Genomic DNA, 72,089 nt, shown 5'->3' with positions numbered 1-72,089 from the left:
GTCGGGTGCTGTTATAGACTGCTTTAGTGACTTCTGACCATCAATATGAAGAAAGGCAAACAGACTACGAGGGAAAGAAACTCAATTCTGTATAGAGAATAGAGGGAAGAACGTGGATAACTTCGTACTATAACACAAGAAGGAACTTCATAATCACTCTGTATGCAATTAATTTCAATATATTTTTGAATATAGTTTGGTAAAATTATATTCAAAATGTACTGAAATTAATGGCTGAAGCATACAGAGTGATCACGAAGTTCCTGTGTGTGCAATTTAGTAATTAAATATACAGTATTTGTAAAAGCATATGGATGTAGATAACAATTAATAAAGTCTCAATTCTTCTCTAGATCCTACATCATCATTATCCTAGCTGCCAATTAATCATAGAGCCTTTGTTTCATACAGATCAAGAATATTTAACATAACACGATGCTTTACTCCTACATAATGCTGTCGGAGGTTGTTTATAGAGGAAGGGATTGTCTGAGAAGACCTGCAGAAGGCAACATATCTTCTTAGAGCTGGACTTTGTGGACCGACTGGTCTTTGTTTATTATGTAAGGGAGAGAAGGCGAAGAGTCCGTCTCGAGCTTCGAGACTGTAGAGTTGTCTTGCCGCCTTTTCGGGTCTAACAGTGTTCCTGCATTTCACTATAGATTTAATTTGAGCAATTCTGAAACTTTGCCATTTAAATAATTCATAAAAATGGCTAGTTGAGTAAATTATAATCACCTTTCTAGACTGTTTAAACAGTTCCGAAAATGCCAAAATTTAGTCTATAAGAGGTAGGATCAGTTTACAAAGATGGCTACCACGAGACATATGTAATGGTTATTGTAAATTTAAACCTAACTTTGAATTCATTCTAGGTGGAATGAATAAAACAATGCTTAAACAGGGACCTCTTGTAAATCATATTTCAAATATAAATGGATGATCCATTTAGAAATGAATTCCTCATTTACAATCCTGATCAAACTGACAAAGAAGATCATAAGCATAATATAAGGCAATTTTATCATTAGACACTGGTTTGAATTGTATGCTGATTCACAATTCGTGCAAAATAATTGGATGTTAATGGCAAAATTTTCAGAATAACCAAACGGAAATTTCAATTTACCGTATCTAGATGCTCGCATTAAACTTAATTATCTTCTCGGTTCGTTCACACATCTGTATCAAGGAAAGTCCTCGCAGGCAAGTGATCTCGAGTCCGTGGTAGAGGCTCTTCTGAGGAATCAAAGTTTATCCAACCCAATTGCTTATGAGTGGATCCTAGAGCTATTAAATGAGAGAGTTATATGATTATTCCAAATCAAGAATGTATCCGGATCAAACTAAGAAAAATTTCCGACGGGACCAAAACAGTGAATTAAATCTCACCTTATGTTGCGAACTAGGTTGAACCCAGACCCTATTATTATTATATGCAGGAGAAGAGTTTAGAAATAAAATAAAAAACTCGAGAAAGGAATCAATCTTTGTGATAGAGAATGACCACCATTCAAATATTGCATCTTTTAACAGATGTTTCATAAGAGAAAGTTTGCTTATTTTCTAAATAACACAACATAAGTACCATTTAAAAGTCAAATTTTAAAATCTCTGACCATCAATGAACATTAAACAGAGTCCAATCTGGAAATAAAACAATTTTAAACTCCACAAACAATTTTTAATCATCTAGATTGTCAACTATTTCATATAATTACATAACTACATCATCATTATTAATTGCTCTTAATAATATTTTTAAAAAATATACAAGAAAAATGAGTACAAAATGACTTGGAATGTACGTACTTTTAATAATCCAACATTTATCGAGAAACGGTGATGTTCTCCTAACGTGCACATTCGTGGTTAAATTTTTGAAAAACAAAAAACGCAGATTATTAATTTCAACTGTTAAAAATATCAAGTATATTTAATTTATTCGCACTTCTCTCCTTAATTTTGATTCCTTGTGTAGTAATTATCGAATAGGCAACTTACGTTCATGCAAATAAACTTTATAAAGTAAACTATTTCTTATTTATTATAACTTTTAAACATTTATATAGAGTGATTCGAAGTAAATTTTGAATATTCTTAATGTTTTGTTTTCAAAAAACTCCTCCGAGTGCATTTACCTTGTAAAAAAACTTATTCAAAACAAAATATTTTCATCGGTAAGGAAGATTTTGAATAAATTCAGTTCAATCTAGCATGAAACTTATTTCAAAAATCTTTAGTAAGCAATGTAATAATTTTTTTCCATCAAATATGCACGTTCGTAGTAACGATAAGTACTAGATTTACCTGTTTCCGGTAAAATACTGTATAAAAAGTTAAAAAATCAGATTTACTGTCGTTAATGGTAACAATACTTTTGTTACGATCTAAAATCGAGCGAGTGATGACAAAGTTTTAAATAGAGTGAAATTAAAGAGCATGAAAAAATAAAAATTTGCTACGATGCAAGCATTTCCATCTTTATTGAGACTTTTCAAGTGATAAAGTGCTTGAAAATAGCTGTAATAAAAATGAAAGCATGTGTCTTAGTGTGTTTTACTTTGATGTTAAGGAAATATGCAAAATAATCTGCATAAAATTTTACTCTACTGCATCACGCAGCTTACAGGATATCGTTACTCTGTACGCCATGCAATTAACAGAATAAAAGTTTAAGAAAACTGATACATTAACCAACAATTTAATTATTAACTAAGTAACTTAACAGACTTTAGAAGATTTTATTATATGATTAGTAATATTTCATTTTTAAAACGTTTTGCATTGATACGCGCATATCCGTTATGGAAAGAAGTTTTATCTTAGACAAATTATGTGATTCTGAAATAAAAACAGATGTATTTAATCAGTTTTGTGAAGTAGAATTATTATTTTTAATTTAAACAGATGACAGAAAAAACAATTCTACAACAAGAATGATTTGTTGAACATGTTTTAATTTAGAATAAAATAACATTAGCGGTAAATATAGAGTAAATGCACTTAGAAAGTCTTAAAACTTTATTCAGAATCACTCTAAATAAATGATATTTAAATTATTATAAAAAATATGTAGCTGAAACAGTTTTGCAATTCTAGAATGGCACTGCTGAACTTTAACTCTGAAGACTTAAATAATATTTCTGGTTATCTTTGATAAACTATCAAATCTCTTATATTTACTAGAATATTCAACAAATGTATTATATATAAATATACAATGTTTAAACATGTACTGCATCTGATTGTAAACATTTATATTTTCTAAATACTCCTTCAATACTTATATATATATATATACACACAGGAAGTGTATCAATCAGTACAGCAGTTACAAACTTTCAGGAGAGAGAGAGTACACCTAGACGATGGGAAATTACAGCAATGCATGGTCGGAAACACTTTCCCGGCGTGGTAGTGACAACACAAAACATGAGAAAGGAAGGACACGAACAGGGTGAGAAAACATGTTTATTATTTTGTACAAAAAAATGCTGGGACGTCTTTGGCTGGTGTATGTGATAGATGTCAGCTACACCAGCCAAAGACGTCCCAGCATTTTTGCTGTACATAAGAATAATAAACATGTTTTCTCACCCTGTTCGTGTCCTTCCTTTCTCATGTTTTGTGTTGTCACTACCACGCCGGGAAAGTGTTTCCGACCATGCATTGCTATGTGATTTCCCATCGTCTAGGTGTACTCTATCTCTCCAGAAAGTTTGTAACGGTTGAACTGATATAACCTGTATATTATATATTTTTACGCAAACGTTTAAAATTATATAGAATTAATTATGACTTTTTAATTTCTAGATTAATTAGAAGAGAATATCTTCATCTTCAGCATCCTCTATTAAATTTGGAACACTGTCCACATCAACTCCCTTAGCCTTTAGTTCCAATTTTCTCTTTTCAGCTTTTTCCTTCTGTTCTTTCTTCTTCTGTTGGACTTTCTTTAGCCTATGTAATAATATAAATTAAATATTAAAAATATATATATTTTCTTATACATATATAGAAAACTGAATATAAAATTTTTAGTTTAAATATAACAACATAAATTTTTTAATTACTGTTATCTAATAACTTCTATTCTAAAATGTTTTTGGAGATATTTTTCTCCACTTTCAGTAGCTCAAATATTATCTTACATTAAACAATTATTGCATATAGCGAGTTCTCACTTATCATCATCAATAGGTTCTTGGAAACCAATTTTACTATAAGCTAAATAATATAGAAAAGATATAATTTGGTTGATATTATTCTAACATGATTTTATAAAATTTCATATTGGCTTCTGTAAATATTTTTGACGCAAATGCATAATACAGGTACGCACTATTTAATAATGAAAATACATTTTGAGTTAAGTAAATATCAGAGAATACTTACACAAATCTTACATGGTATAATCAACTATTCGTACAGGCTACATCTAGCACAATGCAGTGTTAGATATAGCCTGTATGCACTGATAAGTATTTGTGCATCTAAACAAAGAAAAGGTAAAGGCAATTAAGAATTTTTCAGCGTCATTATGATCTTATGAGACCTCTGTCACACGATTCGTCGGTAATTGGCATATACCTATATATCAACTCATCCTCTTTGTATTATTCAAAATAAAACTAACGGCAAAACTTTGCTAGTTAATTCTATTTCTTATTTACTTTTATCAATGTTGTCCAACTGAAGTTTCAGTTTATCAGTTCTTTACAGACTAACCTCTTACAAGTATGTTTTGATCTGCCATTTCTTTCTTTTTACCCAGAAGGATTCCATTTAAAAACTTGTTTAAAGAGTTGATTGTCATTCCTTCTCATTATAAGCCCTCATCTCTTAATTTTATTTTCTTCATCAATTTTTGTTTACTTACTCATTTATAAAAGTTATTTATTTGCAGCATCATTATTATTTACAAAAAATGATATTTGATGTTTTGTAAGATCGTCTTTATTAAAACAGATTTTAGATTTTATTATTAGAAAGATTTATTGCCTAGAGGTTAGGCTCCAATTATTGTGTGAAAAATTTATGATTCATTACTTGATATCTTCTTAATAAGACTCGTAGACAGGAAACCGTATGCAGTTTAAGGGGTATAATAATCTTAATAAATATAAATGTCCAAGTAACCTGAGCCTTAAGGCTGAACGATTATATCATGCTACAACATGGCTTCTAATAATAGTTAAATATTGAGTAAGTTTGCCTAGAGGCAGGCATTGGGCACAATCTCTCGATAAATCTAATAATTATGAATAAATTAAATATTAAATAAAGATGAATGTCAGGAAAGAATTGCCAACAACAAACCTGTAAAATTCTTCTCTTTCTCTTTCATCCAATTCTGAAGTTATGTACGCAAGTGTACGTTCTATTTTTGGAATGATAACTGTAAATGAAATAGTAAATTTTTTCAGTTTAATAAGTTTATTGTTTTATAAAAAGAATTAAATATCACATTAATAATGTATTTGGAAATAATTCTACCACTGTTGTAAAATAAATTCAGAAAATTTTTAGGAACAAAATCTACTTTAGAAACATTTCTGAATCATTCAGTTCATTCTCGTTTACATTAAATCATTCTTTATTGTCTTTTAATGCTACTGCTGTAATTATTACCAGAGATAGTAATAAAATAATTTAGCATAGCCAAGAATAAATCAAAACACTCAAAAATGTTTCTAAATTTAATAAAAGATGGCTTCAATCCCTGAAAAGTTTGAAAATATCGTAACAATGGCTCAAACTTACCATGTTCTATAGCGTTTACTCTGCGATTTGTTGTTCTAATAACATCGTCTAAAATAATAAAAGATGTCTGTAAAGATGCTAATTTGACTAATAATTCAATTGCGTTTCCGTAATTCTTCTTCAGTTTAGCTAATTGCTGTCCTCCTCTTGCTAATCCAGCCAATTCATAAGCTGTATAATTTAAATAACAAATTGTTAATTTTTAAATAAATTAGAATCTTTGTATTTATTAAATTATTAATATAAAATATTTCGGTATACTTTCTAAATTGTATTTTGCAAAAACTTTGTTATAAAAATTAATTCTCAAAAAGAATACATTTTAAAATTGGATTACTTGAATCTATCAGATTATATACACATTTGCTGAAGCGTATAATACAGAGGTGGGCAAGCAAGAGTTCAGTGGGAGCCAAAATGTAGGTTTTGCAAAATGCATGGGAGCCACAGTTCTGTACTGTCATGGTGGATAGTATGGTAAGGCTGGGAAGGATAGCACTTTCAGCAAGAGCCGCATTTGCCCATGCCTGTTATAATATATCGTCAGTATGTACTGTACAGATCTGATAGAAACATCAGAGACTTAAAGACACTTGGAAAAGACATATCTTAAGGAATATAATTACACTTCGTGTAGATCTATGTTTCTCAAACTAGGTTTTGTGAAGAGATTTAAGAGTTCTGAAAGATGATATATTGCAAGTGGAAAGTATGTGGTGCACATACATTGAATTTATTAAAATAATGTAAATGGAAACCATTTTTGTCAAAAATACTATTATTAAACATGCTCTATTGCTTCTAATGTGTAAAAGCTGAGGATTATTTAATTCATTAGAAATTTGAATGAAAACAACTATACAGTAAGCAAGAAAAGTTTGATTTATAGTAAATACAAAGACTTTCTACTCTCTCATTATTTATATTTAATCAGGATTTTCACAAAATAGTGCAAATTCACCATGTTGCAACATCACTGGCGAAATAAACCAGTAATTGGCGAGATAAATGAGCAATAAATCATATGCCTCGTGAACTAACACTCCCACTGATCATAATACTGTCCAGTGGTTGTTTGTGTGGGTATTCAGAATGGCAAATATTTCCATGTGTATCTTCCATAGGCATCCAGTCCTCAACACATTATGGAAATGTGTTGCATAGCCTAATGTGATAAAAGAGTGCAACAAAAATCAGTTCAAAATTTATTTTCTTGTAAATTCTTGTTGTAATTATAAATCTATGCATTTAATATGATTGTGTGTTTTAGACTTTGAAGTTCTTTGCTCGCAACAAGGCAATTATTTTTTTATAAAGAATATAAAAGTTAGCAAATAATAATAAACCATCGAGGGAAGATTGTTCATGCAATAAACTTAGTATTGCTTTTGATGTGTCAATTTTCATTCTGGAAATAAACATGAAATTTATTAAAGTTACATATTTTTACAAATATAGACAAGAACGAGCTACTTATGTTTCATAAACTTAAATTACAGATGTTCAATTTTTCACTTATTTATTTATAAGAAAAGATCTCGCAATACAATTTCCACAGAGAATATAATTTTCTGTTCAATTATATTTATTTTAGAGAATTTTGTATCTGAAATAGGTACGACACACTGAAAATATAAACAAACCAAACAAATTATTCATATTCAAGTATTTTTAAAAATTAATGCAATTTATAGAGTGATGCTGACATTTTATAGCAGTAGCAAAACAAAAGATTAGCCAGTTCCATCCAGTAAAAATAAAAACAACTAATTAGTGCTAAAAATGTTAACTACATACTGTTATTTGAACAACAATATGCTAACAACTGTTTCCAATGAAAAACGCGTGATTTATCAGCTATGAAAACCTGTTACAAGGTTATGTAATAATGCCTACTGTAATGTTTTATGAAAAAAAAAGAGAAAACAAGCAATTATTTATTGTGACATTGTCACAATGCCAGGCTGCAATTTTTTGTTCTCAATGTTTTAGTGTCTTACCCCTGTACATGCTTTTCCTGTTAGCAATAGAGCCATGCCGGTCATCTATCAAACTCTGTTCAGGAAAAAATTTTTTAACTGAAATAACACGATTTCCAATTTGCACCGGAAGTTTTTATATAGTTAATCTGATCCTCCTGCCTCTAAGCTTTCTATGTGTGGTCTCAACTTTCATCTATCTAACTCCGCTCTCGAGATTAAGGAAGGACAGACAGATAGATGACAATGTGAATTTATAGATCTACAATTCTACAATTTTTTCAAACTGCAGCCCAACAAAACACTAACTTTTGGTTTCATTTTGTTAGTAATAAAAGTGTGAGTACACTTTCCAGAATACATGTGAAATTTTCCTGGCACCAAGTCAGGAAAGTAGGTAAGAAAGGCTACTTTTCTGGCTTCGGTAACCAAACGTACTCCAAATAAAAGTTTCTCAGATTTGTGAGCATCAACAGAATACAGTTAACAAATCTGTGAGGTGATTAATTAATTGTCAAAATAACGAGCAAGGTAACTCATTATTGTGTGTGAAGTGGTCCCATAAATTTCAGCCACTTGCATAATGGGTAGAAGGAGGATTGCAACGATGTGATATAGAATGAAAAATGGCAGAACGACTGGGAAAAAACATTGTATTTAATTAATATTAATATAATTAAGGCAATGTAATATGAAACAAAACAAAGAAATAAAAATAGATATTATATGTTTTTATTGTACTTACTGTCTACTCCATCCCGGTAACTTTCAAATACAGGAATAATGACACCTGTAAAATATTTTACTATTAACTATTAAATACATATTAATTCTTTTTCTTTTAATTGTTTTAAACTATCTCCATTTTTTAATTTAGCTGCAGATACGAGGGGGGAAAAAGATTCATTTTATATAAAATAAATTACAGGATTTAATTTGCTCTTCTAAATTTTATGCCTAGACATCTTTAACACAATACGGTATAGAAAAATCTATATTTTTAAACATTTTAAAGTAAGTTGAATGTAAAAGTTCATTTGGTAACCTTAATAAGTACTAAATTAATATTTATAGTAAGAATAATCACAATAAGGAGCTTTCCTTGCTTTTCAAATTGCTTTCAACAAAATATGTGAACCGTAAGCACGCACACTGAAATCTGACGGTTGCTTTAACATGAAAGAAACAAAGAATTCATCTTCACTAAAATTAATTACAGCAATAACACTATGGAATAATTAGTATTCTGACAGTCATTGGAAAACTGTTAATGACATTCTTAGATATTACTACAAGGTAGATATTTAAATAAAGATCTAAAGTATGCAAACTGATACTCAGAAGTACAAAAAATTATGAAATCTTCAAACTTTTTAAGATTGTTAACAAAAAAGTTTAGGATCATTTTATTTGTTTTTTTTATCTTTATTTATTGGTGTTATCTTTGTTTTTAGGAAGAATACTTTCAGCTATTTTTGTAGATTATAATTTAGAATGACAACTGATTTATCTGTTATAGATTTTGACAGTTGGTGAATGTTGTTCCAAGACAACTTTTGTCACAGAACCTGTAACAACAAAAACGAGCAATGCTTTTATGATTTTTATAAAAGGTATAAATGGCATTATAGCAAGAAAAGTTCCTCTTTGTGAATACCCCAATATGTTTTCAGTTGTTAATCTGATGATAAGATTTTTGGCTTTTTAAAAGCTTACTAAATATAATGAATTTTAGGATTTAAAAGGTTAGTAATCTCTAAATAATAATAATTAAACAATATAAATAATTAACATATAAAATAATCTATAATATATTCTTCGGTATTACAAACCTGCAACATTTTCTTTCGTTCCTCGAACTTTAATTTGAGCTTTAGTAACATTTTGTAACACGATATGATTGAAATCTGCCTGAGCAGCAAATTTTGCTTCCGCCAATGTAAAAACTGCCAACTTCATGGTTTCACCCATAAGCATTTTTGTCTATAAGATTGAAATATTTGAATTTATCAATAAAATGAAAGTATGCATAAATTAATTATAATGCAATAATAAAATGTTTACAAATTCTTACAAATTCAAAATCTACATAATTTAAACATGTGAAAAATCATCTTTCATCATAAAACACATATCTAACCTATGCAGTCAAAGTGCTTTTGCTAAATTTAATGTACTTTAATTACTAATCAAATCATTTCTTTCTGATTATATCTTAAACCGTGTAAACTATATACCCACAGTGCCAAACTGCAGCTCTTCTATACCCTTGTTGTGGCCCATATACAGTACTTAAACAATTTATTTTTATAAACTCAGTACATACATACTTATACATATGCAATATTTTTGCAATGTTTTTGACTATTATGTAGTGTAATATACACAGAGCTTGTAAGTATAACTTACAACTTAACCTTGAATATTTGCTATATTCCACTATAATACTGATAATATTTACTACAGAATTTCATATTTACTAAAGATATTCCAAAACAGTAAGACGTTTGGACTTTATATGTACTGTACAATTTAAAATAAACATTTTTAACATAGTAACTGTACAGCAATTTTCATTAGTTGTAATGATAATATTGTATAAAATGAGTTCATTGTTAATAAACCTGATATCCGATTTCACATCTATGAGATTTATTCTAACAGTTTTGAATTAACCATTGAATAACATACCAATGTAATTAGTAAACCACTATAAGTTTTTGACTCTATTGTTAATAAAATTTCTTCACCAAATTCTTCTTTTACATGTTTTTGTAGAATATTATTGTGTTTTATTAATGATTTATGAAATACTTTTTCTACTTTGTATATTTTTGCAACCAGAAAACTTTTTTGTATGGAATTCAATTGAGAATTAATGGATATGTTTTGTACTATTTCTATACATTTTTACATAACTTGAGTAATAATAAAATTATCTGTACATTCATTATATTAGAACTAGAACAAAATCAAATAAAAGTGAGCCAATGTGGTTCATTTGCAAACTGATACTTGTAAGCTAAAAGTAATGGCCACCAGCATTGAGGCATTTGTCCCAATTGAGCAACAAACATTGCAATTTCTCATAAAAGCCCTTTAATTCCTACTTCAGGAAGTCTGTGATTACTCCTGACCTCTGCATCCAAGACAAACTTGCAACCTTTCAGGTATTTCTTTACTAAACACATGAAAGTTGCATGATGAAAGGTCTGGATTGTAAAGTGTATGCTGTAAAATTTTCCATTTGAAGTCTTAAACTTGTCACGAGTCACATTAGCAGTGTGCAATCTTGCATTGTTATACAAAATCACATCATCTGACATCAAGTATGGCGCTTATTCTTGATTGTTGTTTGGAGTCGTTGCAGAATTTCATCCTACGATCTGGACCTTTACCATGCAACTTGGATACATTTGGTGAATAGAAGAAGCACTTGAAAGGTTGCAGGTTTACCGTAGATGCAGAGATACAAGAGTGGTCACAGACTCCCTGAAGAAGAAACCAGACTTGTTACCATACATGACAAAGGTCTCATATGGTAACAAGTCTTTGCAAGCAGAAGACGACCACAGAATGGCTGAAAGCATAACTGAATAAATAATCATTTGATTGGTGAGATTTCACAAAGTATGTAATATATAACAAATATTTAAGAAAGTTACGAACCTCAACAATTTGTTTCATTATCATTCTGAAACGAAACTGCAAAGCATCGGCTTTCTTCTTCAGCAAGCTGTGGCCTTTCTGAGCACCTTATCAGTCCGACCTTTCAATGAGAGTTAAAGCCCTACAATAAAAAATAGAAAATAATAATAAATCATTTCTCACACCTTTTATTCATATGAGTTTGATCAGGCTCCATTGAAAGTCTAATCAAACTTGTGTGAATAAAATACGTCTTAGTAAATACAGAGAAGCAAAATGAAGTATGGCAGGGATGATGGATTAACATTATTTAAATTCTCAAAAATAAAAAAACATTTTTTTAATTTTATTTTAAATAAACTTTACTTTCATGGTTGTATTACGCATGGTGAAGTTTTTAATGAATAGAAACAGATGACCGGCCAAAATTATCGAGCTACTTTTGGACTACATCCATGGCCACGAATGATGACACTATTGGGTGTGCACGTAAACTGATTCTGGCGGATAGACGTTTGACAGTTGTTGATGTTGCAAACCATTTGCATATCAGTCATGGCTCTGCCTATACAATAATCCACAACCAACTTGGGTTTCAAAAAAAGTGTGCAAAAGATGGGTACTGAAAGAACTCACGGATGAGCACAAACAGAAGCATTTGGACATCTGCAAATGACATTTAGACCAATACTCTAAAGAAAGGAAAAGTTTATTGCAAAGAATCATTACCAGTGACAAGACATGGATTCGTCATTACGAGCTGAGGGTAAATGACATGACAGAGTATGCAATGGAAACATCCCCAATCACCGACATGGAAAAAGTTCAAAGGTCAACTGCCAGCTGGAAAATTGATGCTTACAGTTTTTTGGGATTATCAAGAGCCATTATTGGAACATTATCATGAGAAAAGGTGAAACAATCAACAGTGCTCATAATATCACACAGGAAAAATGCTACAACCTACAAAAAGTCGAAAACCCACAGTTATCAGTAATCATTTAAATCAAGAGGATTGCTAGCCAAAGGGCAAAAAAAACATATCCAAAAACCATCATATATGAAGGCCGTGCATACCTGAATCGAACACCCTACTGAGTCCCTAGATCTTGAGCTCCATTCGGACTAATTCATTCTGTTTGGTCCACTTAAAGGAAGCCCTATTGGGACCCAAGATTTCAACATTATCTAGATGCAGCAGGGCCATTAAAACAAGTGGTGCATGTCCAGAAACGGTATGCACAGCTCGGCCAAAAAACATTATTATAAATGATAGGGACTACAAAAAACATTGTGGCAGAGATGGATATAATGTGTAATGAAAAGCAGAGAGAGCTGTTGAAAAACTGAAAAAAAAATATAAAATTCTGGAAAAAAAACAATATGAACATAAGACAAGACTGAAAAGTTTTAATTACAAACAAATCCATAACAGCTTCAAAGTAGACGAGAATAAATTGTAGCACTTTACCTCTACATAGTTTCAATCAAACAAGCAGAAACACATCTGAACTTCCTAAACTACTTCAGAAACTAAGCCTGGTACAGAAAAAAAAGACACAATTTCACATAAGGATATGCTAAAAAATACGAGTGGACATTAGGAAAAGCTTTAAGGATGAGACATTTATACATATGAATATCTTGCAGTTTCTACTAAATCAAGACAAATGCATGAGAACATCGACTCTCCACAGAGACCAACCTCAAAAAGTACACAGAGGGAAGTCGAAGTCTTGGGAAACCTGGAAAAGCTCTACCACATGCAATACAACACATTAGAGTAAATCCTTTCCACAAAACCAGAAACAAATACTTTGAGAGACAAGCCAGTAAACACCCCGTACTCAGCAATACTGGAAATCCGTGGAAATAATACACACTTACAGATCTTATATATCACAAATATTCACCATACACAAGGTAACATTTAAAGTCAACTATAAAATTTCTCATTTGCGCAATGGTAACTTATTTGGAGCAAACCAAACTGCTAATTTGAGGAATACATCATGACCCATAAAAAAATTATAGCATTCCAAATCAAATTTGCACCTTAGAATGACATTTTTGCTATTTTATAATCTGATTAACATATTTATTTTAACATATCAAAAACATTTTATTGATTTGACAACCAAAGATATCAACATATTACGAGCCATACAAGCCAGCAACAAGTTTGTCCATTACAAATAGATTAGTCATAACTGAACAGTTCTGAATCAATGTATATTGTCATCTGGTGACTTTGTTGATGAGAAATAAGACCTGCATCATCACATCCTCAAAGAATTCCAAGGATTCACACCTCACAGCAGCAAGCAAATGTTTTCACCACTTAAGGCCAGTTTATAGTCCAATAGCAGGTATAAATCAGATCATAAGATGATCATCTGATTTATAGTCAAATTCTGGTCAGTGCTGTTAAAACCATAGAAAGGAACAACCACCTTGTTAAATATATATAACTAATACTTGTACTTACTACACAAAGGGTAATATCAAGAGTACACGTCTGAACGTACTCACAGCTAGCGCCCAACTGGAAACTGAAGACAAAGCGAACAACAAAGAGTCAAAAATCAAGGGGAAATTCGATCTGGGTTGTCTGCAGTGTAGATACATAACAGTGACTAAGTCAGTGTTGTATGGCTTTGGCATGACGAATCACATAACTAGACCCAGAAGCACACATCTGTAGTTCAACATCTAGCGGAAAGAAAGATAGAAAAACATAGCAGTACTTAGCACCACATTGCCGTTAGCCTATACAGCAATTTTTAGTTCGTCAGTAAGCAGAATCCTTGTAACACAACATAGTAGAACATTACATAACACTTTAATTTTATGCGAATAAAATTAACCTAGAATTTCCAAAATTAGTAATCATTTTTCTATAACGAATGCAAGTTAGATGCACGTACAAGGTAACCAATTATCAATATCGACAAAACAAATTAATAATAGGAAACGATGACGAGTAAAGAATCATTTTCAGGTTTTCCCGTTATTTCTTAATTATTGCAACACAATAACTTCATAAATTGATAAATAACTGTATATTAAACAACATACAAACCAAATTTATATGCTTAATTACATATACAGTATAACCTCCGAATAGCAGACACCACCAGAAACCGCGAAGTTTGTCTGCTATTTAGAGGTAAATACGGCGAAACCTGCATTAACGGACATTTTTACAATCCCAGACCTTCAATTAGGATTAACCTCTATATAGCGGACAAACGACGGTGTCCGCTATTCGGAGGTTATACTGTATAATAGAGTTGAAGGGTCTGCGGATTTTAAAAATGTCCATTTAATGGAGGTTTCACTCTATATAAAATAACGGTAGAAGTTACTTTTAGTTAAATGACACATGACGTATTTACGTACAATTTACCTAAAAGTAACCTTTACTTACATTAGGCTTATTTTTATGAGAAAATCTTTTCTTATAGTTTATAATATATAATATACATTAATATACTCACATTCTAGATGGAAATATGGAAATTCTATCTCTTGCGCTCATTTTTGATTGTTTTTAGATCGGTTTAAAGCAATTTATACGAAATTTCTTAAATGTACGCGAAGTGTTTACTTCATCACAAGACCGAAAGTCAAATGCAGCGCCCTCTCGTACCAAAACACGAATTTTAAAAATGTTATTGAAATAATTTAAACTTATTAATGATGTTTTAATTAAAATTAGTATAAAATATAAAAATTTTAATTAATCATTATAAATAACATAATATATTTTACTAGTTCGTAGAGATGGCCGGATGGCTGAGTAGTTAAGGTGGCAACTTACCTCTCTGGAACTCCGGGATCGGGAAAGTCGGGAAAGACCCGCTCGTAATGGCAAAAAAATAAAAAGTAAAATATTACAAAGTAAATTAAAACTAAAGGTGACATTTAGATAAACAAAACTGTCATTACAGCGGTTGAGAAAATTACCTATGGATGTAACAACCACTAGCCAAAATTAGACGATCTTCTTATCAACTCCAAAAATGGCCTACTGTAGACTTCATAAACTTATTCGATAACATGGCGTCTGAACTTCAAAAAATTCCTTTCATCGCGTGTTTCATGTGCTCTTGAGAAATCTGCAGATTCTGCATTGAAAACATTGAAAACACAAACTTTATCTTTAGTTGCTCCCATATTGAAAAATCCGGGGGATTTAAATCGGGGTTACATGGGAAACCATTGAATACTAAGTGCAGTCTTTTTCAATGCATCCAGAACCATCGCTGTGACAAATACCATATTTATTCTTTTGCATACATGTACAGTGTGCACCAAGATTCCTATATGAAACTATCAAACACAACTTGTATCTAACTGTTAAGAAATTACAGTATTTCCCCGTCAGGACATACATATGCTGCACTATGTATAAAATAATTAATATTTATGAAATAAATTAAAAGACGAAGAGCGCCCGTAGCGGTCCCCCCCGGTCTTCCCGAAAGTTTTGTAATGAAGACTATGAGACGGATAATTTCAGTTTTATTTAAATGCATACATAGTTACCTTCCATCATTTCTTTCCAAATTTACTTATCTTACAGTAGACAAAAGTTTCGTAAATATAACGTAAAAATTCTCGAACTTTACTACATTACGGAATACTTTACTTTCATATTCTACATCGCCACATATTTATTTAACTAATCTCCATTCCCAGAATTTTTTATTATGCCAATGAAATAGTTACGTTAATTAATTTAATTTTTGAAGATTTAATAAGTACCAGAGCCCCTTCGGCCGTCAATTTAAACTTTTACACTCTTTAAATTGGCGTTTCCACTTCCCGGGACGAAAACCCAGGGGTTGGATTTGTGGGAAGCAGTTTATTTGGTATTTCATTTTGTTCATTCATAACAAATGAGAGGTGTCTGATATCTAAGTGCATGAATGCGATGATCTAGTAATGGTTAAACGGTGGATATCTTCGTGTGCAATGATGTTATGTCTGTGCATGATCAGTTACTAAAACATAAAATCTCGCTTCCATTACTCTTCAGTTGGGTGACATTTAATACCTCGCTACAACGCAACGACAGTAAATAATCGCCAGCGAACGTCCCGGAAACGATAGCATTGCTAGCGGGATGTTCAGAAGGCAAGCGTGTGTCACGGACACATCTGAACATCGATGTTTGGCTGGGTATATTCGGCGCTTTCTCCTGAGGTGACTGCGCTAGACACCAAACATTCCGCTAGCAAATGCGCCCACCGAATCTCGCTTCCATTACTCTTCAGTTGGGTGACATTTAATACCTCGCTACAACGCAACGACAGTAAATAATCGCCAGCGAACGTCCCGGAAACGATAGCATTGCTAGCGGGATGTTCAGAAGGCAAGCGTGTGTCACGGACACATCTGAACATCGATGTTTGGCTGGGTATATTCGGCGCTTTCTCCTGAGGTGACTGCGCTAGACACCAAACATTCCGCTAGCAAATGCGCCCACCGAATCTCGCTTCCATTACTCTTCAGTTGGGTGACATTTAATACCTCGCTACAACGCAACGACAGTAAATAATCGCCAGCGAACGTCCCGGAAACGATAGCATTGCTAGCGGGATGTTCAGAAGGCAAGCGTGTGTCACGGACACATCTGAACATCGATGTTTGGCTGGGTATATTCGGCGCTTTCTCCTGAGGTGACTGCGCTAGACACCAAACATTCCGCTAGCAAATGCGCCCACCGAATCTCGCTTCCATTACTCTTCAGTTGGGTGACATTTAATACCTCGCTACAACGCAACGACAGTAAATAATCGCCAGCGAACGTCCCGGAAACGATAGCATTGCTAGCGGGATGTTCAGAAGGCAAGCGTGTGTCACGGACACATCTGAACATCGATGTTTGGCTGGGTATATTCGGCGCTTTCTCCTGAGGTGACTGCGCTAGACACCAAACATTCCGCTAGCAAATGCGCCCACCGAATCTCGCTTCCATTACTCTTCAGTTGGGTGACATTTAATACCTCGCTACAACGCAACGACAGTAAATAATCGCCAGCGAACGTCCCGGAAACGATAGCATTGCTAGCGGGATGTTCAGAAGGCAAGCGTGTGTCACGGACACATCTGAACATCGATGTTTGGCTGGGTATATTCGGCGCTTTCTCCTGAGGTGACTGCGCTAGACACCAAACATTCCGCTAGCAAATGCGCCCACCGAATCTCGCTTCCATTACTCTTCAGTTGGGTGACATTTAATACCTCGCTACAACGCAACGACAGTAAATAATCGCCAGCGAACGTCCCGGAAACGATAGCATTGCTAGCGGGATGTTCAGAAGGCAAGCGTGTGTCACGGACACATCTGAACATCGATGTTTGGCTGGGTATATTCGGCGCTTTCTCCTGAGGTGACTGCGCTAGACACCAAACATTCCGCTAGCAAATGCGCCCACCGAATCTCGCTTCCATTACTCTTCAGTTGGGTGACATTTAATACCTCGCTACAACGCAACGACAGTAAATAATCGCCAGCGAACGTCCCGGAAACGATAGCATTGCTAGCGGGATGTTCAGAAGGCAAGCGTGTGTCACGGACACATCTGAACATCGATGTTTGGCTGGGTATATTCGGCGCTTTCTCCTGAGGTGACTGCGCTAGACACCAAACATTCCGCTAGCAAATGCGCCCACCGAATCTCGCTTCCATTACTCTTCAGTTGGGTGACATTTAATACCTCGCTACAACGCAACGACAGTAAATAATCGCCAGCGAACGTCCCGGAAACGATAGCATTGCTAGCGGGATGTTCAGAAGGCAAGCGTGTGTCACGGACACATCTGAACATCGATGTTTGGCTGGGTATATTCGGCGCTTTCTCCTGAGGTGACTGCGCTAGACACCAAACATTCCGCTAGCAAATGCGCCCACCGAATCTCGCTTCCATTACTCTTCAGTTGGGTGACATTTAATACCTCGCTACAACGCAACGACAGTAAATAATCGCCAGCGAACGTCCCGGAAACGATAGCATTGCTAGCGGGATGTTCAGAAGGCAAGCGTGTGTCACGGACACATCTGAACATCGATGTTTGGCTGGGTATATTCGGCGCTTTCTCCTGAGGTGACTGCGCTAGACACCAAACATTCCGCTAGCAAATGCGCCCACCGAATCTCGCTTCCATTACTCTTCAGTTGGGTGACATTTAATACCTCGCTACAACGCAACGACAGTAAATAATCGCCAGCGAACGTCCCGGAAACGATAGCATTGCTAGCGGGATGTTCAGAAGGCAAGCGTGTGTCACGGACACATCTGAACATCGATGTTTGGCTGGGTATATTCGGCGCTTTCTCCTGAGGTGACTGCGCTAGACACCAAACATTCCGCTAGCAAATGCGCCCACCGAATCTCGCTTCCATTACTCTTCAGTTGGGTGACATTTAATACCTCGCTACAACGCAACGACAGTAAATAATCGCCAGCGAACGTCCCGGAAACGATAGCATTGCTAGCGGGATGTTCAGAAGGCAAGCGTGTGTCACGGACACATCTGAACATCGATGTTTGGCTGGGTATATTCGGCGCTTTCTCCTGAGGTGACTGCGCTAGACACCAAACATTCCGCTAGCAAATGCGCCCACCGAATCTCGCTTCCATTACTCTTCAGTTGGGTGACATTTAATACCTCGCTACAACGCAACGACAGTAAATAATCGCCAGCGAACGTCCCGGAAACGATAGCATTGCTAGCGGGATGTTCAGAAGGCAAGCGTGTGTCACGGACACATCTGAACATCGATGTTTGGCTGGGTATATTCGGCGCTTTCTCCTGAGGTGACTGCGCTAGACACCAAACATTCCGCTAGCAAATGCGCCCACCGAATCTCGCTTCCATTACTCTTCAGTTGGGTGACATTTAATACCTCGCTACAACGCAACGACAGTAAATAATCGCCAGCGAACGTCCCGGAAACGATAGCATTGCTAGCGGGATGTTCAGAAGGCAAGCGTGTGTCACGGACACATCTGAACATCGATGTTTGGCTGGGTATATTCGGCGCTTTCTCCTGAGGTGACTGCGCTAGACACCAAACATTCCGCTAGCAAATGCGCCCACCGAATCTCGCTTCCATTACTCTTCAGTTGGGTGACATTTAATACCTCGCTACAACGCAACGACAGTAAATAATCGCCAGCGAACGTCCCGGAAACGATAGCATTGCTAGCGGGATGTTCAGAAGGCAAGCGTGTGTCACGGACACATCTGAACATCGATGTTTGGCTGGGTATATTCGGCGCTTTCTCCTGAGGTGACTGCGCTAGACACCAAACATTCCGCTAGCAAATGCGCCCACCGAATCTCGCTTCCATTACTCTTCAGTTGGGTGACATTTAATACCTCGCTACAACGCAACGACAGTGAATAATCGCCAGCGAACGTCCCGGAAACGATAGCATTGCTAGCGGGATGTTCAGAAGGCAAGCGTGTGTCACGGACACATCTGAACATCGATGTTTGGCTGGGTATATTCGGCGCTTTCTCCTGAGGTGACTGCGCTAGACACCGAACATTCCGCTAGCAAATGCGCCCACCGAATCTCGCTTCCATTACTCTTCAGTTGGGTGACATTTAATACCTCGCTACAACGCAAGACGACCGAGCATAAGCGCCAGCGTAACGACCCGATGAAGATAGCGCCACATGAGCACTGCGAGCGGGAGTAGGCGACACTCGAAGGACAGACGCGTAGAATGTCACGGAGCACATCTGGCGCACTCGAAGGCTGGCGTGAGAGTATCTACACGTGGCTCAAAGTGCGAACTAAAGTACGATCCGGCAGTGTGACTGCGGATCGGTCGACACCGAAACGATGTCCGCAAGCGAATGCGTCCCACCGTCAATCTCGCTTCCATGTACTCGCGAGCTGAGGTAAGACATATTGGCGGCACCTCGCTACTTACCGCAACGGACAGCCTAAAGAAGCGCCGGTCGAGCGGCGCGAGCGGGAGCCGACTAGGACATCGCTCGCCAAGGAGACACATCGATTAGCAGACAGGCCTAAGGCGAAAATGTGTCACGGCCACCATAACTGAACAGTCGATGAATATCGAGCTGGGTCTATTCGGCGCATTTTACTCTGAAGTGACAGCGCGAGACGCCGAGACATATGGGCGAGCAAATGCGCCCAGGGCAAGCTCGCTTCCATACCTACGCTTAGAGGATGACAACCTGCAGAACACGAGCAGTGAATAATCGCCAGCGAACGTCCCGGAAACGATAGCATTGCTAGCGGGATGTTCAGAAGGCAAGCGTGTGTCACGGACACATCTGAACATCGATGTTTGGCTGGGTATATTCGGCGCTTTCTCCTGAGGGTGACTGCGCTAGACACCAAACATTCCGCTAGCAAATGCGCCCACCGAATCTCGCTTCCATTACTCTTCAGTTGGGTGACATTTAATACCTCGCTACAACGCAACGACAGTGAAATAATCGCCAGCGAACGTCCCGGAAACGATAGCATTGCTAGCGGGATGTTCAGAAAAGGCAAGCACGCTGCTGTCACGGACACATTCTGAACCATCGCGACTGACATGGCGCTGGGATATACCTCGAGGATACCGCAACTTATCTCAAACCTAGGAGGATCGACTGCGCTTAGACACACCAAACATCCCGCTAGCACAATGGCGCCCAACCGACAGAATCGTCGCTTCCATTAACTACTTCAGTTGGAGAGATGAGACATTTAATACCATCGTCCTAACTTCAGACGCAAGCACGAGCGCACAGTGAATAACACAGCGCCGCGGCGATACGGCCCGGAAGCCGATAGCAGTTCGCTTAGCACAGGAGAGAGGCGACTGTTCTCAGCAAGGGCAAGCAGTTGTGCATGCTACGCGAGCACATCTGAACAATACGAGCGATGTTGGCCATGAGGTATATTCGGCGCTTTCATCCTGAGCGTGACTAGAGCGCTAGACACCCAAGAACATTTTACCGCTACCGCAAATGCGCCCACCCGAACTGCTCGCTTCCATTACTCTTCAGTTGGGTGACAAATTAAATACAACACATCGCTACAACGCAAAACGAACAGTGAATAATCGCCAGCGAACACCACGTAGAGTACGCGTGGGCAGCCGCGGAATAGACGCGTCACACCGGAAAACGATGAGCGACGAGTTGCTAAGCAGGGGATGTGATCAGGGAATGGCCGCCAAGCCGTCGGTGTCACGTCGCAGAACACAATCTGTAACACTCGTATGTTTCGGACTGTGGTATAATATCGAGCGGCGTGCTTTCGTCTGCACTATGAGGTGACTGGCAGCTACGGAGAACACCAGAACATATCCTGGCAACGTCAGCAGAATGCTGCCCAACACGAACTCTCCGCACTTCACAATTACTGCCCACTCAGTTGGGTGACATTTAATACCTCGCTACAACGCAACGACAGTAAATAATCGCCAGCGAACGTCCCGGAAACGATAGCATTGCTAGCGGGATGTTCAGAAGGCAAGCGTGTGTCACGGACACATCTGAACATCGATGTTTGGCTGGGTATATTCGGCGCTTTCTCCTGAGGTGACTGCGCTAGACACCAAACATTCCGCTAGCAAATGCGCCCACCGAATCTCGCTTCCATTACTCTTCAGTTGGGTGACATTTAATACCTCGCTACAACGCAACGACAGTAAATAATCGCCAGCGAACGTCCCGGAAACGATAGCATTGCTAGCGGGATGTTCAGAAGGCAAGCGTGTGTCACGGACACATCTGAACATCGATGTTTGGCTGGGTATATTCGGCGCTTTCTCCTGAGGTGACTGCGCTAGACACCAAACATTCCGCTAGCAAATGCGCCCACCGAATCTCGCTTCCATTACTCTTCAGTTGGGTGACATTTAATACCTCGCTACAACGCAACGACAGTAAATAATCGCCAGCGAACGTCCCGGAAACGATAGCATTGCTAGCGGGATGTTCAGAAGGCAAGCGTGTGTCACGGACACATCTGAACATCGATGTTTGGCTGGGTACATTCGGCGCTTTCTCCTGAGGTGACTGCGCTAGACACCAAACATTCCGCTAGCAAATGCGCCCACCGAATCTCGCTTCCATTACTCTTCAGTTGGGTGACATTTAATACCTCGCTACAACGCAACGACAGTAAATAATCGCCAGCGAACGTCCCGGAAACGATAGCATTGCTAGCGGGATGTTCAGAAGGCAAGCGTGTGTCACGGACACATCTGAACATCGATGTTTGGCTGGGTACATTCGGCGCTTTCTCCTGAGGTGACTGCGCTAGACACCAAACATTCCGCTAGCAAATGCGCCCACCGAATCTCGCTTCCATTACTCTTCAGTTGGGTGACATTTAATACCTCGCTACAACGCAACGACAGTAAATAATCGCCAGCGAACGTCCCGGAAACGATAGCATTGCTAGCGGGATGTTCAGAAGGCAAGCGTGTGTCACGGACACATCTGAACATCGATGTTTGGCTGGGTACATTCGGCGCTTTCTCCTGAGGTGACTGCGCTAGACACCAAACATTCCGCTAGCAAATGCGCCCACCGAATCTCGCTTCCATTACTCTTCAGTTGGGTGACATTTAATACCTCGCTACAACGCAACGACAGTAAATAATCGCCAGCGAACGTCCCGGAAACGATAGCATTGCTAGCGGGATGTTCAGAAGGCAAGCGTGTGTCACGGACACATCTGAACATCGATGTTTGGCTGGGTACATTCGGCGCTTTCTCCTGAGGTGACTGCGCTAGACACCAAACATTCCGCTAGCAAATGCGCCCACCGAATCTCGCTTCCATTACTCTTCAGTTGGGTGACATTTAATACCTCGCTACAACGCAACGACAGTAAATAATCGCCAGCGAACGTCCCGGAAACGATAGCATTGCTAGCGGGATGTTCAGAAGGCAAGCGTGTGTCACGGACACATCTGAACATCGATGTTTGGCTGGGTACATTCGGCGCTTTCTCCTGAGGTGACTGCGCTAGACACCAAACATTCCGCTAGCAAATGCGCCCACCGAATCTCGCTTCCATTACTCTTCAGTTGGGTGACATTTAATACCTCGCTACAACGCAACGACAGTAAATAATCGCCAGCGAACGTCCCGGAAACGATAGCATTGCTAGCGGGATGTTCAGAAGGCAAGCGTGTGTCACGGACACATCTGAACATCGATGTTTGGCTGGGTACATTCGGCGCTTTCTCCTGAGGTGACTGCGCTAGACACCAAACATTCCGCTAGCAAATGCGCCCACCGAATCTCGCTTCCATTACTCTTCAGTTGGGTGACATTTAATACCTCGCTACAACGCAACGACAGTAAATAATCGCCAGCGAACGTCCCGGAAACGATAGCATTGCTAGCGGGATGTTCAGAAGGCAAGCGTGTGTCACGGACACATCTGAACATCGATGTTTGGCTGGGTACATTCGGCGCTTTCTCCTGAGGTGACTGCGCTAGACACCAAACATTCCGCTAGCAAATGCGCCCACCGAATCTCGCTTCCATTACTCTTCAGTTGGGTGACATTTAATACCTCGCTACAACGCAACGACAGTAAATAATCGCCAGCGAACGTCCCGGAAACGATAGCATTGCTAGCGGGATGTTCAGAAGGCAAGCGTGTGTCACGGACACATCTGAACATCGATGTTTGGCTGGGTACATTCGGCGCTTTCTCCTGAGGTGACTGCGCTAGACACCAAACATTCCGCTAGCAAATGCGCCCACCGAATCTCGCTTCCATTACTCTTCAGTTGGGTGACATTTAATACCTCGCTACAACGCAACGACAGTAAATAATCGCCAGCGAACGTCCCGGAAACGATAGCATTGCTAGCGGGATGTTCAGAAGGCAAGCGTGTGTCACGGACACATCTGAACATCGATGTTTGGCTGGGTACATTCGGCGCTTTCTCCTGAGGTGACTGCGCTAGACACCAAACATTCCGCTAGCAAATGCGCCCACCGAATCTCGCTTCCATTACTCTTCAGTTGGGTGACATTTAATACCTCGCTACAACGCAACGACAGTAAATAATCGCCAGCGAACGTCCCGGAAACGATAGCATTGCTAGCGGGATGTTCAGAAGGCAAGCGTGTGTCACGGACACATCTGAACATCGATGTTTGGCTGGGTACATTCGGCGCTTTCTCCTGAGGTGACTGCGCTAGACACCAAACATTCCGCTAGCAAATGCGCCCACCGAATCTCGCTTCCATTACTCTTCAGTTGGGTGACATTTAATACCTCGCTACAACGCAACGACAGTAAATAATCGCCAGCGAACGTCCCGGAAACGATAGCATTGCTAGCGGGATGTTCAGAAGGCAAGCGTGTGTCACGGACACATCTGAACATCGATGTTTGGCTGGGTACATTCGGCGCTTTCTCCTGAGGTGACTGCGCTAGACACCAAACATTCCGCTAGCAAATGCGCCCACCGAATCTCGCTTCCATTACTCTTCAGTTGGGTGACATTTAATACCTCGCTACAACGCAACGACAGTAAATAATCGCCAGCGAACGTCCCGGAAACGATAGCATTGCTAGCGGGATGTTCAGAAGGCAAGCGTGTGTCACGGACACATCTGAACATCGATGTTTGGCTGGGTACATTCGGCGCTTTCTCCTGAGGTGACTGCGCTAGACACCAAACATTCCGCTAGCAAATGCGCCCACCGAATCTCGCTTCCATTACTCTTCAGTTGGGTGACATTTAATACCTCGCTACAACGCAACGACAGTAAATAATCGCCAGCGAACGTCCCGGAAACGATAGCATTGCTAGCGGGATGTTCAGAAGGCAAGCGTGTGTCACGGACACATCTGAACATCGATGTTTGGCTGGGTACATTCGGCGCTTTCTCCTGAGGTGACTGCGCTAGACACCAAACATTCCGCTAGCAAATGCGCCCACCGAATCTCGCTTCCATTACTCTTCAGTTGGGTGACATTTAATACCTCGCTACAACGCAACGACAGTAAATAATCGCCAGCGAACGTCCCGGAAACGATAGCATTGCTAGCGGGATGTTCAGAAGGCAAGCGTGTGTCACGGACACATCTGAACATCGATGTTTGGCTGGGTATATTCGGCGCTTTCTCCTGAGGTGACTGCGCTAGACACCAAACATTCCGCTAGCAAATGCGCCCACCGAATCTCGCTTCCATTACTCTTCAGTTGGGTGACATTTAATACCTCGCTACAACGCAACGACAGTAAATAATCGCCAGCGAACGTCCCGGAAACGATAGCATTGCTAGCGGGATGTTCAGAAGGCAAGCGTGTGTCACGGACACATCTGAACATCGATGTTTGGCTGGGTACATTCGGCGCTTTCTCCTGAGGTGACTGCGCTAGACACCAAACATTCCGCTAGCAAATGCGCCCACCGAATCTCGCTTCCATTACTCTTCAGTTGGGTGACATTTAATACCTCGCTACAACGCAACGACAGTAAATAATCGCCAGCGAACGTCCCGGAAACGATAGCATTGCTAGCGGGATGTTCAGAAGGCAAGCGTGTGTCACGGACACATCTGAACATCGATGTTTGGCTGGGTATATTCGGCGCTTTCTCCTGAGGTGACTGCGCTAGACACCAAACATTCCGCTAGCAAATGCGCCCACCGAATCTCGCTTCCATTACTCTTCAGTTGGGTGACATTTAATACCTCGCTACAACGCAACGACAGTAAATAATCGCCAGCGAACGTCCCGGAAACGATAGCATTGCTAGCGGGATGTTCAGAAGGCAAGCGTGTGTCACGGACACATCTGAACATCGATGTTTGGCTGGGTATATTCGGCGCTTTCTCCTGAGGTGACTGCGCTAGACACCAAACATTCCGCTAGCAAATGCGCCCACCGAATCTCGCTTCCATTACTCTTCAGTTGGGTGACATTTAATACCTCGCTACAACGCAACGACAGTAAATAATCGCCAGCGAACGTCCCGGAAACGATAGCATTGCTAGCGGGATGTTCAGAAGGCAAGCGTGTGTCACGGACACATCTGAACATCGATGTTTGGCTGGGTATATTCGGCGCTTTCTCCTGAGGTGACTGCGCTAGACACCAAACATTCCGCTAGCAAATGCGCCCACCGAATCTCGCTTCCATTACTCTTCAGTTGGGTGACATTTAATACCTCGCTACAACGCAACGACAGTAAATAATCGCCAGCGAACGTCCCGGAAACGATAGCATTGCTAGCGGGATGTTCAGAAGGCAAGCGTGTGTCACGGACACATCTGAACATCGATGTTTGGCTGGGTATATTCGGCGCTTTCTCCTGAGGTGACTGCGCTAGACACCAAACATTCCGCTAGCAAATGCGCCCACCGAATCTCGCTTCCATTACTCTTCAGTTGGGTGACATTTAATACCTCGCTACAACGCAACGACAGTAAATAATCGCCAGCGAACGTCCCGGAAACGATAGCATTGCTAGCGGGATGTTCAGAAGGCAAGCGTGTGTCACGGACACATCTGAACATCGATGTTTGGCTGGGTATATTCGGCGCTTTCTCCTGAGGTGACTGCGCTAGACACCAAACATTCCGCTAGCAAATGCGCCCACCGAATCTCGCTTCCATTACTCTTCAGTTGGGTGACATTTAATACCTCGCTACAACGCAACGACAGTAAATAATCGCCAGCGAACGTCCCGGAAACGATAGCATTGCTAGCGGGATGTTCAGAAGGCAAGCGTGTGTCACGGACACATCTGAACATCGATGTTTGGCTGGGTATATTCGGCGCTTTCTCCTGAGGTGACTGCGCTAGACACCAAACATTCCGCTAGCAAATGCGCCCACCGAATCTCGCTTCCATTACTCTTCAGTTGGGTGACATTTAATACCTCGCTACAACGCAACGACAGTAAATAATCGCCAGCGAACGTCCCGGAAACGATAGCATTGCTAGCGGGATGTTCAGAAGGCAAGCGTGTGTCACGGACACATCTGAACATCGATGTTTGGCTGGGTATATTCGGCGCTTTCTCCTGAGGTGACTGCGCTAGACACCAAACATTCCGCTAGCAAATGCGCCCACCGAATCTCGCTTCCATTACTCTTCAGTTGGGTGACATTTAATACCTCGCTACAACGCAACGACAGTAAATAATCGCCAGCGAACGTCCCGGAAACGATAGCATTGCTAGCGGGATGTTCAGAAGGCAAGCGTGTGTCACGGACACATCTGAACATCGATGTTTGGCTGGGTATATTCGGCGCTTTCTCCTGAGGTGACTGCGCTAGACACCAAACATTCCGCTAGCAAATGCGCCCACCGAATCTCGCTTCCATTACTCTTCAGTTGGGTGACATTTAATACCTCGCTACAACGCAACGACAGTAAATAATCGCCAGCGAACGTCCCGGAAACGATAGCATTGCTAGCGGGATGTTCAGAAGGCAAGCGTGTGTCACGGACACATCTGAACATCGATGTTTGGCTGGGTATATTCGGCGCTTTCTCCTGAGGTGACTGCGCTAGACACCAAACATTCCGCTAGCAAATGCGCCCACCGAATCTCGCTTCCATTACTCTTCAGTTGGGTGACATTTAATACCTCGCTACAACGCAACGACAGTAAATAATCGCCAGCGAACGTCCCGGAAACGATAGCATTGCTAGCGGGATGTTCAGAAGGCAAGCGTGTGTCACGGACACATCTGAACATCGATGTTTGGCTGGGTATATTCGGCGCTTTCTCCTGAGGTGACTGCGCTAGACACCAAACATTCCGCTAGCAAATGCGCCCACCGAATCTCGCTTCCATTACTCTTCAGTTGGGTGACATTTAATACCTCGCTACAACGCAACGACAGTAAATAATCGCCAGCGAACGTCCCGGAAACGATAGCATTGCTAGCGGGATGTTCAGAAGGCAAGCGTGTGTCACGGACACATCTGAACATCGATGTTTGGCTGGGTATATTCGGCGCTTTCTCCTGAGGTGACTGCGCTAAACAGCAAACATCCCGCTAGCAAACGCACCGAAATCTCACCTCGATTAGCTTTCGACTTCTGAATCGTATGATTTCAACAATGGAATTCGAACAATAAAATTCAACAATACCATTCATTGTTGCGTTGTATTAAAATCTGAAAAATTTCTAAAAGTTTCCGTAATTTTTTTCAAATAAAAATATTTGTTGATTAATTACACTAAATTGTGTTTAAGAAACAAAAAAATATTAATATTTAATATTCATACTATAATATAAAATTAAATTATATTTTAAGATAAGTAAAACCAAATGAAAATGGTATCTTATTTATAGTGATAAATTGTTATTAATATGAACCGCAAATTAAGATAAGATTTACGACACTGGTATTTATATCATAAAACATATATTTATAGTTTAAACATAAAGCTGCACTCACTAAATTAAAGATCCTCCACTCGAAAGATCGCTCAAGGATTGTGTCGCTTTTTTTTTATTTTTCAAATCCAAGTCAGTTTCATATCTGATCTTTTATTCAATAGATTTCCATTCATTGAATATTTTAATTCCTATTTTCTAATTTGTTTCGAGGCTTTTTAATTTTTTCTCTATGCGCAAAGTATTAATCTTTTATGAACTCAAAGTAGTGTCTACTAATTAAAGTTTTGGAATAGTTTTTCCTGTTTTTTGTTTTGTTGGAAAGTTAATTTTCATAAAATATGCTCTACGACCCGCTGACCGAACGGTTAGGTTAACCGCCTATCGTTATTAAACTGAGGATGGAATCCGGACGCATCGAAAATCTAGGAGAATTTTTTGGGAGGTGGTGTGGCAATACGCCATATTAATGTATATATAAGTTTGATTCTAAGTTATCTTTCTTCTTTGTTTTTTCTTTTGTTTCCTATTAACATTTTTTTTGTGGGTAGTCCCTGGGGCTACTAGAACGATAATAAGGTTCATTCTTGGGTCGGACTCTCGGTGAAGGTAGACGTGCGACAGTTACGCTCCTGCTCGTCGTCTAGAAGGACAAAGGGAGACGAAAGTTGGCCTATAGAAAGAGAGAGAAACCCGCTAACGTAAAGAGAGTGAGAGACAACGTGTATAAGGAGAATCTTCGAAGAGATCTGAAAAAGATCAGCGAGAAACGATTTCGAGTGGTTCCCCACCAGAAGAGGCAATCAATACCCAAACAGAGAACCCGAGGTATTCCTTATAACCTCCTCTATCATACTAAAACTTCTTGCTATTCTTCCTTTCCTTTTTAGTTTATAATTTAGTGTAAGTTAGTCGTAAGATTACAAGTCCGTCTTTTCTTATTTGTCGCGAGCGCGTTCTTTTGTTTTTGTATTCGCTCGATTCCTCACCCCAGTTTTAAATATTGTATAACATTTAGAGTTGGAATCCGAAAGAATCCTGTATATTGGCAAATCACGTGAAAAAATAAATTATTGTTGTTATTTTTTTGTGTACTGCCTCTCGTGGACTATTGTACACTCGCGTGACTATCACACTGGTCAGTCCCGGACAGCGTGGCCTGTCAAGGCTCATAATGAGCTGCTAAAAAGGACCTTCTTAGTGCCCCGCAGGCGAGAATGATTTTCTGTTATTCGGCTGACTTAAATTTATTTGATAATTTTTCAGATTAACTTAAAATTTATTTTAACGCATTAATATTTTACGAATCTGGTTAAAACAAATAGTAAAAGAGTGCGCAATGGCAAATCCTCGAGATTTTTCGAATACTCGTTGCCCTGCTAAACTGCTGAAAGTCTACGCGAAGCGGAAAGAGATTGTAGTTGTGATAAACATGTGCTCCCATGTAGTCTAGTAGTCAGGATACCTGGCTCTCACCCAGGTGGCCCGCGTTCCATTCCCGGCATGGGAATTTGCTTTTGTTCTGTAAATTTTTTGTTCGATGGAGATTATTATTACCAAAATTGAAGAGAAAGTCTTTCCGAAAGGAACCATTATTTATATGTCTGGAACACGAGAAATAAATGGTGGTCCCTTTCGAGCAGACTTTGCCTTCAATTTTGGTAGTTGCTTTCGTTCGTTTTTCCGCATCTTAACGCTGCCTATTGTTATTTTTTATTCACACTCAAACATGCAAATCCGTCTGCAAAAATTTCCACGGGACTTCAGGTTTCGAACGTAAGTTCGTAGGATTGCTTCGAAAAAAAACAACGCCCGAACAATGGACGACTTAGAAACCCAAGAGCGAAAAAATTTCCCACGCCGGGAATCGAACCCGGGCCTCCTGGGTGAAAGCCAGGTATCCTAGCCACTAGACCACGTGGGAACTCGTTCATACCACGTCCACCACCTCCACTATAATTACACGTTATCCATCGAGCATGAATCGTCTCGACTCGTTCCGATCTAACTCCTGCTCTATTTCATTTCTCTCTTCACTTTGCGCTAGTTCGATTTGCTTCTGTTCGTCGAAAAATATTCGTAACCTCCGTTTCGAGTTTGCAACGAAACTCTCCGAGCTGCGTCGTTGTCCGCTTCCGTTATGAATAAAGGACTCGTTGACGTGCGAACGGCTACGACGAAACAAAACTCTGGTTTACTGCAAAAGTCGTATGCATTGACCGAAACACCTGTTCTGAAGACTGCACTGCGTTGGTGCGTGTGTAAATGAATAGCCTCCAGTTCAACTGATGAGGGATTTATCGTTACGTTGAAATGCAAACAAAAATAAAAACAGTGTAGTGAACTCTGTTTACGACGTTTGGAATCTGCAAAATAAAACGACTGGCTCGTGTGGGGTCGAACCCACGGCCTTCGCATGATTAGCATGACGCTCTAATCGACTGAGCTAACGAGCCGCGAACGCCAGGCGATTTTTCATGAATATACTGGAGACAAGATCGGCATTCCGTTACGATTATGAGACCACGAAAACAGATAATTTAACAATCTACTTTAACTTAGTATTTCCACGAAACCGTTATGCTACTCAATTGCCAAAATGAGCTGATTTCAACAAGCGCGTATTGAAGAAAATTCAAATACATGTCGCTCGGGTCGGCAAACTGCAAATGCACCCTCCGATATCTCGCTTCCATTACTCTTCAGTTGGGTGACATTTAATACCTCGCTACAACGCAACGACAGTAAATAATCGCCAGCGAACGTCCCGGAAACGATAGCATTGCTAGCGGGATGTTCAGAAGGCAAGCGTGTGTCACGGACACATCTGAACATCGATGTTTGGCTGGGTATATTCGGCGCTTTCTCCTGAGGTGACTGCGCTAGACACCAAACATCCCGCTAACAAAGGCATCGAAATCTCACCTCGATTAGCTTTCGACTTCTGAATCGAATGATTTCAACAATGGAATTCGAACAATAAAAAGTGAACAATACTATACATTGTTGTACTGAATTTTAAAAAAATTAAGATTTAATTAGTTTTTTATATTTTTGAAATAAAAATATTTTTAATATTATTTTTAGAATATTAAATTATATTTTAAAATAACAGAAAGCAAATGAAGGACGTCATTAGTGAATCTGTTTAGTAAGATGGGTGCGTTATTTTCTTCGTCGCTGGAGAAGTGCTTCACGGCGAAATCTCCGAAATCCGTTTAAAAACGTTTCACTGCATTCAGAAACATTGATAGCCCACGGCTAATTTCCACAAACATACAATATTTAAAAAATTATACGATTTAACTGATAACAATTTAGTTTGGTTTAAGTTTATTTGGTTACTGAAACGCGACACGTAGCCGATCTGCCGAAGGAGAGAACTTTCAGGAAAATGGCCGTTATTTAGGTGTTACAAACACGAAGTAAACCTGGAATATTACACGTGGTCAACCCGCGAACTCATAACCAAATACCAGTATTCAATGGTTTTTATCCATTCGGCCACTTTTTTTTTATGAAAACATATTTTTATAATATGCCTCATTTCAACTATGAGGTTGGCACCGCCTTAAGGAATTTGCTTTCCTACCATTCCGTATAAGTCATGACTTATCAGTTTATTTTGCTTTTGTGTGGTTCTCCCAATCTCAGATCCACTTTATTCCTGGATCTATATCCGAATACCATTTGATTGTTGTGGATAATACAGCATATTCCGTCGCGCATACATGAATGGCTTGTTGATCAAGCACGTGGCCGCGACCAAATACAAGTGTTCGGGAGTTTTATTCACTTGGCCACTATTGGGCCTTTCATATAGAGCAATATACGTCATATAAAATTCACGAAGTTCGCTTTCTGCAAAGCGAATTTCATGAATTTTGCAAAGCGCGATATTGCATCTAGTGAATGTCATTAAAGTGTCATTTCATATCAATGTTTTTTATTCAGATAAAATGCTTTTAAATGTCGACATCACACTTAAAAATTTTCTTACAAGTTACATTCATTTATATATTGAATTTTACACGAAACACAATGACATAAATTTCTGTTCTCAAAACTCTTCATCGGAAGTTTCCGCTAGAAGCTTCATTCTATCAGCCAAATTCATTTTTCTAATGGATTCCTTTAAAATATTTTTTAAAATTAATATAATGGATTCAGTTTAGTAATAAAATTACATATATATTGTAATTCTTACATTTGAAAATTTCTTACGACGACGTCTTTGACATCTGTTTCTGATGCATCGTCCCAAATTGACGATGATGAGCAAAACAATGGCACTGCCTATACCCGCAGCAATGGGAATGACAAAGCTCATAACATAGCTATCTTTCTAAAATTCAAAATAAAATCTATATAAATATCATATTTGTCTCGAATTATTATTATTATTATTTAAGTGTATGTCTTATAAACTAGTCTTTAGTTAGCTCTTGGGTGATGTTTAGAAGAGTAAACGTGTACATACTGCATATAAGACATAGGCGATCTGCCAAGCGGGTGTCTCCTGGAAAGACTTTCTGTGGGAATTTCCTTCAATTTAGGTGTTAGACACACGGAGGAAACTCTGGAAACTTTACGCGACCATTATTCTGGTCAGCTTCGAACTAGCAAATTACTCATCTTCAGTGGTTTTCAGATTAGACAGCAGGATAGCCTTGCGATTAAGGTATCAGCCTACCACTCTGGGGGATCCGGAATCGAATCCAGGTGGACGAAAAACCCCAGGAATTTTTCAAGTGGTCCTTCCTGGATATGTCGGACTCCGTTCGTCATTACCCGGCCGCTTTATTATGGGCCTGATTAAAAGGCCTTAATGCTCAAAGAGTACGTCCGGGACAGTTTACCCCGCGAAAATTCCTGAAATTTATTGACCCGTCCGAATTCGTTCCCGGATCCTCAAAGTTGTAAACTGGTCCCTGAACGACTTGCCATCCGGTCTAATACAAGGAAGATAATGTTTCAATTCAATGTATATTTTAAATTCCATTAATTTACATAATTAAATTATTCCCTTCTTCAACTTGGAAGACAAAGATGGAACTCAAAAACGCGAATCGCGCTGATGGAAGTCTAGCGACACACAAGATCACTTAATAATACTGTAATTTTGTACACAAAATTATTCAGTTTTTAAGAAAAATAATTAGGAAAACTTTAATTGGTATAAATTAGTTTAAAAATAAATTATTGTGACGAGAACAAAATGTCACTCTCATACTATATTTATCAGTTTACACACCTGTTATTATTCCCATAAAAGAATGAGACATATTTAACCAGTTATCAAATTTAAATACGATATCATTTATTTATTTATTATCGGGGTTAAACACAGTTCAAATCATTATGTTTTTCTCATCATCTATAATCGAACAGGTGGTGATAAAACATCTACACACATCATCCTTCTGGTACTTGACCAACTTGAAGTCTGTTGGAATATCCAAATACTCCAAGAGATACTTCACCACATTGACCTGGTAGTTGATACTATTTACAATTGAATACCCTCACCAACTTAAACCTCCATTAAAAGGTCCAAGTTGTCTTTTGAAAAGCAATCTTTAGGCTGCCATCTTATAGCGTACCAAAGTTTCTTATTCCGAAAATTTTGAAGACCGAGTAATGAAGGTCTACTGCTCTGAAGGATCCGGAAACGAGTCCGAACGGGTCGAAGAAACCCAGGAATTTTCGGTGTGGTCCGTGGTAGATATGCTGGGTTCCTTCCTTCACCATCCGGCTGCCCTAATAAGCTTGATAAAAACGCCTAGTTAGTGCCCACAAGGCAAGAAAATTAAAAAAAAAAAAAAAGGGCGTATCGAAGTTTTGTAAGATGGCAACCTCGTCCATTATGCATTCTAATTAGCTGATTACTGAATTTATATTTATATTTATGAAAATTACGGAAGCAGCGGGTGATTTTAAGCTCTATAATTCATATAAAACACGAGTAATGTTAAACTTACCATCCAAGAAAGAATTGCATAGTCATAAATCCTAGAAACTGAAAAATAAATTGAATAAATGCATAATTTGTATTTATTAATCCTTCATAAACTCATTGATACCAAAATTGTTACCTTTGATGCTGCTGTTTGGTGCAATGTTACTTGAATTCTTTTGGCTATAAGTTAGTGTTGTGGTTCCGTGGTCTGTGGTCTTTCCTGTCTTAGCTGTGGATTGTGTTGTTGTAATTTTAATTGTGCTGTTAGTCTGTTGTTGTTGTTCAGTTATATTTTGAGGCCTGTCAAGCCTGCTTTCTTTCACATCGTCTAAGTTTGTACTCTTCTGTTTCTTATGTTCTTTGCTTTCTTTGTTTGATATGCTCGTTACTATGCATAAACACATTAATAAAGTAACACACTTTGTTATAATCATTTTGTTATCTTCGTATATTAAGTGAATAAAAACAATGTTTTTGAAAATCATTACAGTTCTTGCATTACAAGAATTTCCTGTAATTGAAAAGGTTTTAGAAGAAAAGTAATTTACATAAAAATGTTTTAAAAATAAAACTAAAGATATTTTTTCAATTATTCAAATACTATTCAAACACTATTCTATACATTCTTTAAATCTTCCATATATATATACAGTATTAAAATTAATTCGGATCCACCCTAGGGCATCGACTTATCACTATGCCTTACCATGGATTCGAATATAAATGATAAATTGAGGCTCCAGTGATAAATTTGGTTTCATGGGTAAGCAATGCGACACAAGGATAATCTGCAAGAGGGCGGCCTCTACAGAAAACTGACCCTTAATTAGGTGTTAGACACGAAAAAAACCCAGGAAAACGCCACTTGGACAGCCCACTGGTCAGGCGCGAAACCACCACCAGTGGTTTGAACTAGTTACACATACATACAATTATACGATACACATCGAAACCACTAGTAGTCACTGAACCAGTCGGGCAGGTCCAAGGGAGGTGCTTATGGCGCTAATTGAGTAATATTCTCTGAAAAACGACAGGGGACACATGCCTTGCCCCCCCGAATCTATCTTAAGCAGCACCCATATTCTCAAAATCCTGGATACACCTGATATATCAATCCTCAATTTATTATGGTATTGTTATACTGTAAATGAAGCGAAATGCTGTTAGATCAGTGTTTCTATGATAAAGTGAGAATCCAGGTTCGAAGATTGCTCTACAATTTATTAGTAGTAGTTATGTCGGTCTTGCGACTATGCTGTCCGATCCCATTGAAGATCTAACCCATAAATAACAGGAAAAATTACATTCTAAACCAGCGTTTCTCAAAGTGGGCGATAACGCCCCCTTGTGGGTACTGGAGGCTTTCAGGGGGGCAGTAGAAGGCTCAAAGGAAATTAGGGGGCATTAAGGAAATCTAGAGGGGCGATGGCAGACAAATTCTATCTATAAAAATCTGACTATAATATATATAAAATGCTGACAATCTATATATTTTTTAATTTTTATTGAAGATCACAACCTGAATATTTCTAACACGTTGACTTAAATTATAGCATGAATGAATTTATTATAGTAACATTATTGCATAAATATGCTAAAAATGAAAGTTCAAGAATGGCTACCAAGAAGTTTGGCTGCAGAAGCAAATCTCTCAACTGTATCCTGAGTTATGGTCAGTTATTCAACGATTTCTCATAGCATTCCCATCGTCGTATTTGTGTGAACGTGGATTTAGTGCTGTAGCAACGTTGCTAACTAAAAACAGAAATCGGCTGCAAGTTACTGAACGCGGCGACTTACGGCTGATTTTAAGTGAATTCGACCCTGATATTAACAAACTGGTCGAAATACATCAGATTCATCCTTCACATTAGACGAGTTTTAAATTCAAAGCCTTCTTTTAATGTTAATAAAAATACTTCTAAATATAATTAAGTATGAGTTTTATTTCCTCTCATTGAAACATTCTTTGATCTCAGAAATAGGATATAGATCACACCCTATCTATCCTATCCATATAATAATGCATGTTTAAACATTATATTTGCAACTGTTTTTAAGATACGCAACAGATGGTAATGTAAAAAGGCAAGTTAAAAAATATGGGGCACTAGGAATTTTTTTAATCTCAAAGTGGGCGGTGGTCGAAATAAGTTTGAGAACCAGTGTTCTAAACTTATTGATGTAAGTGTGTTAAGTACTCGGCAAATGACGACTTCATAACTTGTCCTTTTATCAGGATTATCGTGGATCGATCAAACACACAATGATGCAATGGGGGTGGTGGTGAACGGAATGCTGACGTATTCGGGAAAGACCACCCCGAAAAATTCCCAGAACTTCTCACTCAAAATCTTAGAGCGATAAGCTGGCACTTTAAACGCTTTAGTCTTCTTTCAAGATCTTTTAAAAGTGCTTCTTTAGCTTTGTAGAGGCAATAAATTATGGTTTTAATGCTCTTGATAAGGTTCTTAAGCATATACAGTACATATAATTGTTAAAGATAATTTTACAAGAAAAGAAAAATTGTACTAGCAATTGAACTTAATGGCTTGACCATGTTCAAAGACTAGGCAGCACCTCTAATCGCATCTATGTTTTACATTGTTCAGGTTATCTTAGTCTATCCTTCGATAGGCGAAAAACTAGGATCCCGGATCAATATCAAAAAATGGTCTAGTATCTTTAACGAACCGCTGATTAGGTATGTTAAAACAATTAGTTATAGATGCTCCAAAGAATTATAGAGTATATTAAACACTCTATAGAGTTCTTCACAAAAATTAATCTTTATCATAAATAAATATGCCACGGTTTTGTTTAACCGATGCTTCTGTAATGAGAAACAATAAATATCTACTGTAACTTAAATTACTCGAAATTAAATAACTATAAATTCTATAACTACAGTAGAGACTCGTTAATCGGAACGATTTTTAGTCGGACTGTGTCGTGCTGAATCGAACGTTTTTGATACTAAATTTACTTCTAAAGTATAATTTTCATGTTTTTATATTCTTCAATATATTTATTTTGTTTGTACAAAATGCAAAAATAATTTTTAACGATACGATAGCCTCGATTATTATAATACAAATTTTCGTTAGGCTTAAAATCGACGAAAATTCAACACGAAGCGACACGCAACGGAGAAAAATTTCAACATCGGACAGGTTAATGTATTTTTTCGTACATAATCGGTAATCGGAACAAATCACTAATCTGAACCCCAGTTCCCAATTGATTCCGATTTTCGGTTCTCTACTGTATTATTATATACAGGAGGATGTTGCTATCCGATGCGTAACTATTCAGGTTATCAACAGAGCAAAAAACTTTCACAACTATCAAATTTCGAATAATAAAAATTGGTGAATATTTTATGGAATAAATTTACGTTTAATCTTTTAACTTTCACGCTTCCTCTAAAAGTGAACTTAGCATTTACACTTCCGTCCCTTCCTAAAATTAGAATTTTACCAACGAGGAAACAAATGAAAAAATTTTCTAGGAGATACTTCACACTTCTCGGCATTAAACACCTCTCAGATTAAGAACCATTGAACTAGACTTTGAGTAAAAGTCATCACAACACCTATTTTCTCTAGAACAACGACCTTCACACAACACATTGATGAGATGAATCTCTTCTTGTATAACCTTCACACTTTATTGAGGCACTTCTGGCTTCTGTGCTAATTGGCACGCCTCGAACACGATAAATCACGAGAGGTTCACACATTCTTATAATATTCACTTAACTAGACCATTTACCCGATCAATTTTGAAGCAGAACCATGTCTCACTTTCTATAACAGATTCAATTATGGCACATCATTGGGTAATTTTTAAAATTAACGGTGTTTCGTCGTCTTAAAACGAAAATTAAGCATAAATTGAACTTAAAATTAGTTTAAAACAAATGAAAAATCTCTTAACAATTTAAATTTCATAAACCACAACAGGATATGGCGTCGCGCAGGAAGGGCATTGAACAATCGCATCCTGTGCAAAAATCAATTGAACTTACACACAAAATTTTATTATAATTTCTAAATGCAAGTGTTAAGTATGTGTACAACAACACTACAGTTAACTTATATGGTCGTCTAGGCCCTAATTCAAGATTCACTACACACTAACTTAAGAAACCTGTTGCAACGTATAAAATGCACATTACTCACATTTCAATGTTCCGTAGACGAGAGAAATTCTTATTTTAACATTATGAAACGTCAGCAATATGTTTTTTGTGACGTCACCCCACCTGTTACACTACCAGCAGACAATATAGACGACACCTGCCAAACACAAACGCGTGCGATTACTTATCTACTCGCTATTAAATATATTTGTTAACATCCGCTGAATTTTCATCGGCCTTCTGCAACTTCCGGATGGCTTTTAACGGTTCCAGATAAAAATACACAGTAAATTTACTTGTATTTTACACTTTCGGAGCTCAAAATTTGAAAAGTTTCTACTGTTTACGAGCACGCCGAATGGTTTAAAATATTCAAAAGCTATTGTGTAAATTATGACGTAATGCGATAGTTTATACGCAAGTTCCGTGCGCATAAATTGTATAAATTCGCGAAAATTTAACCGCAAAATTACTCAAGCATCCGACACATCCCCACGTGCTCTATAATTACGGCAGTACAAATTTTAATCGGTAGAGGCGCTACTGGTAATCATCAATTTCTATTTACGTTTTCGATGGCGATGAATGAGAAAATGTCACTATCAAACTTCCATAAAGCCTTAAACTTCCTCTCTCCTTCAGAAATTAAGAGGCCCTCTTTCCATTCCCATAATGGATACATACATTGTGGGCCTGACACACTCCGAGTGGCAGGCTGATGCCTTTGCCGCCTTTTTGCATTTTAATCCGGGTCCTCCAGGTTGGAATCTGGGCCAGGAACCTGATTTTCAGAGATAGTGTTGTCAGACCCTATTCCTCATTACTCAGATGTCACCGTAGGCCAAACCCGTATTAGGCATGGAAAAAAAAGGTTTGGTTTATTCATATATGGCAATGCACCATGTGGGTAATCTGCTAAGGGGTCCTTTATAGAAAACTTAAGTTACAAATGTGAAGAAAACCTAGAAAACTTTACGTGGCCAGCCCATTAGCCACGTGAGAACCCACGACCAGTGTTCGGTGGTTCTATCCACTTGGCCACTGGTGGACTCTAGAAAAATGGCCCCCAATGTTCACATGATAATGATAGAGTGGAAAAAAAGCCTAGTTAGTTCAATTTTAATTGGTTGCCGATGATTTCCTATATCGAGTCTTCATCTAGTCTGAAGATTTTTAACAAACTCGACTCAATTTCTTGATAGAGCACCAACAGACCTTTTTTTCTTTGTATGCCATATCAGATTCCTGACGTTGGCGAACACCTGGCATAGGTTTGTAAGTGGTTAGTAATGCACCGAGACGTATCCTAGGGGAAGTTACTTCCAAGAGTGGTTTCCCGTTGACTTTTCTGGGGCCCGATGTTACGCAAAGGGAAATGCCTTCTGGGAGATCTTTTAAGGGCAAACAGGCCCCTATTTGAGTGTTACAAACCTGGAGAAAACCCAGAAAACTCCACATGGCCAGCCCGTCCGAGTGCAGCACGAACCAGCGACCAAACTCCCAGTGTTTAGCAACAGAACCGCTCGGCACCGGTGGGCCGTGGCAGACCTTTAGACTGAAGCCATAATGAGGCTATGGGCATGGGAACACACTGATTTATCTACAGTAATTTGTTCATCCTGCTATCCAGATCCTGTCTTATAATAAAGTACCCAACTGACACATTTAAAAAGTATAGACAAATAGAATGATTCATAATTCAATCTACCCAGTCACACAATATGATTTACAAACCATTTTACATCAAATGCTAACATTTTAAACAGAATAGTTTTTCATTAATCACAAAGTATTGTGTAACCCTCTTGTTAGTTTGAAGCAAAGAATGTAGCTTCATGTTGTTATCTTAAAAATTTTAAAATACAGATTCGGGGCTTCATTCTAATACAGCCAATCCAAAACACGGCTCGGTCTTCTCTCTCGCTCGTCGGCCATTATTATGGTATTTGAATGTCCAAAATGGTAAAAAATTTACTCGTCTGATCACATTTCAATTAGACAAAAATCACAATAGTTATATGGCAGAGCAGCAGGAGGATCTCTCTGGGGATCCGGGAAAGGATTGGAAAGAAAAGACAAAAATCACTACTAATTCCCAACACACAATTTAAGATAAAACATTCAAAATATCATTTGATATCTCCAGATATTATTCATCAATACTATTTGAAGCTTGCGACATTCCACTCAAAATTTCTCCAATTTTTGAACGGTCCTCAAAATTGTTTTATCTATTTTTCTCTTCTCAATCCGGGTTCCATTTTTGCATCTATTCTTGCACATGCTAACAATATTAAACTATAAAATAATGATAAAAACATTATCATCCTTACACTTTCAACAAAATTTACAGTTAATAATAGTACAAGTGGTTTAACAATCATCATGATTAATTCTAGTATATATTTTTCTATAAATCAAGTATTATATCGCTCAGTTGCCTGAAAAAACTCGGTAATCTTCCCGTTTCATCTGAAAATATACTAGTAAAACAATTGTACAGTATTGTTTCGAGCATAATGGAGAATTGCCTAGACACTTATGCACACTAATAATTTTCCATCCATGAATATCAACCCTAAGAAAATGAACTGGATTAAGAGTAAAGTAAGAGAGAGGTTGTGAAGGAGAACATTACAGTTGAAGGGAGTGGGAAAGTGATAAGACAATATGGAGGAATCTTATTAAAAATAGGTAAAGTTTGATGAAAGAATATGGAATTTTAATTAATAATTTAACACAATTATTCCACGTAGCATTTTTATTATTTAACTATTTCTACATATAGCAATAACCATTAACAGAGATCATCTACACGTTTTACATTCGAGCAGAATTTTTAGAAATTCTACCACTTAAAATAATTTCTTTAACATAATAATTTGTGTAATAATGGAAGCAAATTTTTAAGAAATATATTAACTATTTTACTACATTTCACATAAATCATTTTCCTCTCTTTATAAACTAGAAATCAATATGTACTGTACAGTGCTTGTTAAAAAAAATTTGGAATTCATTTATGAATAATTACTTGTAACGAGGATAAAAGATAAGATTTACCTTTTTTTTTTTTTTTGAGTCTAGTTTAGTTAGATTGCATGACGTTGCCTAATTTTGTGGTTGTAAATGTTCCTTCCAAGCAACGCTCCTCATTATAAAACTGGCAAATGCAATTATTCGTGCTCGAAACTGGACTCGAACCACAACCGTACAAACAAGAACTTTGGTGTCGAGTATGTATTTATAATTTCAGAAGTTCTATAAAAAATACTAATACAGAAATTAAATGGAAGCTATCAAATTTAAGAAAATGTTAATATTTAAAACAGATAAAAACAAGTTTCTTCAACAAGCACTGTAAAATTTCATCAATAATTAACTCTAAAAATTTGCATGTGGATTAATTTATATATATATATATAGATAATTTATCCATTTACATTATGCTCATTAATGTTAAGCACGATAATGGTAAGTTTGAATTTATTTCTTTTTCGTAGAATTCTTTTTAACCGTGAGTACCATTAAAAAGAATCCTGCTTTTCAAACATCTTTTAATATTGCTAAAGATGTCTGAATTATATATATATATATATATACTTATATAAATGCCTGAGTTTGGAATTTGTATATTTTCATTTGATATCAAATTTTGTGATTCGTTATGACAAATTTACACGAACTGTAAAGACAGATTAATTAAATTTTTAGAAATTTTCTTAATGATGTCAGTGATGTGATTTTAAATTTAAGAATTACATTTTTTTTTTTTTTCTGTTTAATTCCAATCATGAAACAATGCACAAATTAAATTCTTACAAGTTAAAAAACTCAAAAACATTTTTCATAAGTTCATTTTTCATTCCGATCTTTTACGTGCATTGCGTAGTTTAATGATTCATATAGTTTAAGATGCGTAATGCACTTGTAAAAAATTTACGAAAGATGAAAGTCGTAAAATATTTAAGATTCTTTGCAGATTCTAAAAATATAATTTGTCCATTATTTTATGATTCACATTCACTTTTTTTTAAAAAAAAACAATAAGTTTAAGAACATTTAAATCACCTGATATTCATTTTAAATTTTTTAATTGTGCATTACTTAATGAGTAAAGCAAATTTTTTAATATTTTAATACTTTTAAAATGGAGAAAACATCATTTAAAAATTGGAAAATCAAACTGTGAAACAATTTGTCATTCTTTTCATTAGCGAAAATACTTTTCTGAATCACCAATTAAGTTTTAATTGTTTATTTGTATATGTTATCCAATATTATACAAATCCCAAATATTCACAAGCATGATAAAAATCGTTTGAAGTTTTATTTGAAGAGTCATTTCCTGGAAGAACTCTATTTTAAAAATCAAGTTAATATCAAACAATGCAATGATTAGAATATGTACAATGTGATGCTTAATTAGTGATTCATAAACCAAATATTTATTATATTCTTGTATTGTTTATTAATCACTAATTAAAAAATCTCTCTTGTTTTTTTTAATGATATCAGCCCAAAGATATTACTTAAATACTAAAGGCACTACTGTGTTATCTGTAGCAAATATCAGACATATAATTTCACGTATCATTGCACAGTCACAATTAGTGAAGCTCATACTACTTTGTTAATTCAAGAAAATGCATATCACAACAAATAACAACCAAACTTGCTACAGATGTGCTTACTCTTTTGTTTGTTTTAAATATTTATCATCAATCATTTCTGGTGGGCAAATATAAGTTCAGATACACGAGTGCGAGTTTCTATATACCAAAAATATTGCAAATGATTGACTGCATTGCTATAATTGCTACATGCTCTGTTTTGGTTATAAGACCCTAAATCGTTGTTTTCTCTATGCCATTCCCCAAAGATATGATGTAATATCGAAAGATGAATGAGAATACTGGAATGACATTCACTAAGTACAGTTACGTTAAATGAAATGATCCGCTACAATAGAGCATTTACACCTTTAAGAATAGTCTGTGTAATTATTCTGATATACATATATAGATATAATATTTAACTGATGTATATGCACTAATCTTTCAGATTAATACAAACTAGAAATATTTCTAAAAAAATGGAAAGATTAATAATTAGTTTTGAAGGAACTCTCTATTTTTATATACATTAAAGCATGTTTCGATCTGCAATGTCCAATTTGTACCAAAGTTTAAAATATTCTCTCAGAACAAATCATTACAGTCAGTAACGTACGAATTTCTAAAAGTTTCTATTCTTCGATCTAAGCGAACATCACTTCAATTATTTTCTGATGAATCAAAATTTGCATTGAGAATCATTGCCACGTAATTGATGCATATCAACAAAATCTATTTTACACCTAAACCTACATATTTCATCTTATATTATACAAAAGTTTTCATTTGCATTATTTTAATTTACATTTAAATACATTATATGCACATTATAAAAGTAAATCAGTTTTAAAATAGATCAAATAATGGAAGAAAACTCTTTCTACATATATTTATATACATACATACAACACTAAAACAGGAAGATTCTCATATTTAAAAAATTAACAATTATATTCCGAGTACTTTAAAAAATGGCATCTAATTATTATAAAAGCAATTATGAACATTACTAACCAGAAAATTTTTTTATCTTTTAGTTTATATAATAAAGTCCTTTGCTTGTTGTTTCTCTTTTAATTAGTAAAACAAACTGCTCAAATTATGATATACTGATATGTCTGAAGAGACAATTTATCAGACTTACTGCAAAATTATTCTTATGTATATCAAATAAATTTTCTGACTTAACTTATTGGAAAGATTAATAATTTATAATAAATAAAATATTTCCACTGTTCACAACCTTGCAAGAGAAGTTCAAAGAAAGACAAATTAAGATTGGACCCAAAGTATCAGAATAAATCATCATATGAAAGAAGACAACTAAAGTAAAGATTTAGAATATAAAATATTTAAATAATTTTGCATGATATGTATCCTACTAGGTATCAAAATAAGAATAAATTGGAAGCAAGTGCTACAGAATAAATTATATGGAAGCTTAGAAAATGTAAATGTGAAAAGTATACAAAAATTATCAAAGACACCAAGGTGATTAAAAGCCAAAAGGCTAGTTATATATCACAGATCTGTAATTGCTTATGTTCTAAAATAAATCTTCGATTTACCTTTGATATTGTTAGTCATTCATAAAAATACAATACTGTCTTTGGAACAATCTGGAATATAGGAATGATTAACTAAGCTAAAAAATATACTAATGAAACTAACGTGGAACAATTTATGATTGATTCTTGACTCTACTACATCAAATGTTTTAAAAGATTTTAAATAGTACCAGTAGGATATTTTGCATAACTTAATAATTTCATATTGCCAATAAAAAATTCTTATTTTGCATAGAAAGAAATAAAAACTAAATTTTTGATTAATTAGAAGTTCAAAAAGTATATACAAATTGCCACATATGCCCAAGAATATAATAATGTAAAAAGGATGATACAACATAAAATAAATGACAAAAAGCAATATAAAAGTCACTAAAAATCACTTTTGTTGGTTGAGACATTAATTTGTAATTATTGGAATTAGAATCACCCCGTATAGATTTATGAGGAAATTTTCCTGTTTTATAATATTCATCTAATAGATGTTCTTTTTCTACCCAACGATCATACAGCCACTGTTTCATGGATTCCATATCTTCAGGCACATCATCTATAGGGTAGCATCGATAATGAAAGTAAGTGGTACACGAAGGACGGTATGAAGAGCATATGGTTGGGAGATCTAACGGTTTCCCTCCGTCCGGGTAGCCTATAGTTATATCAATCACCCATCGTAATGGTTCTTTTTGCTTCTTATCTGTAAACAAAATAGTTTTTAAATTATTTTTGCAATAAAACAGTAATTATAAATAAGACATTATTTTAAATTTAGAGATGAAAAGTCTGAAATAAAATCAACTATCAGTTAAGTAAACTTAAGACATTACTAGGATATTATTATAATTTATATTTAAAAACTTAAATATTTAAATATAACTAAACTGAAACTACACATAACTGAAAACATCAAAATATACTTTATTCTCATTGTTAGATGATAGGTTATACCTAGAAATGATCATATAAATTTAAAATATACAAAGTTATTTAAACACCAATATAATCCAAGTAGAAAATTCTAGAAAAATTCTGCACTGTACTGAAAAATCATTATAGATATAGATTAAAACAAGTAAGAATGCATATGTAATGCAATATGTTAATTTCTGCAAAGAGGAATATTTTCTTAAAATATACATATTTCTGAAAAAATGTAAATGAAGAATATGTAAAATAAGTTAAACCTCCCTGGAACCGACAGTTAATTCATAGCATATGTTATTGTATTATTTCTATATATTCATATCTGGAATCACTTTACTGAACTAAAATGTATAACCAAAAACTAGTTTATACATTTTATTTAAAAGAGTCCTTTTGTTCAGATAAATACTTCATGCACTATCTTGTGAAGTTGTAAATAATCCCAAAAACCACATCCTTCAATTTCTTACAATTCTGCCGTTATAAACTTGATAATAGCATTAGCAGTTCTGTAATGGAAGTAAATATGATGACTACAGTATGTATTTCCAGGATTTGGTATGATAGTGAGAAATGATATCAAGAAACTAAATGAAAATTTTCTTAATCCGGTTATTGTAATGTTATATGCTGATGAAATCCTGAGAAGATTTTGAATATACTTTATATTTTATTAATTACTATTACATTTATATTATATTATGTTTTAATAATGCTACTAACTAAAAACTTAATAAAAAATAAAAAAATGTATGTACTAAGTATATCTGAGTTCCTTCTTTGTTTTAAATTTTCTTCCACTTTCCCAGGACGGAGTGAATTTATAATGGTATACATAGCTCCTACTCGAGGCAGTGTTACATGCTGCAAAAAGGGATAATTGTTTTTCTCAGCATACCTGTTAAAGAAAATAAAAAATAAAAATCAAAATGTATCATTTTTTTATACAATTTAACTATGAAATTTCAAGAAAACTATGTATACTTTTGACTTGTTTCTCTTCTTTTTCTCAGGAATCCACCTTCTGGAAACAGCACTAACCACTGTCTTGTACGAGGCATATAAACATTGAAAAGATGATCTTCTAAAGATTTTAATTGACTACTGCGTACATTTTTACCCTAGTAAAAAATTTAATTTTAAAATAAATAAAGACACGATAGAATTAATTTATACTGTATTATTTTCATACTGTTTTGTGTGGTTTTTAACACTGATATAAATTATGCAAATTTACAAAATATCCTAAATTAATCCAAAAATAATAATGATTTCAATTATTTTGTCAATAGTTACATAAATTTACTATTAAAGCTGTATGTATTGATAATTTTCAATAATTAGAAATTAACAACATAAAAAATGTCTTCATATAAAACTAATAATAATACTGACAATAATAAAAAATTTATTCTGTAGAAATTTCTTGCATCATCATTAAGAACTTAAAATAAATGCAGGAGAATGAATGTTAATCAATTACCTGAGTTATAAAAAAATCTCCACGAGTTGATGAGACAAGACCAAAATTAGTGTATCGAAACAAATGATCCATGATCCATAATACACCTTCTAGAACTCCAGTCTTATTCTCGAAGGCAGTCATTAAAAGTGGTACGTCACTCGTCGATTGATGATTAACCAAAATTAAACAACGCTGTTCCAAACAGGGTGTGATATCTTCTCCTATTTCTACAACTAAGAATTTAAAGGATGGTTGTTCAATATATATTATTTTTAAATATATTTTTTTAAATTTCTCATTAAATAATATGCATACATATGTAATTAAGACTCGTGAAAATGATAATATGTAACAAAATATTAAATATGAAAGAATAACACGACAAAATTAAAATTTCTGATAAATAATAGCGAGGTTGAGGCCAAAGTTTTAAATGCGAAAATGTGTACATGGGACGTTCAGCGCCACTTTCCTGTAAGCCTAGAAGTTTGACAATGGTGTTTGGAAAGTCAGTGGAATCATGCTTGACATTCCAAATGCCATTGTCAAACTTCTAGGCTTACAGGAAAGCGGCCCTGAATGTCCCACGTACACATTTTTGCATTTAAAACTTCAGCCTCAATCTCACTAATATATATTCTTGTAGCAGTTGTTGTAATGATTTATGTCCATCTTTAGACATTGATTTAAACTCCTTTAAGTTATTTTATGTTTTGTTTCATGTTAGTAATATAAATTTACTGTAAAGAAAAAAGAATTCTAAAAATCCGTGATAATATATATTTTTAAAAAATCTAAAAAATATACAATATTGAAGACATATACAAAAAAAAATTTCTCAGTCTTATTTATAGTCCATTCCAATCACAATTTTTTTACATATGTCTTCAATATTTTATATTTTTTACATTTTTTAAATAGTTTTACTGGTTTTATTTGAATAATAACTGCATCTCCTCTTTAAAGATTGAAATAATAATCATTCTCAAATAGGAGATGTGATTACTATTCAAGGATTTATGAAAACTTAGGGAAATAAATGTAAAATTTATAAATAGCATTAACCATGATAGGTAGGTATCATATTTATTCAACAAACTTTAATAGAAAATGAAATATGTAAAATGTACAATATATAATAGATGAACTTTTTAATTATTTTATTATTACTGTTATAAAGAAAGTAACAGTCAGTATAAAGATACTAGTTGCCATTTCAAGAGTATAATTAATTTTTTTTTTTAAATCAAAATTTTCATAAATAAATATTTAAATATTGCATTAGTAACAGATATCAAATAGGTATGTGCAAAGGAAATAATAACCACCCTTGATTAGTAACAGCAAAGAAAATAAGCAATTTATAGTAGTAGTGTCTCTCATGTTTCTGTATCATTTATGACAAATAAGTGATTTATGTTCAAATAAAGACAGTTGTGCAAATTTATTTACACATTTCCTTTAATATGCAAGAAACAAATTACTAATTTAACAAAAGTTAGCTCTTAAAGAATGTTTACAATAACCTTAGTCATATAATTGCACTATTTCAATTCTTTAGTTCATAAATTATATGAAATATTTTATTGTAGTGAGAATATTTAAATACTTAAAAGTTCACTTCAACAGCTTTTATTTAATTTGAATCCAGATTGAATTTTGAAAAGTTTTCTTTAGTTTATAATAATGGTCTTAAACCAATCTAAAATTAAGAACTATTGACAATGAATACTTTATATGAAGGTTTCAAAACATACAATGTTCAATAAATTAACATGGTCAGCCTGTATCATATTTTTATCCGAAAAAATTTAATTTTTATAATATAATGTATATAAGAATTGAACTTACTATAATATTTAGCCCACCAACTCCATGATGCTACTGAACACAGCATCCATTTCAAAAGTTTACCTTCTAAGTACCAATAAAAATTCGGATGTACCACTCTAATTGGAAACAGGAACAGCCAACACCATAAAAGATAGGAAGGGATAGTATACAAATTGTTAAGAACAACGTATATCACCATTAAACCACATCGAATAATATGAAGTATGTGACGAATTTCCATCACTAAAACAAACAAGACAAAAATTATTTTTTAATTTTTTATATAAAACTATTTTATTCTACGGAAAACTAATTCAAATAAAGTTTATTTATTTTAATTAAACTAATTAATAATTCCTCATAGTTTTAATACAATTTCATATTTCTCTTCTATTACATTACACGAGCATTTCTTTTCTATTTTAACATTTGAATACAATATAATTTTATTACTCAGACTTATGAATGAGTAGCAATATTAATTATAGCCATTATTACAGATTCATATTATCTAAATAAACAACAACTAACCCGTTATAAAGCTATACAACCACCAAAGCCAAATTATCGGGCTAGAGTCGGCTATAATAAAAAAATTATTAATAAGACAATTTAGCAATTATAATTTAATTAAATTATAATTATTAAATTAAATTAAATTAAATAATTTAATCATTTGGAACTGGAAGAAAAGAAATTGGCCCGAAGCGGGACTCGAACCCGCAACTTCTGCTATCCGTGCAGACACGTTACCAGTTACGCTACCCAGACCTTCGGTCCGACCTCCTCCTCCAGTATATATAAGCTAACACGATGACCATCGACGGCCATTACAATGCCGGCTGGGGACACATCAAATGCCCATGTCCTCCCAAGGCACACAACCAGCCATCACAACCCTGGCAAAGTGTATAAATATAAATAAACAACAACTAACCTGGGCACTTGATGTGTCCCCAGCTGGCATTGTAATGGCCGTCGATGGTCGTCGTGTTAGCTTATATATACTGGAGGAGGAGGTCGGACCGAAGGTCCGGGTAGCGAAACTGGTAACGTGTCTGCATGGATAGCAGAAGTTGCGGGTTTGAGTCCCGTTTCAGGCCAATTTCTTTTCTTCCAGTTCCAAATGATTAAATTATTATTAATTTAGTAAGAGATGGCGCCTAGCGCCAAGCTCTAGTGCCAAATTGTCTTATTAATTATTTATTTATTATAGCCGACTCTGGCCCGATAATTCGGCTTTGGTGGTTGTATAGATTCATATTATCACTTGAATAATTAAGTTATAATATAAATCTATTGTAATTTTATTTAAACTGTTATTACTCATGATTAACTATACTTTAAAACCAATATCAGGGTTTTTTCAAATGGCATTTTGTTGCTTTTGACCAATGTTCAAAATTGGAAATTAATTTTTTCACTTTCAACCAATTTACTGTGTGTTCTGCTATAAATTTTTCATCTGATCTTAAATATTCACACAGATACATTATTAACAAAATCTAATGTAATGTAAGAATCAATCTGGTGTATTTAATACACTAGACTGATTCTTACATTACATTAGATTACATTACATTTTATTTATGTTTAAATTTCATTAATATTTCTACTTTGTCTTGTTTGAATATTATACATTTAACAAAGACTCATTTTTAAAATGTGTTTTCAAAATGAAAACACTTTTTAAATGGCTTCATATGCATAAGATAATTACTATAAAGTTATTAAATTTTTAAAATTCTTATATAATATTTTTACATTGAAATTTTGGAATCTTTAAAATCTAGCAAGAGGAACAAACAAGTAAATGTGTTTTAATGCATTTTAAAATGATTAAAAATTCAATTTTCTTACCTGAAGAAGTATTTTGTTGTGCAGTTACAGCAGTGCCTGTATCCATTATAATTGTCACCGTATGTTCCTTCTACAATAAAAGTAAATAAATAAATGAACAAAATTATTTTACGTAGTTTCACGTATTAAAGATGTACTTAAATACTAAAATTATAGAAAACTTAAATTTATCCAGTTATAATTTAAAATTATTAAGCAATTATAGAAAATGCTTTGTTGTGTACAAATATGTAATATCATAAATATTAAATGATAATGTATTATTCAATAATATAACAATATTACATTTAAATAATTATTTAATACTTTTAGAATATGATTTGTTGAAATTTTATTTTAAAGATATTGAATTCTGTAAATATAATTTTTCAACCTTTTATAGATTTCCTTCAGATATGATGTTAAAAATATTATGTATTTAATATTTTAACTCTAATATAAATTATTTAAAATATAGTTTGAATTTGATGTTTGTCTCTGGATTCATCTATTTTTGTTGCATTACTCTTACTTCCAGTTTAGTACAACATGAAAACATTTGTAAAAATAGGCTTACCATAATATTTTTTTCTCAAACTGGGACAATTTTGAGAAAATACTCACAACAGAAAATAAAGCCTACTAGGATAAGTACCTAAGTTTGAAAAGGCTAAATAAAGGTGTTAACAAAAACAGTGAGTTAAAAGCAATTTTTAATAACTCAACTAAACATATCTTATTATTAAGAAGTTATTAATATTTATCACTAGTGTGAACTTTCTTTGTCACTTATTATCAAATTCTTTGTCACTTAAATCTATACATTTAAAATATGACAATATATTTGAGAAAGTTCCTATTGCTTGCCTTATGTTTTGCACATTTCAAGTGGTTTTTAGTGAGTTACTGAAATTCTGAAAAGCACAGTTCCTATTTCACTTTGTCAATACAATCACAGACTTTTTTCAATCATCAGTAAACACACAGTTTCTTTTTGGCATTTTGGAGATTAAATTAATTTAATGTACCGGTATAGTACAAAATAATCACAAATTCCGACTAGCAATTTGAACCTGACTAAGGTAGGACATGCGCAACAATGACGTCACCAGAATAACTTGCAACCTTTCCAACTCTAATTGAAACAAAATATCTAAAAAATGAAATAAAAATATCTGAATCGCATAGGCTACATGCTATTATAAATTCTGTGAAAAAATTAAACATCTAAATTCATTAGGCCATATGGCCTAATGAATTTAGATGTAATTTTTGGGAAAAACAGCTAGACAACATTAAAAGTACTTAGATGTAGATACAAAATATTTAGATTGGCAATAGTGAGTGTAACAGAGGGGATTATTTAGTTGCTAAATCACCATTTTACTTCTTGCATATTCGCTGCACTACTTTTACTTCTTGTATATCTAGCACTATTAAACTTTTACCAAATAACCGGGACAGAATGACAAACTGGCCAGGACACTGGGAGATGTCATCATGGTCAATCCTGGTCATCTGACAATCCTGGTCAAAACGAGACATCTAGTAAGCCTAAACAGCATTTTTTAAAGACAACTTTAAAATTTATTATTTTGAAGATTATCCAAATAAAACTTGTCAGTGTTTAAAGAAATAATTCTATAGTTTTTAATTATGTAATGAGACATTTTAATCAAACACTTTATATATATATTTTTCACTCACTCCGACATCCGGGGATGAAATACTAAATACCGAACCTGTTACCGGTGTAATTTGCGTGAAAAATCTTCTTTCCACAAACGTTTTCGAGCTTTCCAAACAGAACTTCAATGGAAAGAAGATTTTTCACGCAAATTACATCTGTAATTATGTAATGAGACATTTTAATCAAACACTTTATATATATATTTTTAAGCTACACAGCATTCTTAGTGCATTAAAAATGTTTGCTTTAATAGAGCATAAAATCCCCCCAAATTCAAGCATTCAAATTCATCTTCAGGAATGAAGATTGTGAAAAACCAAAATACATTTTGTTTTATGCTCCATTAAGAACAATATTTTTTCCATATTTTAAATCTGTAGATTCTTATGTATTATTTTCCAGATAAACATTGCTGACAACATATTATAATGGTAAAATATTTATAAAATGTATAATTTTATTTTATTTTTGTATGTAAATAAATATTGTTTATATTTTGTAATATCTACAATACTATTCATTTCAAAATAATCTAATAATACATATTACACAAATAAATACATTTGGTTTGTTTGAAAGACAAGGTAGAAAGAATTCATAGTTGAATATATGAAATTCCGATGACCTGTTTATCTGTTGGGTGATGGGAATGGGTCACAACACCATTGTATGTAGCTAGAGACATGAAAGCACTACTAATGAGACATGGACATGTACAGTACAATAGTGCATAGTGTTATTCATTTTTTGCATTGCTAAGGTTTATCTCCTACCAACATCTATTACTGATTGCAGTATGGGTGTAGGGAATGGTGATGTCCAGGAAAGTCATATGCAAATGGCATAAGCAGTTTACCAATGGGAGTACAGATTGGGTTGGCAAACCTCACTCTGAATACCCAAGTGCATTGAGAGATGATATGATCATGCAAGTGATATCCTGGTATGTGAATGTAGAACCACAATAGTGTATGAAGTAGCTGATGAACTGAACATTCCTATGGAGCATATTCAACACATTGTGAATAATGTGCTGCAATTCAGAAAGGTATTTGCAACTGTGTGCAAAAGTTGTTGTCTGATAACCAGAAAATCATTCAAACAGGTCCTTCATTGACACATTTGCAACATTACTAGGGTGAGAACAACACATTCTTTAGAACTTATCATCGACACACAACCCTTTATAATGCAGCTGCCATTTAATTCAATTATCTAACGTTTTCCGTCATTTTGAAAGGCCTTCGTTGAGAACATTACAATCGAATGATTCTGATTTTTAAATAAACATTTGTTCCGGAACTTATTAAATCATAAATGTCTGGTGTGCAAGCTCATATATAAATAAATACAATCTATAATGATACTTAAACTTATCATGACAGGAAACGAGATGACCATTGTTCATTTTGTGACACCAAGCAGTAGAAGTGCATCAATGACCTGGAAATATTCTTCACCTCCATAGTCAAAGTTGAAGACGATGTTACAGTGCAAATTTAGGAATTACCATGGTGATTGATTTTCTTGAACATCAAGCAACTGTAAATGCAGTCTGATATTGTCAGATACTGAACAAGTTTTGCACTTCTATTTGCAGGGAAAAAAGGAAGCAGAATATATATTTATACATACCAAATAAATATTCTCAAACAAACAAGGGAAGTGTGTGTGTGTATCAAGTGTATGTTCTAAGTAAACTTTTGTATTTTCTCACTGAAAATCTATCTTTTAAATGCAATCCTGAATGGTTAACTTGGTCAAATATCAGCTCTATATGTTTGTTTTAGTTATAATTAAAAGATAAAATATACAAAATTTCAGTAATATGTTCTATTTAAAATGCATCAATGCATTAGGAAAGCAAAGTTCCATCCTTTTAAAACTTAAGTAAAAACACTAAAGTGTAATGTGCAATGTAAATGTAGCCAATTTTTATTGACCTAAATTCAATTTCATGCAAATAAAATAAATATTGATAGGTTTGATTTTATTCCTAATGCTTTTGTGTCAAGTTTTTGATTCAATACTTGTTTATGTTTCCATCTTTGACAAGTTCTAATTTGTTGCTTCGAACACAATAAAGTGCTATAAATTAAGACACTTGGCAGTTTTCTCATCTTTAGATCTAAAAGATGAGAAAACCGCCAAGTGTCTTAATTTATAGCACTTTATTGTGTTCGAAGCAACAAAGTTTAAAACACGGTTTCAGATTATTAAAAAAAAAGTTCTAATTATTAAATAATATGAATTTATAACAGAAGTATCGGTACATTATATACATATTTCTATTCACATTTCACAGGTTCTACCATAGGAAAAATTTGATGGTAATATCAAATTTTTTTTTTTGTTTTTACATGTTTCTACCTCTTGAAGTTTTTATTGTATTATATATTGATGTACAACACATGTATTACTATAAGAATACATATTTTATTTAATAATTATTATGACTTACATCTTGGCAAGATCAGGTAAATAAAAATTAATTTCAAATTAAAAAAGTTCAATTATGAATATGAAAGTATGCTATTTCGAAATTTCATAAACTCTTTCAACAATTTTAATATAGCTAAAAAATAACACAATTAAGAATTTTTAAAACTACTTAAAGAAAATTAAATGTATTTTAGGATCTACAGGATTTAATTTTTATTGAAGTGGAGTCACATGTAGTTGATAAAAATATTTATGAATAATTAAACATGTTTTAACTTTATTTCTTTTATTTTGTTTTAACTTCTCAGAGTTAGTTCAGGAAAGAACAAGATTTCTTTATTATATCATCTGTAGTAATAATTTCTAAACTCTCATTACTGTGCCAATCTTTAAACACCAGTATAAAGTCCTATTAATAAGTAAAGTCCAAGTAGACAATTAACAATAATAGGTATTATATGTTTCAAATATCTGTTGAAAGACCAAAATGTATATGTAGTGAACAGAAGAAATAAAAAAAAGTGTACAAAAATGCAGTGTTTTTTAATTACTTTATTCTCAAGGACATAACTTGCTACACTCAGTATTTAATTAACTATTGTTGAACTAACTTAGAACTTTTTAATTTTTATTTAATAATAACTCTACATTGTCTATAATACTGGTAAAGATAGAGACATTTTTAGTCAGAAGGCCAGATCCGCTTTCAGAACGAACTCAAAATGAATGCATAATGTACACATAAGAGGCATTTGGCATATATGCACCAATAATGCATATAAACTGTATTTACATATCTATTGAGGAAGATAACCAAAAATATATTTTCATAAAAAATAAATTTAATTTTGCTGCCACAAATTTGACTATTTTATATTTTATCAGGATGCACTAGAAACCACAGATTTCCTACACCTGGTCTATAAGAATAGCTGACCTTAGAAATTAATTTATGTTTTCCTCATGTCAGTAATAATATATTAAATTTTGGCCAGTTCTAGGAATTTTTCAGGTGGCACTGGTTGCTTCTTCTATTGTCTAGTTAATATGAAGAGAGTGAAAATGTTTTCTGAAATGTATTTTATATATTCTTTTTTTTTTGCCTGAGGAAGTCATTTTGAAATGTTGAAAGTACTTGTACAGTATTTAATTCATCAAACAAATAAATTTAATGCTGAAAGATAGTACAATTTCTTGTGAAGTTGTACTATCTTTCAGCATTAAATACTAATCAGTGAAAAGATCAGAATAAACTATATATTGCTGGTTTGCATTTCATTAGCTTATATAATTTTAGTACCTAAAATGCTAAACATTATGAAGTATTTTAGTAATCAGCAGGCTTAAAGCCTGCAAATCTGAAAGTAAAACTCCAGCAATGAATTGTGTAACTTTCCTGGCAAAAAAAACACTAAGGCATACTAGTAGAAAACTGAAATTGTCTATGGCGCCATCTGTTATTAGATTTTGTTAAAAAAATAACTTTTATATTATTAATTATTATAAAATGGCAACATGCTTAATTCTAAAGATAGAAAAGTGTTTTATGAAAAAAATTGTAAATGTTAAATAATGAGAAAAATCCTCAGTAAGTCCAACCCCACTCAAGATGTGATGCATGATTCCCCAGTATTTTCTCAACCCCCTTGACCTTTAACTACCAAAAGTTAATAGCATTGATGTCCCTTATACAGAAACTACCATGCCAAATTTCATTTCTTACTCATTACCTCCACAAGATACTAAACAAACTAGATGTCAACATACACTCACACACAAAATTCTCCTTGCTTTTTTTGACTTTCTGGGTTTAGGTGGTCTCAAAACAGATTTGCAAAAATCCCAGAGGGTCAAATCTGACATGATTCCAATACTTTTACTTGTTATGTATACACAACAGCCAGGAAAGTAAAATGCACAAGGCCTGCCAGAAGCTACAAAATTCACTTGTGGCACACATCCAGAAAAGGTTACTCATTACTGATTTAGAACTTAGTTGCTGTTGTACTAAAAAATTCCACTTTACTTAAATTCTGTTATGCAATTAGTTTTTTGGAACCAATTGCATTTTATAATGAAATTTTGCTTAGCAAATCATTTCTGATCCAAGATTTACTTTCTGTTAGGCAGATTTTATATTATAATAACTTCTTTTCTTCTAGAAGTCTAAATATAACTAATACAGTTGGTATAAACTTTCATTCCCTTCAGAATCAATTATTTTTCAAAATTAAAAAATATATCTATACCTGGTGCTTCCAAAAAATGTTAACACTAATGTGGAATTAACTTGTGCTGAATTTGTAATGGTAGTTTGTCTTCTACATAGTTCTTCGTTATGTAAAAGAAGTCACAACCCAATTGTGGAGTTCTTGAAAAAGTACACCCCTACTTCAGTGACTGCATTCTCCGTGTGTAAAAGTTTTTTGAAGTACCCTTTATAGATGGGATAACATAATTTCTTTGATACAATAGTTATCATACATACAATAATTTAGTACAGCATGGTCTTTGGACCATGCTGTATGAAATCAAAAAATATATAAATAAAATGTAGAGAAAATAAACAGCTAATTATTAGAAAAAGTCATTGATTTTTTCCACACACTAATGTTAAAGTTATAATAAAAATATATATATATATATATATATATATATATTACATATATATATTATATATATATATATATATATATATATATTTTAAATCTAATTTTAAAAGAAAGGTCGTACTTGTTGATTTTGATCATTTTTCTTTATTTCTTAGCAATGTAACCTTAAATAATACTTAATACTTGAATAATTATACTTAATATGTTTGTTTGCTTCGTATAATTCTTATAAATTATATATTTTAAAAACTTTTTTCTCTCTTAATATAAAAAAGAAGGAAAATATTTAACATTCTTTAATTACATTTTTAAATTTTAAGGGCAATAACACAAATCAGAAATAACTTTTTTTTTCTTATGGGCAATGATCCAAGAATTAATTCTGTGAGCAGTCATACATACATAAACTATTATTATAAAAATATTAAATATTTTTATAATACGTAAAGTAATCTAAAATTAGAATATGATGATTTTAATTCTATATATAATAATATAAATTAAATTTTTAAAATTTAAATTTGTTGATGTATAAACTGAAAAAAAATTCAACTAATTGTCCAAGCAATTAATACTGTGTAATGACAATTTAACTCCAATAAAACAGTATTTTTAGTGTTTTAATTAAACTTTTGAAATGTTGTTGACAAAACTGTTTTAAAACAAAATCTTCAAAACACTAAAGCATTTAAAAGTTTTAAACCAATAAAAAAAAAAACATTTTTTCAACTGTGAATTATATTTGATTGTCAACTCAAAAACCCAGTTAATAGTTAAAGCCAAATAAACTGCCAAATTATTGTGCTATAATCTGGCTATGTTATTAATTAAATACTAAATAATTTGTAAATTAATTAAAGACACAGTGTGTCCAAAAAAATTTCTTAGTGACCACTATTTATTCTTACCACGTGTTCCATAATATACTTTTGATGACCAGACCTTTCTTTAGAGGCTACTTGGCCGAAATTCTACAATTAAAAAAATTTTAATTCGTCACCAGAGAAAGATTACAGTAATCTACATTCAACAGCGCATTTTTCCAGTAGATATAATGGCTCGAAAATCCCCAAATGGAAAGGATGAAAGCTAAGACGTCTGTTCCAATTTTAATTTAATAATTTTTAATTGGATATTTTCTGTGTTTTTTAAGGAATGTTTTAAACCTGATGGCCAAGTAGCCTCTAAAGAAAGGTCCAGTCATCAAAGGTATATTCTGGAACACTTGATAAGAATAAATGGTGGTTACCAAGAAATTTTTTTGGACAGGCAGTGTCTTTAATTAATTTACAAAAAATTGCCTTCTGACAAAATTCTACAACTAAATAATTTGTCTAGAGATGGGCAGTTAAATTTAATTTATTACAATTATTAAATCTAGCACAAGATGACAGCATAACTAACTTTTTACTACACCCCGAAGTTGTGTGTTTAGCATAACTAACTACCTCTAGACAAGTTATTTAGTATTTAATTAATTACATGCTATTTTACTTGCTCAGCAAAGTTGACAACTCTTGAATGTATGTTCCATAATACCTCAGGGATCTCTAACATACAGCTCATTCTTCATCCATATTAAGTTATCAATTAGGGTGTAATATCTCCTCATATTCCTTATTGCCTTCCTCAAGTAAACTCTTGAGTTTTTTAACAAACTTTTGCATTCCTTAAGGCAGATGCATTCTATGTATGAACATAGGGTATTTACCCCCTTATGGAACAGCATTCCATTAAGAATGCCAGTTGGATCAAAGCTTAGCAAATTTTTATGACTATTTTCCTGTGTAACTTGGCCTGTGACCATCATATTTAGGAAGCCTTGCTACAAGCCAGTCTTACTAGCCAGGGCATTCATACACAACTCTAGCATAGCCAACAGACAGTTGGAGTTGGGCTACATGGTCTCTTGTCAAATAATATGGTTATCAACCTTAAACCATAAGAAAACCCATCGACAGACACTTGAACCACTCATGACAACAAATGCAAAGTTCAGACCAAGGAAACTTTAAAATCATCAGCTATAACCAGAGCCTTAAGACTGTCTGTCTACACAGAGATCACTAAAGCACCACACTGGAATATTTACTACAGGAGGAACTCCATATATTGTCTCCTTAGAAATGATAAGTGTAAGATAGACAAATTGGGTATATACAAGCTCAGGAGGAAAATAGAATATGTGGGCACTTGGTATCTACTAGAATAAAGGAACACTTACATGACATCAGAAAATAACAACCTACTTATTCCATTGGCTGCATTTGCTCTGGAATTGGAGGAAGAAATCTGTATTAACAAGGCTAAAATTACACACTTCCATTTCATCTCTACCTTAAGGCACACAGAGGAATTTTTTTAACAATATCACATTAGTACTTCATTTAAAGTTTTATGAATATTGAACAATCAATCAAACATTGTAGAAAAAAGTAAAAAGTAGTAAAATCAAAAAACCGTTCAAAAACATTGCTTTAAATGTTTTAATTACAGTATTACTTGAAAATTTAACTTTTTCAAAATTCAAAACATAATATTAACAAAAACTTATTAAAGTTACTAAATAAAAATAAATATATAAAGTTGTAACTGGCTATAAACACCTAGTTCACCCTGCTATACACTTATTTGTTTAAATATCTAGATATCATACTACCTTGGTGGCTTTTTGGACTGAACAAACAAAGAGAACAAAAAAAGCCATTCAATTATATAGCTGTTGAAGCTGCAGCTGTATGCAACTGAATAATGAAGACAACAGCTTTCGGATTCAACCTTCAAAAAAATCCGTCAGTTCAGAGGCTTGATAAATATAGTAAGGACATTTCCAAAAAGGTAAGTATTGAAAGGTCCTGCTCTTGCTTGATAGTTAATAATATTGGACATGGATTAGGAATGAAAAATACTGGCATATTCCAAGGCCCATTAATCTGCTTGCTGGAGAGTTTTTGATCAAGCAGTTTTGCTAGATGGGGAGCAAAACTGGCCAATCTCCTTTGACATTGAAAATTGGAACTTTTTCAGATTTATCTTCCCATGATAAACATGACACCAGGGTGTTGCTTGTATTTAAGTAATTATTTCCTAGTTTGGTAAAAATCATAAATACAAAATATTATAAAACAGTAAATCAAAGTTTAAAACAAAAAATTAAACTCTTTTTGCAACCTTGGTTGTTGAGCTAGCATTTTGTTATATAGCTTTTAAATATTTAAAAAGTAGAAAAGTTTAAGAACTATTTATTATGAAATCAATTAAACAACTTCTTTTAATATTGTGATTTCGTTATAATTCCATATTCAAACTAAAGATTCATTCATTGAATACAAATTTACGTAATTGTTATCAAAAAATAGCACTTCAGTGTTCCAAAGGAATTATGAAATTATCAAATAATGATAACGATAATGGCATTATCGTGTGATATATTCGAACTGTTAATCTATTTCACATATTAAATTTCTGATTTCATCATCCATTATGTAAAAAGACACTGAAATTTTTAACTTCTAGGATGAGTAAACTTAATCAGCAGAGTTTCTAGATATCAAAAAGATTGGTTTTAATTTAAATCTATCACATGGTTGCCTTTTATCATCTTTGGTGATTTGTAATATTACAGAACTAGTATTAAGTATAGCAAAGGAAGTGATTAAAATGGTAACAAATGAAGATAGTTATCAGAAAGTAGTCATAAAACTGAAAAATACCAGTCTAGAATTTAATGATCTTCCTTTAGATGTAAAAAGATTTGAAATTCCCAGAATCTCAATATTAAAATAGCCGCATATCAATACACAATTAGAAATCACAAGAGCATCTAAAATGTCTGGAATCATGGAAAAAAGTTATCTTCAAATAATACCCAGCACAAATTCTCAAAGAACAGACTCAATATGTTATTCCTAACCTTTAGGCACTATTACAAGCTATCACATTTCTTTATTTTCAATTAAATAAAACAAGTTTCATTAGCTTTATTGTCACCTGTCAAAATCTTAGACTATGAAGTCACCTTAAATTTAGGAATATTTACAGTGGTTTATTAATAAATAAGGCTTCCAAATTCATAAAATTAGTTTAGGAAATAGTAGAATAATTTGACCAGTTTTAAAAAGTAGTAAATATCATTTTAATTAAACATATTCATTTTTCAACATAATCACTATTTAGAATGATATATTCTTCCAAATACTCAATCTATTTTTGCAGTCTATGCATGAAAGAACTTTATGTTTTTTTTTTTTTCCAATTCTCTACAACAACTTTTAAACTTTATCAACCAGTTAAAAGCATTGACCTTTTAAAGCTTTTTGTAATTTTTGGAACATCCAGAATAATCTGTAAACTCTGACTTCTTAAGTATATTTGCTATTTCTTTATACTTACAAATTTGAAGTTATAGTTTAGTCCATATCCTTCTTACAGCCGAGATCTGATACTATCAGATTTCTAAATTAAAGGTCAAATAGAAGGGTCAATGGAAAGGAAAAAAATCTTTATAAAATTTCAAAAAAAGTACAAAAAAATATGGAGATAATCCAGTGTATGGTGTCAACTATATAACAACAAAATATGAAAAAAAAAACAATTATTTTACTTCAATTCAAACTTCTAATTACTATTCAGCATGTCAAAAAATGCTATTTGAAAAATTGCATGTGTTTGAAATATAAAACTTGTAATTTGAATGTGTTTGATGCTTTTAGTATTCCAAATCCTAAAGATGATGTTATGTAATGTCAAAAATGTTTGAGTTAAAGTAAAATAATTGTTTTTGTCTGTACATATTGTGTTATTATATAGTTAACACTATACACTACATTATATCCTTATTCTAAAAAACAAAAAGAGTATAAACAATAGTAATTTTACCAATTTAACAATAATCATAAGTTTGTATTGGTACTTTATATCATAACAAACTTAGATTAGTATAACTGTAAACAAAAAAATCAAGGAAAAACTTGTAAATTGTATGTAATATAGTAGACTTCCTCATCTTTACAATCTAATTAGTTCCTAGAAAATAATCATTAACAAGCAACAGTAAATCAAATTCTAATTTACCAAATTCTTGGTATCAAACTGTATTGAAATAGTCAACAAAAACATATGGTACTTAATATGATATTTTATACAATCATAATAGAAAATTGTAAAAGCAAAGTGGAAAGCAATTGATCTTAAAGTTCAACCTACTCAATGTCATAAAAAACAAAACAAACCACGACAGCTGCTACTGCTGCTGTTGCAACTCTACTATCACCTCATCAATTAAAATATTAGGCAAATAATTATCTTTTTCATAAAATGAACAGAAAAGTCTAAAGTTTATCAGTCTAAAGTTCAGTAAAATTATAAATATTTACATAATTTTTCTTTTCTAATTTTTTAAAAATATTTAAATGCTAAAAAAAAATCATATAAATAAGTACATGTAAAATTAATTAGAGAAAAAAAATTCAAAAAAGTTAAAAATATTATATATGAAAATCTCTCTCTTTCCTAAATATTAAAATAATTTATCAAATTTTTCATAAATTAATTTTCATGATTTTTGATAAATTATTTTAATATTTAGAAATGAATAGATAAAGATTATTTTTTTATTTTTTTACAAAAAATAAACTTAGAACAAATAGAAATACAATATTTTAAAAAAGAATAAAAACACAATGAGAAACTATTTTAAACCGATTAGATATAAAATTAACCAAACAACCTCTAGTAATAGTGACAATTGTTTGCACAAATTGATTCCTATTGTAATTGTTACAGCTAAAAATACCTCACTATAGCATTATAGGAAAGTTAATAATATTTAATGCCTTTCTAGATTTATTGAAGTTTTCCTCAACTGTCAACTTTAATCAGCAGTACATTGAAACAATCATGAATATCATTTAATATTCTGTAATATTAATGTTTTAATTTTTCCTATTTTAAATAAAATCATTTTCTTAAAGTATGTAAGAAACTAGTAGAAGCCTTGTTTTAAAATAAACTACAGTAGAGACTCGTTAATCGGAACGATTTTCAGTCGGACTGTGTCGTGCTGAATCGAACGTTTTTGATACTAGATTTACTTCTAAAGTATAATTTTCATGTTTTTATATTCTTCAATATTTATTTTGTTTGTACAAAATGCAGAAATAATTTTTAACGATACGATAGCCTCGATTATTATTATAAAAATTTTCGTTAGGCTTAAAATTGACGAAAATTCAACACGAAGTGACACGCAACGGAGAAAAATTTGAACATCGGACAGGTTAATATATTTATTCGTACATAATCGATAATCGGAACAAATCACTAATCTGAACAACCCCAGTCCCCAATTGATTCCGATTTTCGGTTCTCTACTGTATTCTCTCAGTATGAAAAGACTAATTTTTCTTTTTATACTGCAATATGTTTTACATATTTGAACTAAAATAAATTTCAACATTTTTATGATGCAATACTTCAGAGTACATTCTGAAAAAATAATTTTATATTTTATAATTATTTCCTCTACTATTTTAAAGTGTTTATAAAATCAAACACACACACATTTCATATCTATGAAAAAGTTACCATAAAAATGAGAGCTGTTAATTGTATAGTACATAAAACTGCTTGCATTTGTAGAGATGAGGAAAGAACACGAGGAAAAAACAGAAAGGAAATGACAAACATTTTTGCTTTGTAATTTTGATAAAAATTTTAAAATATTATATAATTTTTACAATATAATATCCAAAACTATAATAAATCTTGTAATCAAATCAATCATATGCAAAATAGACTGGGAAGGAGTAATCAGTAACATTATTATAGCCTGATGTAATCAGGCAATTGTTCAGCATTAACTGGAGAGAAGTTTGTATTGAATCCAAATGCATTTCTAGTCTTATAAGAATAGAATTAATAAATAAATATTGTCCTTCAATCGTCTACATTATGCAAATTTCCTTAAAATTTAGATATTCCAATAAATTAATTTAAAGTAAAATACTAATTCAAACGATTGCTGTAATTAATCAAGCTATTTTTTTTGGTACTATCATTTCTTATCTAACTTACTACATATCTTATCTAAATCAATAATTATAACTAAATTATTATAATTATTAATTTTGATAAGAGATGGTGCCTAACGTCTAACTCTAATACAAAATTCTTAATATGTAATTATTAATAGTAGCAAAATAAATAGCCCAATTAATTACGGCAATTGTTTGGATTAATATTAATATCCTCAGGCTTTGAGATGTTTATATATACTTAAAACAAAATTCTGTTGATTTTTAATGTTACTCTTCAAGTATTTCGAAAAATAGCAAATATTTTTCAACACTAAAAGTACAACTTTTTTTTTAAATGTATGATTTTCCTATTATTTCTTATCACACTACTGTATAGATTTCTTTTAAGACAGAACTGACTGTGCATATCTAATCACAGAATCTCTTCAGCATCCAGATTTTAACCTAAAGCTGGAATCAGTGGATTCTGAAAACATTTGTTTCATCTTCCATGTTTTCCTGGATGCTAAAGAGGTTCTGTGATTAGACATTGATACATTTCTAGTAATAAAGAAATACATTTTTTGCTTTTGTGACTGAGCATATATGCATATGCAGAATACATATATTAACTATGAAATATATTTATTGTATTCATAACTAAAATTAATAAAATAAAACACAATACAATAAACAATAAAAACTATAACAATAAAATTAATTATGACTTTAAGATAATTTAAACTTCATCATAAGACTTCATTTTCTGTTGTATGAATTTCGATTATTAATTACATAACTACAGCTCATAGCTAATCACACATCAAAAGAAAAGAGATATCTAATTACATTTAAATGTTTGCTTACTATGAAACTTATTGTAAAGCATACAAACTTAATTACTAGTATAGTATAAATGTAAGCTTTCAAAGAAAATAATATTGATCAAAATATTGTAGAAAAAAGTTGTAACTAATCAAGATAGAAGATTAACATTTGGATAGAAGGGGAAAAAATCATAACAAGATCTGCACATTATAAAATACACAATTTTTTGCAAGTTAATTAATAAATAATTAAAATTAAAAACTAAAAACAAGGCCAAAATCACATTAATATTTATTATTGTTACTGTTTTCCACTTATAAATTCAACTAAATTATAGTATAACAGCTACAAAAATCAAACAATTCCATTTCACTTTTTTTTTTTTTTTTTGAAAATTCAATGTTTAAAAGAAAAGAAAATTCAAAGTAAATTATTACAAATAATTACAAGCATCTTACATCAGATATTAAACCTGTTTTACAAAGTCACGTGGTTGGCACCAAATCAACACTTCATATATAAATTTATATGAAAGATTTAAAAAAAACAGTTAAAAGAAACTTTAAAATGTGCTGAATTACTAAAAATATCTTAATAGATAAAATATATCCTTAATTCAGAATAAGAAATCTAAACAACTTTTTCCATTATTAAGCATAACTTATAGATATTATCACAAAGTAATATCTATAAATCATGTTAATTAATAAAAATTTATTAGATAAAATATTTTTAAATTAAAGGAAAGATTAATAAATTTGTACAGTACAAAACGTAGTTGCAATTATCAAAAAAATATATATCAACACTGTATAAAAGTTTATAATTTATGGCTGCTTAGAATAAATATTCCTGATTAAATGATAGCAATATAATTCAAAAATGATACTTCAACGAGAATTTAAGTATAAATTTATACTATTTTTAATATAAGTTTTTATAACAACTAAATTTCCCTATGACTAATTTACTTCTATTGATTTCCAAATTATAAGTGATGCAATCTAAAGACATAGCTTCAACTTTAGTATTCTTTAAAATTGCTTCGTGGATTATTTAAATATTTATAACCATAAAATTACAATAAATATAATAGTTTTCTAGCAAACAAAAAAAAGCATTTTTAAAAATATCCATGTACATATGATGTTAAAAATATATCACATAAAAAAAAGAAAAAAGACCTGATGGCTTAATTTCAGGAACACAAACCATCCATTGGACTTAAATTCAGAATCAAAATTTCTAATCTTAGCATTTCAATATGCAAACTCTACAGCAAATCATCATATAATCTGTATGTTAGACAATAGATTTTAGTTATTGTCGACACATTTACATAGTAATTTCAATGAATAATTACATAATTTTGCTATTAAATTTTATTTAACTCAGTAATTTTATTTTCTTATAGTCATCATCTGATCAAAAACTTATTTAAAAAATATATATTCTTTCATTCAATTCACAGTAAATAAACATTCAAGACAAAGTTCTGTTAGCTTAAAATGTAGCAAACATAAATAATATTTAAATATTTATTTATTTTCAATATGTTTTTGGAACATTTACTGACATTTGTTAACAGAATTACGATTTTAGAAAAATGAAAAATTTTCTAAAATATTTCAGAATAAATATATTTAACCTTTATAAATGTTTGCATTTAATGAAGAGTAACTTAAAGTCATGGAATTAAAATTCAATTTTTCTTCAACTGAAATAAATTATATTATTTTTAAATGGGGAAAAAATCCATTAAGTTTATATAATACTTAGTTTTTAGTTATTATAAATTAAAATATGTGTTTTTAATAATAAATTTTTCATACCTGTCAAAATCAATATGAAATATTACTGTTAATATGAAAGTCAAAGTAATTAAACTCATCAATCAAGCTAATTCCTTTGTAATTAATAGAAAACTTCATTCAGATTCTGGTAAAGAAATCAAAACATCTCTTGAATTAGATATTTTTGGATTAAATGTGTCTACATTTACACAATAAACATTCGAAATTATTTCTTTAGAAAAGCAATCAACTTAAAAATCTAAAAAATTGTTTATTTTAAATTACATAAATTCCTCAACTTATCTACTCATGGTTTAAAGACATTTTCCTAATAAAAATTGAACTACAAACACTTGATTATAAAGTAAAATAAAATGTAAACACTTTACATTCCTGGTTAAAGTAAACACATCATAAAGTTTTAATCAACTGATGATTTATTCTAAACATTCATTTTAACTAAAGAAAAGGAATTTAGTGAAATATAGAAATAATTTATTTTTGTATATAAAACCTGAAAATTATTCTTAATCATTTATTCTTTCTTTATAATTAAATTATAACATATATTTAAACATTAGCTATTTAGAAGACAATCAACCTACATCCAGTTATTGCTATATTATAGGTGAACAACTTTAGAGTTGTTCTTCAACATTTGTCATTTTTCCTTTATACAACAGATGGTAAAAATCTAGCAGTATTTATGAAATAAATAAAATCTAGCACATGTCTACATAACTTCTAGTTGAACCACTGATAGATTCATGTTTCATACTGATTCACCATCAACAACACTTACATCTCATTTATGTGCCAGATTACATTCTACTCACACTCATTAATACTGGAGTGAATTAGAACCTCAGGTCTGACCTGAAGAAGATCCAGCTGAAGGATTGAAAATGTTAGTCATTATCAAGATAATAGGCTATCGGAGAATTGTTTAGAAGGTTCTACAAAGAAGGTTTGGAGCAGATTGCATTTGTTTGTATTTATCAGATTTTAATGGATAATATAGTCTAAAGAGAAAGCACTGTATAATATTGCATTCATTGTAACCAATAATGTAAGTAAAAAAGGAAATTAATTCTAATAAGAAAACAGCATTACAATTACTTCTACATTCAGAACCCTGGATCCTGAAGTCATAAGTTAAGCAAAAAGTATTCATATACAGAACTAATTATAATGGCTGACTTTAAATTAAGAGTTTCAGTTCTTTTTGGTTAACAGGATGCCAAAAAATGATCGCGTTTAACAAATTAGTCCATGCAACTGTGCCAGCTTCATAAAGCCCACTTGACTGTTCATAGAGTACTTGATGTTATATAGTTTTAGGTGTGGGGGCTCACGTTATCACTCATACCTTAGCTCCCACCCAGGCGCTAAGGTGCAAGCAATAATGAGCACCAAGGCACATGTCTAGTGTGAAGCATAGGCAGTATACTGACTATACTGTTACAGTATACTGTATACAGTTGAAAACTGACCTTTGAAGACGAATATCTTGCAAAGGGTTAACAATTCTGGAGTGGTGTGAAACCACTCATTTAGGGCTTGAATCCTATCCACTGCTGTGCATATCAGCTGGCATATTAACCTGTCCCATTAACCAAAAAAGTACCAGAGTTTCAATTAATTCCATGACTTAAATAGTCTTATATTTTTGTGTCTTACTTCTCAAATTCTGACACTTTCTACTTAATTAAACAAATTTTAAATTTGTTTAATTAAGTATAAGTATAAGTATATTAAGTATATTTTATTAAGAGAGTGATCTGAATCTGAGAGGCAACTCATGAAAATATTCATCTGTTATTAAATATAAAACTTCTTTCAAGGAATTAATTTCAACTTTTAATTTAATAAAGAGCTGAAAGAGGATAACACAATTTATGATTTCTGAACTGAACTGTGAAAATGAATCAAAGACATTCAAACTTACTATTCAAACAATTGTTACCACATTACATATCTTACTAAACTATCTTATTTACTGATGATCAATAATTTCCATTCATTAATAGCTAGCATCCTACCACAATAAACAATGGCAAATAACTGAAGTGATAAGAGATAGCAACCTGCTATTCTAAGTATCCAGATTTAAAAGTAGATTAGGGCTGCAAAAATTTTTACATGTACATTGATCTATGTGCATGAAATCCCAACCTTTACCATCAAAAGCTCTAAATGCAAAGCTGACCAAACCCATGATGGGCATGAAAATAAAGCAGAAACTAGGTACCATTTGTTTTCTGACTAAACACAAACTAAGAATCAAGTCAAAGCACTAGCAAGTCAATAATATTGTTTCAAGGAAGGCCATCTACAATGATCACTTGCCACTATTACGGCAGCAACGTTGCCGTCGACATAAATAATCAAAAAATTGCACGCACTCGTGCTAGCAAGCTCAGACGCTGTCATTTTGACCCCACCATATTTTGACAATTAAATCACAGACCCCAAATTTCATTAGATCTTTAATTTCCCCATCTCATATTACATAAAATAACAAAGTTTAATCAAAATCGACCAATCAATTTCCAAGAACAAACTCAATTCTATAAACAACACAGAAGAAACTTTGCTAATGCTCCACCTCAATCAAATACGTCCAAAAATCTAGCACAGGTATACAAGAAGGTAACCAATTTTGTAACAAACCTTTTCCTGCATAGAAAAGAAAACACCTTCCAAACTTAAATTTTAAAACCATTAAACTCGTGACATCACACCGAATTTCCTCAACAAAAAAAAAAACATTAATTTCTCTATCAACTTTTTACAACATTATTGAATTTTCTATATATAGGACTTTCGATTTTATCTTCCAATAGGGCAGAGCACTTTGCAATTTTCTCTTTTTCAACCAATATTTTCAAATGAATGAACATTCAACACATCAGAAACATGGTTAACAATGCACCCAAACTACCTAATTAGTAAATGTTTAATTATAATATTGTAAAATTACATTGTTAAGTAAAAATTTAATTAATCAGAAGTTTAAAATTTGATATTAAATACATAAAACAGAAAATATCTTTATATAAACAATGTTATCTCCATCACTTCATGTATTGCATCTTAGTGTCTGGACTTTTTTTACCATCCTTAAGGCTTGTGTGACGTATGAGAATATTTAAATTTCACTAATTGTGAGTACATTCATCAAACAAAATGGAAGAATATAAAAGAAAGTGTTTACATTATAACATTCACTCTTGTCATTTTATGTTATATTGATTCATTTCTTGTATAATCGAATAATACATTACCGAAGCGTTATACTCGATTGTATAATTTGTAAATTACATATTTTCTTACAATTAATATTAAAACATAGAACAGAAAAATGTATAAAGTGTTACCGGATGAAGCAGCCGACTTTTCTTCCCATCCTAATTTCGTTTCACTTACTCGACAATAGAGGCGCGACATTCGCAATTGATTTAATTTTATCGTCTGTTTTTTTTTTGTAATTTATTTATTTATTGTTTTTATTGTCATTTTATTAAAATTGTCGATTTATTATTTTTTCGCGTGAGGAAATTTTTTTAGAAATATTTTAAACTTTTTTTTTAGTTTTAGAAAATATTTCTGTTTGTTATTCAATCGTTTAGTTTTTACGGCCGGATGGCCGTGTGGTTAAGATGGCAACCTACTACTCTGGGGGACTCGAGATCAAATACGGACGGGTCGAGAAAACCTCCAAGCATTTTTCGGAGTGTGGTCCGACCGGATATGTCGGCCCCAGTCCCTCACCACCAGGTTTTAGCGGCCGGATGGCCGAGCGGTCAAGGTTAGCAGCCTGCCGCCCTGGGGGACCCGGGATCGAATCCGGACGGGTCGAAAAATCCCCAGGAATTTTTCGGGGGGTGGTCCGTCAGGATATGTCGGTCCCCGTCCCTCACCACCCGGCCGCCCCATTGTGGGCCTGGCCGAACCCATAATGGGCTTGCTGATAAGAGGCCCTCTTAGTGCCCACTGGGCGGAAAGAGTTAAAAAAAAAAAAAAACTGGCGCCCGGGGCACGGCACTTTATTGGCGCCCCTCCCCTTCCCCCTTCAGAAACACATATAGTAATATAACATATAGAATTTACTCGTAATAAGAATATAATACAAATAATAATTGAATGTAGTACCTACCTTAAAATAACTATAATATATTACGAATAGTTACTATATTACCTTCATGTCCCCCTCGCTACGCTACTGGTTATTTTATTGGTTTGCTTATCTGGTTGTATTAAAGCCGTTTTTCTATGCATCACCCTCAATGTTGTGTGATGAGGCATTATATAGGAAAATTTTGTAATAGTACCAAAATTATTCCTAACTGAAAGAGCCCAAAAACATGAAAAAACTTATAAAATTCCCTCTTTTTGTGTGTATATAATAAAAGGAGATAAAAGAATGAGGTACCAACTTTTCATGAAGAACATGAAACAACTAAAAACATACACAACTCATTTTTCGGAACATTCGAACAATTTTTTTTTTAAATAATCGATATTTCACACAGTTGGGAAAATTCCGAACAGTTAGTAAATCTAATCATAAATTGAAAT

General features: G+C 33.7%; 3 protein-coding genes and 1 non-coding gene across 4 annotated transcripts; all 4 read right to left on the bottom strand.

The window, feature by feature from the left end:
* Positions 1-3,636: 3,636 nt before the first annotated feature.
* LOC136986307 (V-type proton ATPase subunit D-like) lies at positions 3,637-15,049 on the bottom strand. The gene is made up of 7 exons (XM_067283807.1): positions 14,894-15,049; positions 11,415-11,535; positions 9,578-9,728; positions 8,491-8,535; positions 5,767-5,937; positions 5,323-5,401; positions 3,637-3,963 (listed from the first exon to the last, which is right to left on the bottom strand). Exons 2-7 carry the CDS (start codon positions 11,436-11,438, stop codon positions 3,822-3,824), a joined length of 612 nt encoding a protein of 203 aa, XP_067139908.1. The 5' UTR covers positions 11,439-11,535; positions 14,894-15,049; the 3' UTR covers positions 3,637-3,821.
* A 15,579-nt stretch (positions 15,050-30,628) lies between these two features.
* TRNAE-UUC (transfer RNA glutamic acid (anticodon UUC)) lies at positions 30,629-30,700 on the bottom strand. Its single transcript has one exon. It is a non-coding gene; the product is annotated as a tRNA-Glu (tRNA).
* Positions 30,701-32,705: 2,005 nt separating this feature from the next.
* On the bottom strand, positions 32,706-39,091 carry LOC136986318 (uncharacterized). The gene is made up of 5 exons (XM_067283817.1): positions 38,923-39,091; positions 34,872-35,246; positions 34,758-34,795; positions 32,984-33,121; positions 32,706-32,908 (listed from the first exon to the last, which is right to left on the bottom strand). Exons 2-5 carry the CDS (start codon positions 35,218-35,220, stop codon positions 32,837-32,839), a joined length of 597 nt encoding a protein of 198 aa, XP_067139918.1. The 5' UTR covers positions 35,221-35,246; positions 38,923-39,091; the 3' UTR covers positions 32,706-32,836.
* Positions 39,092-41,625: 2,534 nt separating this feature from the next.
* Positions 41,626-70,974, bottom strand: LOC136986144 (acyl-CoA:lysophosphatidylglycerol acyltransferase 1-like). Its single transcript, XM_067283623.1, has 7 exons — positions 70,889-70,974; positions 51,149-51,218; positions 49,307-49,531; positions 47,474-47,688; positions 46,975-47,111; positions 46,749-46,888; positions 41,626-45,763 (listed from the first exon to the last, which is right to left on the bottom strand). Exons 2-7 carry the CDS (start codon positions 51,192-51,194, stop codon positions 45,339-45,341), a joined length of 1,188 nt encoding a protein of 395 aa, XP_067139724.1. The 5' UTR covers positions 51,195-51,218; positions 70,889-70,974; the 3' UTR covers positions 41,626-45,338.
* Positions 70,975-72,089: the final 1,115 nt, after the last annotated feature.

Source organism: Centruroides vittatus, unplaced genomic scaffold (assembly GCF_030686945.1).
Source record: "Centruroides vittatus isolate TY-2023 unplaced genomic scaffold, ASM3068694v2 contig_1213, whole genome shotgun sequence".
NCBI lineage: Eukaryota > Metazoa > Arthropoda > Arachnida > Scorpiones > Buthidae > Centruroides > Centruroides vittatus.
Note: the sequence above shows the minus strand (reverse complement) of the source record. Positions and strands in the feature narration are given on the sequence as shown.

Bases quoted from the DNA above. Each gene is read 5' to 3' on its own strand.
- LOC136986307 (XM_067283807.1), bottom strand. From the start codon at position 11,438: ATGATAATGAAACAAATTGTTGAG. The intron at 5,402-5,766 runs GTAAGTTTGAGC...TTTCATTTACAG, and splicing joins AGTAAACGCTATAGAACATG to TTATCATTCCAAAAATAGAA. The intron at 3,964-5,322 runs GTTTGTTGTTGG...ATTATTACATAG, and splicing joins GAAAGAGAAGAATTTTACAG to GCTAAAGAAAGTCCAACAGA.
- LOC136986318 (XM_067283817.1), bottom strand. From the start codon at position 35,220: ATGATTTTCAAAAACATTGTTTTTATTCACTTAATATACGAAGATAAC. The intron at 33,122-34,757 runs GTAAGTTTAACA...TTTGAATTTTAG, and splicing joins ATGCAATTCTTTCTTGGATG to AAAGATAGCTATGTTATGAG. The intron at 32,909-32,983 runs GTAAGAATTACA...AATATTTTAAAG, and splicing joins GTCGTAAGAAATTTTCAAAT to GAATCCATTAGAAAAATGAA.
- LOC136986144 (XM_067283623.1), bottom strand. From the start codon at position 51,194: ATGGATACAGGCACTGCTGTAACTGCACAACAAAATACTTCTTCAG. The intron at 47,689-49,306 runs GTAAGTTCAATT...TTAAATTCTTAG, and splicing joins TTGGTGGGCTAAATATTATA to TTGTAGAAATAGGAGAAGAT. The intron at 47,112-47,473 runs GTAATTGATTAA...ATTTTTTACTAG, and splicing joins GAGATTTTTTTATAACTCAG to GGTAAAAATGTACGCAGTAG.